The following is a 60968-nucleotide window of genomic DNA, read 5'->3' as shown; positions in this document are numbered from 1 at the left end:
TGTAGGCTAATGAAACAAATGTAAGGCTGACAAAAAAATAAGGTTGGTGCAAATAACTTTACACTTTTGGGTTCAGTGTAACAAAAAAATGGCTGAGTGTAATTAACCTAAACTGGTGGTATTTACATTTTAGTTGCAGTACTTTCTGCACTGGGCAGCAGCTTGGAGCAACAGTGAACCCTGGTGTTAGCTAATAAAACTTCAGTTTATTGACGTTGACGTTTTAAAACAATCACAAGCTCCAACAACAACTACATCACACAACTAGGATTGGACGATGACTGCATTGTACAATTAATGTGGCAATGTAACATAAACCTGTGCTGCATAGTGGTCCACATTAAAATGCACCATGCTGCATTTGGCAGAATAACACGCACAGTTCTCCAGTCACTCCCAATCTATATTATTAAGTACACCTAGTTTGCAAAATCCCTTATTAATGCGGGGCCAAAAGCTTTTCCATTTAAAGAGATGAAGGAGCTTTGTTAATAAGCTACCCTGATGCACACAGAACTGACTTTCTGATTATTATTATAGTACTTTAACTTGTTATTATAGAGTAAAACCTCCTTCTGAGGCATTCTGATTTCGTTTTTGTGTCTTTGCCAACACATAACTGCATGTCACAGCATTTTAGCACATATTTTCAAGTCAATATTATGCAAAGTCATTATTATTTAATTCATAAAATCAGTGCTCGGTTAAAATATATATTTTATTAAGGTAAATACAGTATATACAAGCATATGATACATGTAGATATTTCTGAAAAGCATAATCCTCTATTGTTCTGTGATTATGGGACGAGTGCAAAGTCATATTTCTACAAAACCACACGTTAAAGCTGTCTTATGATCTCTCTCTGGTCCTCATGTAAATGGGGTAAACAGAATAATATCCTTATATGGAGAGGTTTTAAAAATGTTCAACAGCCCAGAAGAAAAGCAAACTGGTTGAGATGATTTAGAAACACATTAAATGTAACCGAAATGAGAAGAGGCTGCATCAGTAACAATGAGGAATCTTGTGCTCTTGGGCCACTGTGATGTAGCCTGATGTAGATTAAGATCTGCCTTCAAGTATGCATGCTCTTCTTCTTCATCATCCTGTCACACATTTTGGAAGGCTGCACACACATTAAATGTTTACTGCAGTATGTGTCCTCTTTCTCCAGGTTCACTGAGAAAAACAGAGCAAAAGGCTGATTGATTTGTGTCAGCACTATAACCTTCATGATTGGTCTATAGCTGCTCTATAAAGGGAAAAAGCTGCATTGCTCAACCTTTGTGTTTAAAAGCAAAGTAGACTAACTTATTAAAGCTACTGAAGCTCAGAACATTTAAAATCACATCACAGCTTCATGTCCAGTTAAATAGATTATCATAGGCTCAGATAGCTCTAACAAAACAAAAAGGAAGATTAAGACAGAAAAACCTCAAAGTTTGTGAAAATTGACTCAAAGGCAAATACGTTAAAGTGCACTCTGATCCTCTACAAAAGCAATTTCTGGTTAATTCTGCCATCTAGTGGCAATTTGTATAAGTGTAATGGGATGTTTTTGACTGCATCACCACCACCCTTTTCAACATAATCATTAGAGTAACCTAACTTTCTTATAGCCAGAGAAATCTTTAGGCTTCTCTGATTTTACAGTAATTTTTCAAATATTAGCAGAGAATAAATGATGGAAAATGACTTTTTTTCAGGAATGTTTGATGCATATCCTTGAGAAGCCAGAAGGTCACAGTGGAAAAAGCCATCAGACATGGGAAACAATTACTTTTCAGTGCACTCAGCAAAAAATACAGACAGACAAGCAAAAAACAAACAAATACTTTGACTGTATAATTGTGAAAAGCATCGCACGCCTTAACCACACTCCTGTGGTTTTCCTGCACATCTACTGTAATTTTCTCCAGAAGACAGAGATGTGAAATCAAGGACTTCTAAAGCAAGCAGACAGAAAAACAAACGGTCAGAAAGTGACAAAAATTCCTCTCATATCCACACCTATAACAGAACAGCTAAAGTCCAGACTTTGCTCCCTTACATTAAGCTTTACTTTCTTTTTTATTTCCTGTTTCACTGAGCATGATTTTTCAAGCTGTTTTCCCCTTAGAAAGCAGAAACAGAAATGCTCAGGTGTAATGTACTTTAAAAGCCATTCACGATACTTAGGGGAAAAAAGGAGGCATATTGCACAGCTTCACAGATCTGGTTGTGCGACAATGATATAACTTGTCATTCTGCCCCAGGGTGATACAACATGTTCTTCTTACCGAGCACAGTGTGCTATCTTTGCTCCAACCCTGACATTTCTGTGGGATGCAATGTATCCCACAGAAATGATTTATTCAAAAGATTTATTTTTGTTCTTTAAACAAAACCTGTTAACAAGTTACATTAAACTTCTATTGCTTGAATTTACACCTAAAATTCAATAACCTGCGCATTCATAATTGTTTATGAGTGAAATATCCTTCGATAACCATTCCATCATTAAACCAAAGGTCAAAATGATCATCCCGGGGCGATTGTGGCTCAAGAGTTGGGAGTTTGCCTTGTAATCGGAAGGTTACCGGTTCGAGCCCCGGCTCGGACAGTCTCGGTCGTTGTGTCCTTGGGCAAGACACTTCACCCGTTGCCTACTGGTGGTGGTCAGAGGGCCCGGTGGCGCCAGTGTCCGGCAGCCTCGCCTCTGTCAGTGCACCCCAGGGTAGCTGTGGCTACAATGTAGCTTGCCATCACCAGTGTGTGAATGGGTGGATGACTGGTTGTGTAAAGCGCTTTGGGGTCCTTAGGGACTAGTAAAGCGCTATACAAATACAGGCCATTTACCATCCTTCTGATTTTTCCAATTGATAATAACAAAATGTAATTTACCATTAATGACACTCTAACAAATGTATGAGGCTGGCTCTTCCTATAATTACAAACAGGGTTACAGTAAAAAAAAAATGTAATTACATAATGTATAACATTTTAAAATCTACCAGATAGACTATCAAAAAGCTTAGAAATGAATACCATTTAACACCTCATTTTAATCTAGTCTTGATATAGTAACCCTGTACCTCACTCAGAGCCAAAGGATACCCAGTTATGACAAATGTACACCCCAGCCCTGCTAGGAGTACAATCTATGTGGGCCCAGTTTTGGTTATTTAATAAAAGTGTCATTTAAATCAATTAAATCACAACTATGGTGTAAGTTTGTACTTTATCATTAAAAAATGATAAAGTATGTCATCACCTCAAAGTTTTGCTATCACTGTGAAATGAACAGCTTGTCAAGTCAAATGTGTGATATCAACAAAATTTCACTGTGCCCTCTAATGTGGCATTAGCAACCCACGTGACCAACAGCTACATTGCTTTTGCCAGACTGTAAATTGCCAGTATTATTTAAAGGGTATCTTCAACTTATTTGCCCAGTTTTCATGTAATGCCAGTGTCGTTTTACAGACTTTAGACACAACTGCCATGAAATTAAGACAAAATTCAAATAAAACTTGCAATTTATTTATTGTAATCAAAGTTGTCACACAAAAACAATCTAATTCATGTCCAAACCAATTAGAGAAGCTCTGTGCAATAGTAATAGTAGTACTTAACTCTGCAGCAAATGTTATGTATTAACAACTGCTGATGCCATGTCACATCTTAAGTATTTATGTAATTTAACGTGGCTCACGGGGTACACATTGGTTAGAGATTACCGCTGATGATGACAATGGGCGGGGTTAGTTATGTCCGACCAAACGCACGGTTGCGGCGCGGTCACGAAAAAGAATCGAGCACACCTGTTCAGAAGCTGGCCTTGCCGCGCGGCATGTGATCATCCGGGTACTTGTGGGTATACCACATAACTGAAACCGAAGTCTCCCATTAGCTGCCGTTAATCTCCCAGTTTAGACGATATTTTCGGGGTTTTCGCTTAAAAACGGAGTTTGCTGGAGATTGTATCGAGAAAACATCGAAATCGATGGTGGAACATTTAAAAATAACTGCAGATGACGCGTAAGCAGAGGTAAGAAAGCACATTATGGAAACGTGACGGGGGACACGTTGCATAACGTTTAATTCTGGCCAATCACGTCGCTCCTTTCAGCCCTGCGTATTCCTGTGGGTGGAGATGTTGATAACGAGGACATCTTGCATGGCCGACTTAGGCTGGTGATGTAGTTTATGTACAGTGTTTAATATGTTAGTAAGGTCGAGAGAGCGTTGAATTTGTGCATACTAACCCCGTTTGTGGCAACAAAACGTAAGTATGTACGCGTTTGTACGTTTTGCTAACTACTAGCATATTTTATATGGCCTTCGCACAAGCGCTGTGTGTTAGCTCATCAAAACAATACATTTGAAACATCGTTTGATGCTGTTAATGTTCTGTTTTCGAACTTAATCATGTTGAATTATTCCATTTCAGCGTTGCTGCTAATTGAGAGAAGAGTTGCAGCCCTTTTCTGCGTCAGCTGCGGTTTCCACCTTTCTACACATGCATTCATTGCTGGTCAGTAGACCCAACGCTGTGGATAAATTCATGGAGCTAGGTTAAGGTCCGTCAAACCTTTATCGCCATCCAGGAACGCAGAGCAGCTTTAAAGCTACTTCGGCCTCGGATGTGTATTTGTGACTTTGTTTTTGCCACAGAACAACGTTAGAGGGCGTCGTTTGTTGTTTGTGGGAACTCCTTAATACCTTTTTCACCCCACTAGTGGTAAAAAAAATAAGGGCGGCGACATGGTGGTCAATACCATCCACTGGTTCAGGAAGGGACTACGGCTGCATGACAACCCGTCTCTGAAAGACTCTATCCAGGGATCGGACACCCTTCGTTGTATTTATATCCTAGACCCCTGGTTCGCTGGATCCTCCAATGTGGGCATCAACAGGTGGAGGTAAGATGGGTCACATGCTGCTTTAGCTTTTAAGTATGGGTATATAGGAGTGTTATGTGGGTTAAAGGTTTGTTCTTGGTATTCGTAGTTTAAACTTGAATCTAGATAACATGGACTTTGAGGCAAACATCTTCATTTACTTTATAAACCTAATCATAACAATTGGTCATTTAATCCTTAAGCGCCTGTCACAAAGTTCATATTATTTAGATTCTTAAGACCTGTGGAGAACTGCATCTCCACACAATATGGTGTGCTTTCAATTGTCAAAGGGTGTTTAGGTCAAACCTAATCCCTGGTTATAGTTGCTTAGTATCAAGACCTGTGGTATTTTTAGCAATCACCCAATCAAAACTTAATATTGTTTTAGATGTAACCTTTATCTTCACTAACTGCATACACTCTCTCTTCACTTCGTTGCTTACACTTGTTCAGCTGCTTTCTAACACAAATATCTACAAATATCAGACAATTGCATGGCTGCAACCTAATGCTTTTAGGCATATAGACAGGGTCAAGATGACTTGATAAAGTTTAAGTGACTCGTCAGAATGGGAAAGAAACATGATTTAAGTGCATTTTAATGTGGCGTGGTTGTCGAGACCAGATGGGCTGGTCTGAGTAGTTCAGAAAATACTGATCTACTGTGATTTTCCAGTACAGCTATCCTTAGTTACAGACAGTTGTTTGAAAAAGAGAAAATACCCAGTTAGAGTGAGTTGCGTAGATCAGCGGAGAATGACCACACTTGTGGGTATTGTAACAACAAGTCAGATAACCAGTCATTACACCCAAGGTATGTAGAAGAGCATTTCTGAACACACAACATGTCAAACCTTGAAGCAGATGGACTGTAACAACAAAAGACTTCAGCAGGTCTGAAGTTTTTAACACTAAGCTTAAAAATGAGAAACTCAAGCTACGCAAAGATTGGTGTAAACAACATAAAAGCATGAATTTATCCTGGAGAGTATTTTCTTCATACAGTTTGGATCCCTTAGTACCTGACCATTGTTTAAATGCCACAGCCTATCTCAGTATTGTTGCTGACCGTGTCAATCCTTTTATGACCACAGAGTGATCATCTTATGATGGCTGCTTCCACCAAGTGACAAAGCTCAGATGATCTCAAACTGGTTTCTTGAACATCACATGAGTTCACAGTACTCAGTTGCCATCCACATGTACTAGATCTCTATCCAGTAGAGCACCTTGGGGATGTGGTGGAATGGGAGATTTGCATGATGGATGTGGAGTTGCCCAGTCTGCAACAGTTGTGCGACGCTGTCATGTTAATATGGAACTCCCTCGGGAATGTTTCTAGCACCTTGTTTAAACTGGCACAAAATTAAGAAAGTTCTGAAGGCAAAGGGGGAGCCAACACAGTACTAGCAAGGTGTTACTCCACCACGTTTTGTAGAAGAGTTAAAGAGGAGAGAAGCAGGGCAAAGTGGCTCTCTAACATTAACTAACTAGCGTACTGTTTTATTAAAAAACGTTTGGTTTGTTTTCTGAAGCACTTATCTAATTCAGAATGGAGAATTATGTAATTGCACATCTTTCCATAGATGATGGGAATTTGATTGAACAAAAAAGTGCTCATTTTGATCAGGCAGACAAGTCGTTAAAATAGTAGTTTTAAAATATTTACATTCATTCTTTAGGGGGTGGTACTTTGCAGCTGTTTTTTAAGCATTGATTTGCTGCAATGTTATAATTTTATGCCTATTATTTGGTCCTCTTCCAACAGCAAAGGTACACGTAATTGGAAAATGAGTACAACATTGAGAGAGGACCATATTGTGTCATGGACAAAATATTGAATGTGTCCCCTTAAAGCATAAATCTGCCCGAATAGTTTCCCTTGTAAGGCTGGACATTAATCAAATTTTAATATTGATCACAATTTTAGCCCCAACCAATATTAAAAATTTGTGTTAATAGAATTCAGAACAAATAAAATGCTACCTAATGGGGATTTATATTTCAGCAGGAAATTTATTGTTGATTTCTGCTGTGCATCTCCAGGTGCTTTTTTTGCCACACTTTTTGAACCTCAGTGAGAGGATGACAGTCACACCACCATCATCATCATCATCTCAGTACAAGGGATAATAATCATAGCTTTAGTATAAGGACACATATCAGCAAATTCCTGGAGTGAAATTGCTGAAACTGTAGGAGTAGATGTGAGGGAATCTAGAATCTTAAAAAAAACATGATGAAAAACAGTAGGGGACCCAGGAGGTGAAAAGTCCCATCATTTTATCTGTCTCTACTGGCTAAAACACCAGTACACGCCCATATGACAATTAATACATAATGTACACGGCAACGTCCTCAGCCACTTACATAGGGCATATTGTAGGCTCTGCAAGGATCCCCTGCAGAAGTCTAAATCGAGCCTCAATCAGCACCTGCATGTGCCAGTCACACCTGTTTTCTGCACCATGCAGCTTGAAGTTTCCTGGGTGTTTTGTGGATGAGTAACACTGCATTAAGACAGACGTATGAATGAACTATAACATTATGATTAATGTTGTTGTTGTTGTTGTTTTTTTAAGCCTGCCGCTATTACTACATACTATTTTGAGTAAAATTTCAAAGTGTGGACATTACTGTTTCAAGACAAACTGCCAAGGCTGACATTTTCTCTACAAAATGCCTTTTGTAGACGAGTTGGAAAAGATGGTGCAGAAAGCTGCATCTGGCCAGAAGGAAAAAAACGCACAAACCTGGAAGAGTTGGCAAGATTTGTAGAAAATACTGGCAATAAGCAGATGCATGGGTACCAATGGCTACACCCTCACACCCGCAATAAAGAAGATGTATGTTGCACGACAAGACGCAAGAAGATGTATGTTGCACGACAAGACGCAAGAAGATGTATGTTGCACGACAAGACGCAAGAAGATGTATGTTGCACGACAAGACGCAAGAAGATGTATGTTGCACGACAAGACGCAAGAAGATGTATGTTGCACGACAAGACGCAAGAAGATGTATGTTGCACGACAAGACGCAAGAAGATGGCTGATCAGTTTGTTTCACTAACTCCTCTACACAGGGCATTTTGTAGAGGATATGTCAGCTGTGGCAGTTTGTCTTGAAACAACAGCTGTTTTCACCTTGAGCTGCTTTAGTGACCAAGATCTTGGCCAATTCCAACTAGTTGGTAATATTTTTTTCTTGTTTTATAGTATTTTTTTTTTCTTCCCAGAATCCTCAAATAATTTTCATCAGATTTAGTAATTTAAAAAATAATGATGATATTGTTGATGGTTAATTGTAAAAATCTACAAAACTTTATTCATTCTCTTTAAACCCACTCTTTGACATTACAGTTTCAGTTTGATAGTCAGTGGATCTTGGGGGAAGCTGCACACAGTGCATATGTTACAAAAAAGCAGTGAGTGAATTATTTTTGCTATATTTATTTATTGCAGATGTTCATATGTTACATTACATTACTAGTCACATGCTGCACCAGTGTCCAGCTCTTTTTGTCTTTAAAATCAGTTCACTGTGGTTAAAAAAATATTTATTACTTATTTATTTATTACTGAGCCTATGAGTGAGAGAGAGGGCTTTCACCATTTATATCCAAAGAAGGACATATAAAGGTTGCAGGCAGTAAGCTTGCTGCCCAGCCACTCTGACAAGCTATTTTTTCCTGCTTACTGACTCTGCTGTTCAACCCTGAATCAGGGGCTGCAAATCTGGGTCAGTATGTTGTTATGGTCATTACATCACCCATCCTCACTGCTTTGACCTATATTAAACACAAACACCCCTTTAGTCAGCTATACCATGTCATTTGTGTTATTACGTGCACACTATTTTTAGCTTATCCCATACGTCCATGTTCACAATGTTGCAAGCAACTATAACTGCTTAGTTTTACTACACACTGGTACACTGATTTAGATTGAATGGAATATGTTTGAGTTCTTATGGAAGTGCTCTCCCTGTCTTGTATTGTTTCAACATGAAAATGGAGACAAACTGGTCAGTAATTTGTGCTTTGTAGCTTGTGAGCCTTAATGGAAAAAATGATGGATTATTTATTTTCACTAAATGCTGAAGAAAACCCGTGTTTTAACCTTGGATACACTCTGTTACACAAAGCACTAAACTGAAAGGGAAAATTAGGCACAGAAAAAACTGGTTGTAAATAAAAGGTGATTATTGTGACCTCAGATTGGTCTGAATGGCTCAGAATGGGAGCTGGAGTGGTGAGACAGAGAAGCATACTAGGGTTAGTGGAGCAGAGGTTTACTGAGGGAAGCTGACCAGACAGAACAGAATTCAGAAAGTAGGGAGTTAAGCTGATCTGGGCAAGCAGTGCTAGAGTGTTAAGCTAAATCTAGTAGCAGAAAACTGCAGTGAGCAGGAAGATTTGCAAGGTAAATGGAAGACAGCACAATTTCTAATACTGCACACATGCACATATAGAGACACTAAACTGGAGCAGAACTTCACCAGCTGCACATTAGTCAGTTTTCAAGTCTCTTCAAGCTCAGCTCTGACACATCGTTGACTCCACTAACCATCAAACACACCCATTTCCACTGCCACAATACAGCAGACGCACACTGCAGCACAGAGAGAGGAGGGGAAGCCTCTCCAGAAGTGATTATAGGTCAGTGTGACCCAGAAAGGAATATCGAGGGAGTGTCAGAAGGGAAGACCAGTGTAACAATGGGAAATTAAGAAATACTGTAATCTGTGGGAGTATTATGATACATTACTTCCATAATGTATCATTACTTCATTACTTCCATACAGTTAAAGGGTTTTTAATTTGTAGAATTAGAAGATAAGAGAGCCTTTGTTAAAACTCTTGTGGATAATAACTCGAGTGTATTAAATGAGGATATGAAGGCATGAGAGTATTTGTCAGAAGCTATAGGTAGTGTGCTGATAACTTTTCTTTTTTTTTTAAATTTACTCTATCTGCTTGCCAAAGCCAAACTCTTTATTAGATCTTGAATTATATCATGAAATCCTAGTAATAAAGCAATTATTATTTTTAGGTTGTGGTTTAAGTGTCAGTTACTATACAAATGCCACTCAGATGTTAATGGAAGACCATGGACATGACTTAAGGATTTTCTTATTTTTTTAAATTATGTTAGATGTTTGTTGAATATGGTTGAATATGGTACTCTTTTGGGGGGGTGGGTGGGGGGGTTTTTGTTTTGCTGCTGGGTTTGTAGAGAAATTGTCGAGAAAATGTTTGTTTAAAGGCATAAGTCATGAATGCTCCTACAGTATACATGTTCTGCTTTTTTGCCAGTAATATTTACAGCAGTTTCACCAGAAGAGGGCTGCATGTTCACATTAATACACTGCAGTATCTATGTTGCTGAAAGAAACTGTCTGCTGTTTATTTATTGTGTTTTGTCCATATCTCATGATGTCATCAGTGATGTTCTAAAATTAGTTTTTTTTTCTGATGATTGTGGTACTGTAATGGAAATATGTTAGTTTTTTGTGTGTGTTTTCTATCCACAAATGCAAAATACTCAAGTTTTGGCAATCCAACATAATGCATTGTTGGACATGCAACAGTGCAACATGGTGCATTTGAACCTTTCCACTTTTAAAAACGTCTGGCACCGTATTGTCAAATATTTAGCTTTTTAGACCTTAGAACCTGCTAAGATAACCCAAAATGATAGCAGAAATTAGTGAAGGTGATCTCTGCCCTTGAAAAAATGGAAACTCTCATAGTCATCAGAAAACATCTATATTCAGGTATTAAAAGTCATGAGTGAGGGTACCAGAGAGCTTGTTGCATGTTGTTTTATGGGAGAAATGTTTAATCTACTAAAAAACTATTTCTATACTGAATTTATTAATTGTAGTCTATTACAACTTTTCCATTCCTTGTGCCTGTTATCAGTGGTCATATGAGACTGATACGGTTTTACTTAATTGATCAGTTGTAGCCAATTATTTGATCCTTCTGGGGTTTTTCTTTTAATTCTTTTGTTTGCTTTTTTTAATAAATAGGTTTTTGCTGCACTGTTTAGAAGACTTGGATGCCAGCCTGCGCAAACTCAACTCCCGCTTGTTTGTCATTAGAGGCCAGCCTACAGATGTCTTCCCTCGTCTGTTTAAGGTACGAGTTTTGGAGTAGAAGATGCAGTCCTGCACTTTACTTTTACTTCAAATAAACCTAATATAATGAAAGGGAGATATATATATATATATATATATATATATATATAGATAGATAGATAGATAGAGAGAGAGAGAGAGAGAGAGAGAGAGAGAGAGAGAGAGAGAGAGAGAGAGAGAGAGAGAGAGAGAGAGAGAGAGAGAGAGAGAGAGAGAGAGAGAGAGAGAGAGAGAGAGAGAGAGAGAGAGAGAGAGAGAGAGAGAGAGAGAGAGAGAGAGATATAGAGAGAGAGATATAGAGAGAGAGAGAGAGATATAGAGAGAGAGAGAGAGATATATATATATATATATATATATAGATAGATAGATAGATAGATAGATAGAGATATATATAGATAGATAGATAGAGATATATATAGATAGATAGATAGAGATATATATATATAGGTGCAAAATTGTGACTGCTGAACTTAAACAAAGGAGATCCAAAGTTATTACATGGATGTTCAGACTGAAAAATCTGATATTCCCAAATATCAATGTATATATATTTGTTAGAAAAACACATGTTTCTAGTTGTGTATGAAATGAACTGTATGCGATTTTAGGTCACCGTTTCATTTTGCTGTCAGTGACTTTCAAATGTTGCGTGCATTCAATAAAATGCAGCAGATGTGTAAACACTACTGTGTTTCTTTGTTACCTAGGAATGGCAGATAAACCGTTTATCTTATGAATATGACTCTGAGCCTTTTGGCAAGGAACGTGACGCTGCCATCCAAAAACTAGCCAATGAGGCTGGGGTGGAGGTCACGGTGCGGATTTCACACACCCTCTACAATCTGGACAAGTGAGTGACTGTATAGAGTAATTAAGCTGAAAGTCTCATAGTAATGAACCAGTTTTAAGGCAGATTGTGACCACCTACTCTCTCTGCAGGGACTGCCTTTTAATACATTTTTCTCTTTCATAGGATTATAGAACTTAATGGCAATCTGCCTCCACTCACCTACAAACGCTTCCAGGCTGTAATAAATCGAATGGATGCCGTCGAGATGCCAGCGGAGACGATCACATCTGAGGTTCTTAAAAACTGTGTCACACCAATCAGTGAAGACCATGATGAAAAGTTTGGGGTGCCCTCCCTTGAAGAGCTTGGTAAGTTTTTGTGTTTATGTACACGTTAATACATTGTTGCCTTTTCTATCATCCATCAGTGTCAGAGTTGGGGGCAAACTGCAGTTTTTAAGTTGAATATGGTACTTTTTCAGGTTTTGAGACAGAGGGTTTAACCACAGCAGTATGGCCTGGAGGAGAAACTGAAGCCCTCATGAGGCTTGAGCGGCATCTTGAGCGGAAGGTAAAAATACATCTTACTGAGAACAAAGTGAAAAACTAATTTAGAAACTTCCTCAGGCTTTATGTCTTAAAAAAAAGAAATGTCTTCCTTACATGTGCAGTGAATTGTTCAGTGTGTATACAGGTGTAAGAGAAATATGCACTTTAACTGGATGATCGCGATTTCTCAGATTTTTGACTACATTTCTTTATTGCTCTTAACATAGTACACCATGTGCATAGGGGTCAGTAATCCAGTTTGCTTTTTCTCTTTTTCCTCATATTACTTCCAGTATCAAACCAGCTGAGTTCCTCTTGCATTATTTTGCGCTTAATTATTATTAATTTTTTTTTTGTACTGAGCTACAACAAGAGTGTAATATCTGTCATTTGTCGTCATTAATGATCTTCAGTAGTGACTTTATTGAAGGTTAAGTATTGCTGTTGGAGACTCAGAAATGTCACATCTCATTTATTGTCAGTTATTCAGATGAAGCTGACTAACCTTTTTTTTTTTTTTTTTTTTTTTTTTTTTTAAACAGGCCTGGGTTGCAAACTTTGAGCGTCCACGTATGAACGCTAACTCTCTGCTGGCCAGTCCAACAGGCCTCAGCCCCTACCTGCGCTTTGGATGTCTCTCATGCCGGCTCTTCTACTTCAAACTTACTGATCTCTACAGAAAAGTACTAATACCATAGTATTAGTATTATATTTGTTGGGCTTAGAGGCTTTAGTGTCTGTTTTCAAATTTGTATTTTTTTTCTTTCATAAGCCTAAATCAGCTGTCCATCATCCCATCAGGTCAAGAAGAACCACACACCACCACTGTCCTTATACGGCCAGCTGCTGTGGAGAGAGTTCTTCTATACAACTGCCACCAACAACCCCTGCTTTGACAAGATGGATGGCAACCCCATTTGTGTCCAGATACCCTGGGACCGAAACCCAGAGGCACTGGCCAAGTGGGCAGAAGGACGAACGGGCTTTCCTTGGATAGATGCTATTATGACCCAGCTGAGACAGGAGGGGTGGATCCATCATTTGGCAAGGCACGGTGTTGCTTGTTTCCTCACCAGGGGAGACCTCTGGATCAGCTGGGAAGAAGGCATGAAGGTAAGAACAGAGAAAAGGGAACAAGTGCTTGCATCAGGCTAGATTTTCTAAAGCCCAAAAAAAAAAAAATTCTGAAGATGTACAGGAGTCAGGTTTATTCCCAGCCTTATTGAAGAACAATATCCTGAAAGGTTATTATAGATTTTTATGTCCAGTGAAGCCAAAATCATGTTTCCTGCACCAGATTTAAGTGCATATGAGTCACTCTGGTTATTATTCATTGTTTAAAAGTGCACTTAAATAAGAGTCAGAGTAAATTGGGTACCTTGCTGTTGTCTTCTTGCTCTCATTTGTTGTTGACCATTTTCTGTATGTTTGTTTGTTTGTTTGTTTGTTTGTTTGTTTGTTTGTTTGTTTGTTTGTTTGTTTGTTTTTTAAAACAGGTTTTTGAAGAGTTGCTTTTGGATGCAGACTGGAGTGTAAATGCTGGCAGCTGGATGTGGCTTTCTTGCAGTTCATTTTTCCAGCAGTTTTTTCACTGCTACTGCCCCGTCGGATTTGGACGACGCACCGACCCAAATGGCGACTATATACGGTCAGTGAGACATTTTATGATGTATCACATGAAAATAGAAACAATAGTGTGGCTATTTGTGTACCCCTACAGTCATTTCAAGTAACTAAGTACAATCTCATGGTTAACTTGTGGGGAGGGTTTTGTTTTTTGGGGTTTTTTTGTAGCCTCACATGGGAGGAATAATTAGTCTCGGTTGCATCGAGATTACAAAAGTGAACATTGAACTTTGTTTAGCACTTTATATAATTGTTAGTGTATTTGGGATAATGTGGCCTGTGTTGCACCACAGAAGTTCTCCTGAATATGAAATGTGATACAGTCATGTGGTGTAATTGGTAAACACTGATGAAAATTAGTCATGAGACAAAAAGAACTGACTTTGAGCCACAGTATTAACTGCATGTGTGCCAGCTAATGTAACATGAAATGCAGTACGTCCAGGAACTTAGACCAGTCTGTTACATTAGTATACATTACATTGTGTTAGGACTGGGCGATATATCGAGTTTTTAAATATCTCAATATATTTTTATGCGAGATATGAGATGTGACAATATCGTTTATATCGATATAGTCTATGTTACGTTATAACTATACTTGCGGAGCCGCAAGTCTCTCTTTCGTCCACTTTTGTCTCTACACAACGTTACTCTGCCTCGCATCTCCCCTTCACTGAACACAACTCCCCCATCGCTTCACCTGCAGGCAACGACAGGACGGACACGGCAGCTATCAAAGAGGAGCTGGTCGGTAAAAAGAAAACATTTGGAGATTACTATTTTAGTGCTGTCAGCGTGACGTTAACGCCATAACTGCATTAACGGGGCAAATCTCTGTTAACGAGTTACCGTGGATCGCCCCGTGCGTGGGGCTGGACGGCGTCAATGCGTTAACGAGCTAACCGTGCTAACGCGTTGACCCCTAAAATCCTTAAATTTTCTCAAAAATCGACAGTGCACCTTATGTATGAATTCTGGTTGTGTTTACTGACCGCGAACCGATTTTATGTGGTACACAGCGCTTTAGTACGACTTTGGTAAGCTACGAAGCTGCACTGCTTGATGGATTGTTGGAGCATTACGGCTACCGAGGAGCCTCGCGAGTAATGCCTACTCTGCTTCAACGTAATATTACCGTATTGTGCGTGTTTAAGGACCACAAATGGCACCTGTTCAGAGACACGGTTACAAAGAGGATTTCAAACTCCAGGCTGTCAGTCACGCAGTAGAACTTGGGAACAGAGCAGCTGCGAGATCTGTCTCTTTGTTATTATGCTCATCGTCTTTTAGTTTACATTTTGACTGCACAATTGTGAGCTTTTTGTTATGCGCACAAACAACATTGTTTTATTTTATTTATGGAGCATTATTATTTAATAAATGCTGATAATTTATTTCTGAGTAATTTTTCTTGTACATCTACGCTGTATGCTAATAAAAGTGCCTATGTGAGATTTGGGACACAGCTTTGACTAAGAGCTCTCTTTTTGTTCTTACTTTATGGCTTTAAAAAATATCGAGATATATATCGTATATCGCTATCTATCGAGATATGAATTTTGGGTCATATCGCCCAGTCCTACTTTGTGTCATCTTCGTCTGATTTTGTGTCTGCTTGCAGGCGTTATTTGCCGATATTGAGGGGTTTTCCAGCCAAATATATCTATGACCCTTGGAATGCCCCAGATGAAGTACAAAAGGCAGCCAAGTGCATCATAGGAGTCCACTACCCCAAACCCATGGTGAACCATGCTGAGGCCAGTTGCATCAACATTGAGAGAATGAAGCAGATTTACCAGCAGCTTTCCTGCTACAGAGGACTGGGTATGGATGCAAGCTAGATACTAATTAAATGTCATGGCATTATTTATTTTGCTAAGTGTACCTGTATTTATTCAGATAAACATTTTATCTGCTGTTTGTGAGGATGACTGATCTTGTCCTATGACTTTTTTTTCTCCTGATAAATGCACAGAACCTTATTATACCTTCATTAGGATGTATTAGGATAAATTCTAACTCATAAGTACAGGTGACTGCTGGAATCTCCATAATACTCCTACCATTGTATTAAATTACCTCTGCAACTCCACACACAGAGAATATGTTTGACACATGGTAACAGTTTGAACCCAGAAGTAGTAATAATAATATCAATAATAATATCCATCTAATTCATTTTCTTCCAATTATCCAATTTTCGCGAGTGGGCTGGAGCCTATCACCCTGGACACTCATCATCAGTCTGTTGCAGGGCTGCTAATAATAATAATAATAATAATAATAGTTGTTTTGGGTTTTGTTTTGTTTTTTTAATAAAATAAACCAATAGTTAATATTTTAACTATTTTAATTTGAAATGCTTTTGTTGTCTCACAGGTCTGCTGGCAACAGTTCCTGCCAATTCCAACTTTGGTGGAAATGGCACTAATCCCAGAGCAGTCAGCACAGTGACCAATGAAGGTCCAGGAGGGTCCTCTAAAGACCCCTCTGTGCAGGTGGGAATGTCTCAAACAGGTACGTATTGAATATTTATTTATAGTCACACCTACAACATTGAAAATCTTGATTTATTGCAAAATACAATTTCTGAGAGTCATCAGACTCACACTAAAATAAATACTCATGAGACTGCAGTGGTAGGAAGTGTAATGTCAAATATATGAATTCCCTACCTGTAGGCTTTTTTGATAACTGTTGAGAACTAGAAACTGAGGATTGGGCTTTATTACAGAGGACAGCTGAATTACTGTTGTTCTCAAGAAGCTACTGGAAACTGATAAAGAGCCCCGAGCTAAAATTGTGGACTGAAAAAATGAACATTTAGCATTTTTGTACATTTTGCGCATAGGCATATATGCGGTTTGTTTGCAAATTAATTGTATGTTATGTTTTTAAAACAGAAAGAGCACAGTCTGTGCAGAAGCGTCGTCATGAAGAGACTCCCCTTGAAAGCAGCTCTAAATCCTGGAAGCAGAGTAAATAGGGTGCTGAAGGCAGAACAAGGATTCCTCAGTCTGTCTGTATCATCTGGGTAGCATCCCCCCTGCATTGCCCCAAATAACGAACAGTAATAACTAAAAGTACCAACCATTGTAGAGCACGAAAGGGAGGGGGGAACTGGATTTATCTTCTATCTTTTGACTTTTAGTCTTAAAAACTCTTTAGTACGTGACATTCAAATTATCAGGACTTGGAACAGTCAGCTGTTAACATGACTCGATCGGACACATTATAGATCTCAGGAACAGATGAACAGTTAACAGAAGGAATCTGCAAAAGGGGTAAAGCAGCAAATACAGCTGAGTGTAAAATCTTCACATCAGGATGTTGTGAAGCTACCTATTGTCTTCCACTACAATATGTAACTGTACAAATGCTGAAACTAGTAGCCAGTGCGCTTTACCCCCTCCACACTCCACATTAATGATGTTAGGACATGATCAGGCTCTAATTGGAAGGTGAAACACAATCAGTGATTTTCAGACAGCCTGATCTGATGCTTCAGCTTCCACACTATATGTAAAAATGTCAGAATAAAAAACTATTCCCATTAGAGTGACAGAACCGTAGGAGTTTTTTTGTGTTCAGCTGACACTATCACTCACTTTTAGTAAACTGACTTAAAGTAAAATGACCTGGGCAAACTTTCTTTTTATTTTTAACAGCCCTCTGTATCTTTAGTATCATTATTACATCCATAAAATATTGATTGTAAATAAGGTTAGCACGTTGTTAAAGCAGGCCATACAAAAGGCGTCATACGTTTTGTAAATATTTCTTTTTAATTTCCAACTTTTGTATATTTGGTAACAGGATCTCAAAATTCCTTTGTAAATACAGCTACCAAAAAAAAACTCTGGGGGAAAAAAAAGTTCTCTGAAAATGTGCCCCCCCCCCTCTCCCATGTGATCATAAATATGTTATTTTTGTATCAATTACCACATTACAATTGTATTGAAATAAAGGATGAAATATTATTGCATTCTCATTTCTTATGTGCTGTAATACCTCAGATGTTTGTTCCTGTAACTCATTTCATGCAAATTTTATTCACTCTTTACTTCAGGTTGGAATATTGAAGAAGGCAGACACTTCCTCAAATTTGTTTCACAGCAGACATATTGACTTGATAAATTAAGCACTTGTGGCATTTTAACCACGATGATTCACTTCCAAGTGTCCCAGGGAACCGTATGGATAACGGCAACACCTCCCCTAAGAGGAATGAAGCTGTCATTAACACACCTGCTTTTCCTGCTGTGAAACTTCAGCTTGTCTATGAAATGTGTGGTTGGTGCCAAGTTGGAGTTCACCCACCAGTTAGATCCAATTTACATGGTGACAGATTAGCCAAAAGGCCCTTCCCTTTATTCACTGACCTACTGAATCTGCACTAAACTTGTCTGAAACCTACGAGTAAGAAATGATGTCAGGCCCTCCTTTACTGATAAAACAGGTACCTGCATTAAAACATTTAAGCAGAAGTTGTTCACTCAGCATCCTTTATGAAGTTTGTCCACCTTTAAACTCAGGCTGTAAACGTTGCAACAGACATTGTGAAAGGGTGAAACTAATTTCCCACGTGTGGGACTAATAAAGGTTATCTTATCTTATCCCAGCAGTTGTGTTTATTTAGAATACAGACCTATGAGGCTCATTTCTTCATTTTACAGGAAAATGGTTGATTTCTTGAAACGTATGCATACATTTATACAAGGCATATAAGCCAACACAGCCTGAAGACTTGAATAAGAAAGCTTAGTAGTCTTCAGGAATGGGTTTCCAGGCTTCTTGGAGGACATTTATTTATTGTTTGTTTAGGGTTTTTTTTTTTTGGTTGTTTTTGTTGTTGTTTTTTTTAAGGATGCACTGCACACCACGCCAAGTTTTCAGCTTGTAGCCATTTGGGAATCAATACACAACCCTAGTTTATCCCTGGAGTTGGATACCTTATTTTAAGCTTGATGATTGAGATGTCAGTGCTAAGTGGACAAAAAAACCGACCAAATTTCTTTGAAAATAGTCAGGTCCAAGGACTGTACGGAAAATGACTGAAAAGGTACCTATTGTCCAAAGAACCAACGAAAAACTGAAAGACATTTAGAACAGCTGGAGAACCATTGCTCCTTGGAAGCAAAATAAAAAGAAAGAAAAGGAGGCTCAAGACTTTTGCACACTACTGCAAAATATTTTATAGTCTTATAGTCTACATCTCTAAATGGAAAAATTGAACAATAACCACCAACATTAAGTCTATTATGGGATCCATGTGTTGAGGACTTTTCGTTATTGTTTATTTCCACTCATCTATCAATTTTTCCCGCTTATCCAATTATTAAGAAAAAATGTTGATGCTCACAAGAATCCCTGTAACTCAAAGCGGGAATAATCCCCCTTTTAGTTAGTTAACCAATCATATCTGTTGGTTTTGTTTTCTGTCTGTGTGCTCCTTATCAGTTTCATAAGTTTTACCTGCGTGACATTCGATCAGTTCTGCTTTCTGTCGTCCTTCGCTCCAAGTCGTCTTCTCCTTCAGCGTTTATCCACCTTTATATTATATATTATATATATTTATCCACCTTTGTATAAATACGCAATTACGTATTTATACAAAAATGCTTTGGGATTTGGGGTCCTTCTGGCCTCACATTGTTCTTTTGTTGGATTATGTTTTGTTGGAGACTCTCTTTTTTTTCTTTTTTTGACTTTCCAGCCTGAACCCTGCAGCACATTTTGTTACTTTGCAATTTAATCAAAGTTCATCTTTGTTTACATACCAGCTTTCGTGTCTGCAGCAGCTGTGTTGAGATTTTGAACTAAACTGTTCACTTTGTTTTCACTAGAGTAACACAAGGGTCTGAATATTTTGGGGGATTATTGTGCATTAGCGAAGAGGGCACCTCGTGAGTCACGTTGCTGAGAAAAACGCGAACAATCCTATTGTGGATGCACTGACCGTGTCCAATAAGGAGCTTGGACTCGGTGGGCGGCGATAGAGTCCAAACCCCAATAAATTGTTCCCACACAGGCGCATTTCTCGATGCAGAGCTTGATCCCTTCCTGGTTTGTTTGGCTTGAGTGCTGCTGGAGATGGAAACAAGCTGGGAAAAATTGCAAAAGAAACCCGTTCGCCTCATTGCAGCAGCCTGCAACGACATGGGGATCGGGAAAGATGGAAAACTGCCCTGGGATTTACCGTAAGAGTTAAACCACTGTGGTGACGTTTTTAATAAATTAATTTAAAAAAATCAAATAGAATAAGGAGTCTATGCATGGGCGACAGCTGATGTTTTACTTCTGTTTATCTAACATGTTTCAAACAGCAAGAATAGTTACAAAGGTAACAATCAGTATGTGCTGTAAATATCAGTGTCATTAAGTTGTAACAGTTAGGGCAGCAGTGCTAGAAGTCAGAGTGTGAGTAACCAGGACTAATAAAAGATGTACCCTGTGAGCAGCAGTCAGCTTTCTCAGAATAATGAGCTTACTGTGAAATGCAACTGTTTTCTGCCTGACTTAACACTGGAAATGTGACTTTCACAGGACTGAATTCCAGTACTTTGTGAACACTGTCAAAACGGTGTCAAGACCAGGTATTCTTCACATCCCATCATACATTTCTCATAGAGGCCCGGGTGTCATTCACAATTTTGAAACACTGCTTCCAAAACCACATCTGCCTTTAGGGATGAGCACATTTAAAAATATATATAATATTCATTTAAAAATGGTAAATGGACTGGTTCCTATGTAGCTCTCTACCTGCTGAGCTACAGCCACCCTCCCAAAAAAGAATAATTATTATTAATAAATTATGGAAGAGTTGATTTAAAAAACAAACAAACAAAAAAAGCAAGTAATTAGGACACATTTCAGTTCAGTTTGGCATTAGGACTGAGGGATTTGGCAAGGTTTTACTGTAGTTTTGTAAATTCTGTGAGGACAGCTTAATTAATTTGAACATTTTGATACCCAGTCCTATATTATGTTCAATAATTTAAAAAGAAACAAAAATTACAAAAGCTGAGATATTAATTATGTTTTATTCTGTAAAACACAGGAAGGATGAATTTTATGGTTTGGGGTAGACTCTGCTGGAACTCCCACCCTGAATCTTTGTTTCCACTTCCCAATATTTTGCATGTGGTGTTGAGTAAAACCCTGGAGTGAGTGTTACACAGACACACAAATCCAGATCATCCAGAAATCAGTTTTGTTTTTTCCCTGTTTTCTCTTCATCATCTTTTCTTTTTGCGGTCTTGTCTTTCAGCACGGTTCCCGATCACGCACACTTCCTGTGTCGAGACTTTGACAATGCCATCCGCCTGGCTGCAGAGCCCCCCCTCGCTGACTTAATAGAGACCATCTGGATTGTTGGTGGAGTGCAGGTTTACAAGGTAAACCAGTATGGCAGTATCCACCTAGACTGCAGTGTATTTAAAGTGGAAGGCCTGTTATTGACATGTTCACGTGTAAAGAATTGAAACCATAACTTATAAACTATAGACAGGAGCTTATTTACAGCTCCATATTTTTATTCTTGGACTCTACTATAATAGACTTGCATGATTTGGAGTCAAAAAGAATATTTACTTTGGTGTAAGCCCTCAATTCATCCACTTTCTGGCTAGTTTTTAACATGGATCCTGTCTGAATTGTCCTAACTTACTGTGATACTTGAATAAATTGTAAATGGACTGGTATGTATACAGCACTTTTCTTGTCTAAGTACGTACTCAAAGTGTTTTTTTCTAGAGGCCTCATTCACCCAGTATCACACACACACACAGGACTTTTTTTCTATATCCAAGCACTTTGCCTAACATTCACACACGCATTTGCATTGGGGGCAATTCGGGCAGACTGGAGGAGCCGGGAAGCTAACTACTGACTTTACATCCTGAGTTACAGGTGAAAAATTCAAATGTATGCTTAGAGTTTCACACAAGAGGCTCTGCTTGGCTCCTTGGTGTGTTTTAGCACCAAGGAACATTATTCACATACTCAGCTCTAAGTGGATGGTGATTTTCTCCCATTGCATAACAAAGTGCCTTATTTCCAAAGTGACATGTTAACACACAACATTCTTGTTTTCTAAGCCTCAGCACCTCATTAAAGTTAAATTATATTGAGTGGGTGATATATTGATCAGCTTTTCACACATTTGTTTCTAGTGGTTTAACAGAGTTGCAGTGGCTGTAGCAATTAGCTATGTTCTCTGGTTGTCAGAGGATATTTGCATATATTTAGAGTATCTTTCTCAGGGCTGTCATATATATGATAGGGAATAAGATCCATCAACAACATCCTAAAATCTACTTTGGGGAAAACTGTATTTTAGTATTCTCAATGTGAATATCATTTCTCTTCCTTTTCCTTTTAACCAGGATGCATTAAACCACCCTTGGTGTGACCTGCTTTACCTGACAGACGTCATGGCTGACTATGACTGTGATGTGTTCTTCCCAGAATTTGACAAAAATCTATTTCAACTACAGGAAGGGTAAGTTTTCACCTCTTCTGAAGTGCAGGGCATACTGATCCCAAAGGCTCAGTGTCTCTTTGTGAATTTGCTGGCACTGAAATGGTTATGAAATAGTTTGCTTTTTTTATGTGCACCCAGCCAGCCTGTGACGCCAGTGAGGAAGTGATTTTTGCTTTTTGTTACAAAGTCAACATCAGCACCATCTGTCAGCCTGAGACATTTGGTTTTAACAGGTTGCTTACTAAGGGTTTGAACAGCTTTGTTACTGTAATAAAACTAAATTGAAATAGTAAATTGGCAAATGTTTACATAGGGGAGATTATCGTGGAGTTTCATAATCAACCTTTTAATATCCAATTTAATGAATGTGAGGATAATTCTACTCTACCTATCTGCCTTTTGCATTTTGATTGTTTTATTAAATTATGATCAGTTGTTTTTGTTCTAATTAACCTTCTTTTTCTCTCTTGTTTTCAAATAAGATTTCCCGGTGTGCCAAGTGAAATTCAAGAGGAGAATGGCATTAAGTTCAAATACCAAGTATTCAAGAGAGACACTGCTGACACTGTGTAGAATACCTTTTTTAATTAAAGAAATGCCAATGTCTTAAAAAAGACTTTTAGTAATGTAGTCGATGAATAATTCAAACCGTATAAATGTGACTTCTTTGTCTTTGCAGTCCATAGCCACTTTAAGTACAGACACTCCAACAGTGCTGCAGTGCTTGCTGCTCAACTATTTTACTTTTTTTAGTTTCTGCTCTTTTTTAAGCTACTATAATCAGATCTGGCATGTCACTTTCTCCTGTTGCCCTGTCGTTTGGCAGTGTTCCTATCTCGTCCTCCCACTCAGTCATTTTAATGCAGCGCAGAAAATGTGCTTGAGTCAGTCAGCAGCCTGCATCAATGCCAGTACTCCAGGTATCACAGTAGATCTATTACCCTTTCAGTCAGCTTGACAGGTGCCTGTTTAGAAAGTGATGATTTAATAACTCCACCTGTGTGCTTTCACATTATAATATGTCTTATTTAAAATGTTACTGCTTAAATCCATAGTCCAAAATAGTGAGACTCGTATTTGTTGATACCGACTTTTCTTGGGATGTTTTTAAAGACGGAACCATAAGTACATGGTGAATTTTTAATAGAGAAGTAATTGACACTGTTTGTATGTTTTTCCCAGTTTTAATAAAATACTTTACTCTTATCTGGCTGTATGTGATCCCTTTAGCCAGTAGATGGAGATATATCAATGAGGCAAGAGACCAAAAGCTTATGAGCACGCTGCTGTTAACCGATTATCAATATTTTACCTCTTGTATCTAGCCAGTGCATTTTTGAAATTTGCTCAGTAAATTTAATCAGAACAAGAAAACACCTCAATTATGAGTAAACTATGTATATATTTTATCACTAAAAAGCTCCATGGACTGTCTTTGGGTGTATGACTGTTTATTAAAAAGGAGTTACAGGAGTTTTTATCTTCCTCTCTAGCATCCATCACTACTTTGCTTAGACCTCTGTTATGATGACTTCATGTAGTCTTTATCTCTAACCAACCACCACCTGAGTAGATATCTAATCAGAGCCAATGAAATGAGCATACGGGGACAGGATACACAGTGGCACAGTTATTCACTAATCCAATTACAAGAGGAACATTTGTTGCTAAAAAGCCCAAAACAATGAGGAATACAAAGGGGTCTTTATCCAAGGAAATATTTTTAACTAGAACAGCAGGCTTTTGGCACATGTCTAGTTTACTGTTGCAAGAGAAATGCTATTAACACTGGTATTAATGTCACAGTCTGCAGCCCAAAATGCCCATTCCTGAATAAGGGCATGACCAACCCACGCTTTGGATTGTCTCATCCCCTGCATGGAAGTCACAAAGGGTCAAGAAAAAGGTCACCAAGCGTTCATTCAGTCTTCATCCTTCCAGGTCTTTTCTCTTTTAAAATGAAAAGACAGATCATTCATTGTTGAATCCCTCTAGAAGAAAGTTTTTTCACTTTTTCCTTTTGCACAAAACACTGGTCCTGGAGTCCATCTTACGCACAGTAACAAACTTTGACATGATCCGTGTGCAGTTTTCACTACACATGTCAGAAACAATAAATGATAAGAGAACTACTTAACAGTCAGGGCAGATCTTTTCTGTTTTTATAACATTAAAAACATTTTTCAGTTGCTGCAGATATGTTGGCTGCACATCCATGAAACAAAACTCCTGCTCAACCACATTCCAAAGGTGCTCTATTGGAAAAAGATCCGGTGACTCTGAAGGCCGTTTGGGTACACTGACCTTGTCATGTTCAAGAAATCAGCTTGAGATGATTTGAGCTTTGTAACACTGCACACTATCCGGAAAGCAGCCATGAGAATATGGGTATACACTGGAGTTGGGCATGGCCAGCAACAATACTCAGGCTGTGGCATTTAAATGAAAGGGGCTCAAAAAGAGAACCAGGAAAATATCCTCCATACCGTTATACCATCAGCAGCCTGAACTGTTGATCCAGGCAGGATGGGGTCATGTTTTCGTGTTATTTACACCAAATTCTGACTGTACCATCTGAATGTTGCAGCAGAAATCGAGACTCAGACCAGGCAATATTTTTCCAATCTTCTGTTGTCTGATTTTGGTGAGCTCAGTTTGCTGTTCTTAGCTGACAGGAGTGGGAGCTGGTGTGGTCTTCTGCTGCTGTAGCCCATCTTCAAGGTCTGTTGTGTGGTCAGAGATGCTGTTCTGTATACCTTGATTGTAATGAGTAGTTATTTAAGCTACTGTTGCCTTCCTACTAGCTCAAAGCAGCCTGGAATTCTCCTCTGAACTCATTTTCAAAGCACATGTACACACGTTTTTGTATATACAACATATGTTACTAAAAAGACAGGGCTTGATGACATGATTGGTTGAAATCTTCTTTCATAAGCTGTCCTAGTAAGAACAGTAGAAGCATAGGACTCGAACCTACTCCTGCTTTCAAAAATCTGATTTTTGATACTGCCCAAGAGTTATTTGAAGAAACAGTAAAAACTCAGTAAAAAAAAAAAAGACTGCTATTTAAAGGCATGCATATTTTAACTTGTCTCAGGTTTAGGCACCGGCAACTGTTGCTTCAAATGGTTGATCAAGTGATAGATTCAGTCATGAGTGAATAAATGATGGTGCTGTCTAACAGACCACAGCCCTCAACAGGTGAGATTTCACCAAGTGACAGATGATTCTCTGCTTCAAAGTTGTGAATCTCGGATGGAACGTTCAATATAGAAAGTTATTTACTTCTTGCTATTGAACATCCATCAATGTGACATTTATTTCCCTCCTGCAGAATGTAAAGTATATTTGTGTGGTGTCATCAGGGTGACAGAAAACAAACTTTCTAGTGTAGGTGGGGAAAGAGAAACTGAGATTAGAGCACGCAGCATCTCCAGTTCATGATATAAATGTAAATACACCAGAACAACTCACAGCATGGAGTCAAACACGTTTTTAAAGCTGAAAATCCATGAGTGACATTAGTATGAATAAAACCCAAACATGACTTTTTAAATATTCTAATGTTTGGTTCTCTTTTCTGGTTAACATAAGATATTTTGATTTTTTTTGCCACTTAAATATTCCTAGTGGAATATTTAAGTGGCAAAAGCTCATTTTCCACCTCCTTTCGCTGCTTTTGAAGAATAGACTTCTAAATGAAAATGCCAGGGCTTAACTCACACTGACTTCAAATGAGGACTATTTACTGCAGCAGTGGTCGTCTGAGCTCCTGCATCAGCTGGAAATCATATCTTCTAATTGCAGATGTCATCTGTTTCCTGTGAGATATGAGCCATAAAAGCAGAATGTTAGGCACGGGGAGTTTCAACCACTGGTGTGTTTGAAATGAAAAAGGACAATTTATACTCCTACTTATTAACCTCTCTGGCCTGCCCATGTAATTCAAGCGCTCAGCACAGGAGGATGAGGGTGTCCACTGAGGACAATAGGACACTGGGTAAGAAATCGAGATGACTTCCACTTATACACCTGAGACCTCGTCTCATCTGCCTCGCCTTGATACGTCCCGATTAACTCCCTCGTATTCATTACTAAGCATCGGCTAAAGACGAACACTGTAACCTTGCAACATGATGAATTAAAGCAAATGTCAGCGCTGTCTGTGCAGAGTTAGAAACCTTTAGTTCGTCAGCTGCAGTTTACTCGAGGTAACGCTGCAGCCCCTCAGGGCTTCTGTGTTGTGAATGACTGGAAAATAAACTCTAGTCAAACATCCATCTGCTGAGCTCAAATTCTTTACCAGATGCACTCACTTTTTGAATCATCTGCCCAATGGCTACGGCCATGTCTACGGGACCATGGTGAGTGATTCAGACAGCAGCAGATGGGAGGTTGTTAACGTACACCCCCGCCCCTCTAGACACACAAGTCCTCAGTCTCTTTGTTGTGACCCCCATCGTCTACATTATAAGAGTGAGGGGACCTTGAGGCATAAAGTCATGACTTCATTAGCTGTGATGCTCGCTTCCATTAAAAGGCACTCTTAAGCATGTTTCAAGGGCTTTTGGTGGCTTTGAAACATTAAGACACATTCAAAATGAGACATTTTATGGTCCCCTCTCTTGGTTTAGACAATGCCTAGTATGATTGTATATTGATTTTGTGGCTTACGCTAAAATGGGCACTTATCCAAAAGCCTTTTTAGAACCACGTGACACACAGAGACATGAAAACCTTTAATTAATAAAGTCAAACCTTATGGAAAATCGATTTAGTCTAAATGAAATGAAAGTCTACTGATTTTTTTTGAATGCCAGAAAGGTTGCAAAGGTCCAGTCTGAAATCAAAGGCACATCACTTTTGTTCCTTTTTTTTAATCTTGCGTGGGTGCATTTGAATTCATTTGAAATGATAATGAAGTGACATTTTAGAAGTGAAATAGCTTCTAATAAAGTGTCTCCATCTGTAGAGTAACAATAAAAATCTGAGGCGCAGTTAGATTTCATCCCTGAGGGGAACAGTTGTGCAGCCAAGAACATTGTGTGAAAATGAGACACTTGCACAGACAGTAAATAAAATGGTTTGAAAGGCCTTGTTTGTTCTCCGTGATACATCTGATAGACCAATCAGCACGTCTGTCACCGAGCTGTCATGTCATGCAGAGTTTTATGTGACGTTATTGTAAGGAGTTTTTTTGACAAGGGACTGCATCTTCACTAAAAACCGACACATTAAGATGCCATTGCATTTGTCTCACTTTCTGATATCAGTCTGATAAATCAGCACACAGCCGCTCTCATCTCTTCCAGTGTGAATTTACACCTACATGAAAGTGCACTGCTTTTTCTTTGTAACACCTCAGACTTGTAAAAACTGAATGTTGGGGTGCAATCACACCTCTTTGGTCTGAACTACAAGTGAAAATTTTACATTTTTTTTTTTTTTACAATTGGGAAAAATTCACACAGCCTAAATAGATTGAAAAAAAAAACATTCACAACACTTCACACCATAGCTTGTTAACTGGATTTTAATTACATTACATCCCACGAGGTTGGAGATTTTGGCAGGAGAAAGGCTATGAAACATTCTCTGCATTGTACCTTCAGCTGTTTTTAAAACCCAGTTTTAAACATACAAGTAAAAAATAAATAAATTATGAAGCAAGTCTTTAATAGATTGTTTTACAGAGTATTCAGATTCCAATTTAAGGCATCTTCACAGGCAAAATTCACTGTACAGATTAAATGGCATCATTGTAGTTAATCCAATTAAACTACAGCAATAAATTCAAACATATGATTATAATGTCAGTGGAAGTGAAAGCACATTTGTAATTAAGACACCTTAATCTTTTACAAAGTACAAATACCCATAGGAACGACATGGATCCAGTTAGTGTTCGTCCATACAACCCGTGTCAATCATCCACTTTTAAAGGGGCAACAGGATTAAAAAGTGGTCTCTCCCTACGGAGCTGTAGTTTTCCAAAGCTCATCTCAAAGTCCTTCTTAGTGCCATTTAGCACCTCCAGACTACCTGTCCTTATGTCATAACCTCGAGCCTTCAGTCGCTGGATGCGATAATTTACTATTTGCGTGGTTAGTTCTAGGACAGTTGGAGTCTCTTTGATTTGACACATGCTGATCCCAGCACTGAGAAGACCCTCAAAACGTTCAGCCAGAGTAGATTCAGGGTAGTACAGAAGAGCTGGGCACCTGAGGATGATGTCCCGCAGCTCGGTCTCAGAGCACCCAATGGTGTCTTGAGAGTACAGCAGAGTGCGACACATACTGTCTGGGTTCAGCTCAGTCACAAAGCCCTTCAGCCTGGAAAGCAGGTGGAGCAGCTGGGGCGTGCTGAAGCCCTTGTCTCTCAGAAAAAGGAAGTTCTCCCTCAGCACCTCTGGAGGCTTGAGAAGAACAAACGGGTTCTGACTCAGCAACTTCTGAAGCCAGATTTTCATGTTGGCCTCCTCCCCCCCGAGCTCCTGGTAGGCCTGTTGGAGAGTGTGGACCATCAGCTCGTTCTGCTCTACTGGCCGGCTGAAGCTTTGAGGAGCGCTGGCCATGAGTTTGGTGATGACTCGTTTGTTCAGGTTTAAACTCTGGAAGTAGGAGATGTTGTTTCGCTGGTTGTCATGGTGACTGGAGGAGGTGAAAAATGAGGCTGGGAATTTCTCAATGATACCAACCAGCTCCCTCTGGTTTGGACACACAGACATCCACAGCTCTTTTTGAGTGTAAATCTGCTCAGGATTACAGAGGACAGCCTCAGGATGACTTGTTAAAATATGAGCAATGATGGGGCCCGAGGCCCCCATGTTCTTTAGGAGTTCAGCTACTTCTTTTGTGTAGGCTGGACTCTGAAACAGCACCCATCCTTTAAGTTTCCGGACCTTCTGGATGTCCACAGATAGATCATAAAGAGCTTCTACAGTCTGCTGGTTCTCTGCTACACTGTGTGTCGCACGTGATCTGAGGTTTAAAGGTAGAGCTGTGACAGGTTGGCACCGGAGGCACAGGAATGTTGCGATCGAACGCAGCATTGATGCAAATTCCTAACACCAATCCCCTAAACACAAGGAGGAAAAGAAAATACATAAGTAACCAGAGCACACAGACCAATCCTTACATTTGTTTAACGCTTGTGGTCACCCTTGCTCTGTGAGGTTAGCGCCCATCACGACAGCAGAACAACATTAATGTTTTACTAACTCCAGAAATTTTAAGCAAATAAAATCAAGGTCCAGGCACGCAGAGCCGGGGGATATTTCTAAAGCACAACCTGTATTGATTCATCTACCTTTATTATATCTAAACTGACACACTTTAAATCTTTCATCTCATTTTGTACCATCATCTTCCAGCTCTGACTCCACCGCTTCATGCTCCTTTAGTTAATGTCACTCATCCTATCTTTGCATGCATAACAGAGGCTTTTTATCAGAACTTAATGGTCTCTCTGTACAGCTGCTGCCATATGTTTCATAGGGGAAAAGCAAGAGCCAACTCGATTACCTGACACTATTGACGACTATTTGTAGATAGCATCTTTGAAAGCAGCCTGTTGTTACTCAAAGCTTTTTATTTCAGCACTGTAAATAAACATGTTCGTTACATCTTCACAGAAGCTGCTTGTATGACTGACGGCATTTATTTGACCATGTCAAAATACAACCCTTCCTGCACTGACCCGAGCATTTTCATTTGAAGAGTCATGCCGGGTACAGAGCGTGCCAGCTGAGCTAACAACTATGCGAGATAGTCTCAATATACAGCTGACAGCTCATTTATTATAATATTTATTCATTCTTGCTGACAAAGGATGTATACATTTTAGAAACACTGGGGAAACCTTTGCAAAATAACCAAAACAAAAATGAATTACCTTTGTTAGCGGTCAGAGGATGTGACGTTTTGTTATGAAACCGATTCCTTCGTCTACACTTTGTGTTGTGTGGTGTTCCACAGCGACACACAGAGGCCCTGACTGGTACTGCAAGCAAGGCAGCTACCTGTAAACTCAACTGACCCTACATAGAAAAATTATTTTACAGACAGAATGCAGAGAAGTCGATGTAGAAGTGTGTTTATTTATTTGATGTACCAATTTGCCCAACTTCTCTGTTTTTCAAAGCGGCACTCTTTTTATTGCAGCCCATATGTCCGATAATTAAATAATTTTGGCAAAAATCTGTACCTCAAACAGCAGTTGGTGCTCTTTCAAAACCCTGCAGCATACGGGGCCCTGATGAGTGTAATCAGTGCCGGGCTGAATTGGACTGAACGCACGGAGAGTTTCCTCGCAGTTGGTGCTTAATCACGATGCTTGATCACCGGCTCTGCAAGCTGTTCCCTAAGTAGCACAGGAACTGCTACTGCTGCTGAGTGAGTATCTGGGTTCATTATAGTTTATATAATAGTAAACAGATGATATGTCTCAAAGGAAAAGAGGTCAGTGCTTTTGTTAAAAAAAAAAAAAAGAAAAAAAAAGAAAAAAAAGATCCTGTTCAAATCCGGTCATCTTTGAGATGATTGTTTCTGTACATGATCACTGATTTTAAAAATGAGCCTCATAAACAAGTCAAGTAAAACTAACATTAAAACACTTATTGGTTCCAGTCCGTGCATCGCTTTTATTGGCAGAGGAACAGTAGTCACTGCAGGAATCAACACATGCACATTCATTATCTTTACACACACAAAGGCAGACTCTCGAAATCACAAGAACTGTCATCATACTTATTTCAAACATTGTTATAATTAATGCTGTTACTGCTGCATTTAAAGCAAGGTTGAAGTTAATATTCACTGAAGCAAAATATGAATAAACATATATAAAAAAATACATAATGTCTTAAAGTGTCACTAGATTCCATATAAAATTAAGGGGCTTTTAAATTAAAAATTCACATTTAAATAGACAAAAACTACTCGATCAGTTGTTTGTTTGCTTTTGATATTTGTCTTTTGCTAATAAATTACACTCTAAATAAGTGTGTGAACTCCCCCATAGCTCATGCTGGTTTCTTATTGCTTTTATATATGACTTTATTGGTCTCTCACATCATTTTAAAGCAATTTTGGTCCACTTTTTGTTCTAACATTGCTCTCGTTCATTGAGGTTTGGAGGTCTTTGTTTATGCACAAGGTCTCATCGCAGCATCTGTGCTTGAGATCATTTTCCTGTTGTATAACGTAATTTCCCTGTCAGGTGGCCTCACATTTGAATCTTCAATGCAGGTAAACAAAAGAGGTCATGGTCAGCTTCATGACTGCAAGGTGCTCAGGTCCTGTGGCTGCAAAACAAACCTACTCCTTGACATTTGGTATGAGGTGTTTTTGCTTATATCCTGTGACTGGTTTTCATCAGCTGTAGTATGATGCATTTTGTCCATAGTACATAATTCATAATTCTTCTAATTCTAAAGTTTTATGGTTTGTTGAGATCCAACTTTGTAAATCCAAGCTGTGCTCCCATCTTCTTTTGGGAGAGGCTTTTTCTTAGTAAGCATTCCAAACAGACACATTTCTTGTATTTGTCTAACTTTACCTTCATAAAATGTAACATTCAATATTGCTAACTGAGGCCTGTTCTGTCTGAGATGTAGCTCTTGGGTTTTTTGCAATTTCACTGCATATTATTTCTGACCTTGGGGGGAATTTGCTGGGATGTCCACTTCTGGGAAGATTGGCAGCTGTCTTGAATGTTTTGCACTTGTGAATAATTTTTCTCACTGTAGAATGATGAATTGGAAATGGCCTTCTAACCCTTCCCAGATTGATGGGCAGCACAATTGCTTCTGTAATATCATTGCTGATGTTTTTCCTCTTTGGCATTGCATTAAAACACACCTGAATGCTTCACACCAGCAAACTGCCAGAACCTCTGCTTTTATGGAGGTGGCCACAATTGCTGATATTTCGGTTAATCAAATGCATTTGATTAGCAGCACCTGGCTGGTACTTAATTCCTATGTAAGCACTAAGGGTGTACTTGTATCGTCTGCTTTGATGATTTATTTTTTCTGCTTCCTGTGGAGGGGTGATCTGGGGCATGTGGCCCTCTTTTACCCACATCTGCAAGACCATTTATTGATTATTATGTGGACTTTCTGAGTTTCATCAGTAAATATGTAAAAATGGTTTCTCGAGCATGTTTTACAGCATCGACTGCAGGGTCTAATTTGTGATGAATGCATTGAACAGCAGTCATGTTAAGGCTTTTTACACAAGAGTGTAGCTGTACCTTTAGTTGCAAAGCCAACAAACTGTGTACCTCTCTTTAGAGGTTGCTGTGTCTCTAAAGAGACACAGCAACCTTGTTGTGTAACTGCAAATCAGCAAGTTGAAATAAGAAGCTCCATAACTCAACTGATGTAACTGGTGCGTGACTTGGCAAGACCTGAAACATAAATATATTGCAACATATTTGATGTGATTCTATCGCTTACAAATAGACTAGCTCTTAATCATAGACTTGCATCTCTGCCAGATCCCCTAATGGGACTCAAGTCAGTATGTTTTACTGACCTATCCAACTTATCCAGTGAATCCATCTTGACCAAGTCCTCTTATTAGACCAACAACTAACCTGTTTCCTGTGCAGATATGGGGTTTCCCCCTTATCTGTTTGCCCTCTCTCCTCAACATACTGCAAGCTCTGGCAGTAACAACCTGTGAAAATGAAAGAAAGATATCCAAGAGAATGACTTCTTTGTTACAAGAACATGCAGATTTTACATAGCATACACGAAGATAAGATCTGTCCTTGTTTATGTTACCTTTACAGTGTTGCAAAACAGAAAATCCGCTTCATATTACCGTATGCTAAGGACCCAACACCAGAGAGTAATATTGATTTTCATAGTTGTACTATTAATCAGCTATAAAGAGCTCAGCATTCATAGAGTGAGAAAGTGGAGTAATATGATGAGCTGTGACCTGTTGTTTTATGGCAGCTCCAAGTCAGTATTATTATTAATTAGTCTGGTGCCATATTAAACAACTGGACAGAAGGCTGGCGAAGTAAATAAGCCGAGCAGTTTATTATTGGCAGATTTAAAATCTTTTGCAGCTACCAAAAAAATAGGTCACACAAGACACAGTTACTTTATAATCAAACTGCAATATTTCAAGGCTTCTAGTAACACTGATAAGGACGCCGTCTTCATTCATATTGTAAATGTACTGTCAATGTCGCTTAGCTTGATATAACAGGACACAGCTTTTGTGTCTTGTACAAATTCCTCAGTTGTTGCATTATTAAACTGATAAAGCAACGGATGAATAATTTGTGTCCTCTCACAGTGACAAAATAAATAAATAAACAAAAGTGACAGTGCAATATACCAGAAACATAACCTAATACATGTTTTCTAATGCAGATTTAGTTCAGATTAGTCCACTCACTCAATATCACTATGATGGTAAACAAAACTTGAACTGCATGCATTTACAAATGTGCAATCAAGCTTGCATGGAGGAAGAAGGGTTTATCTCACAGATACACAAAGATGCATGATGAGTGATGTAACCTGGAGTAATGCAGTCTTTCAGCATCAGACTTTTTCCAGGCCGTCTTCTGGAGCTAATCAGACCCCAACTTATGTCCCAGCAGCAGGTATATATGGATTCAATTCAGTTTTATTTATTTCACATCATTTCACAACAACAGCTGCCTAAAGGCGCTTAATCTGTCTTCTTAATCCAAACCTACCTGGTGGCTTTCTCTATGGCTTCAGTAGTGGATCTAACAGGTCTCTTTTTATCTTGTCCAGTGATGCCTTGTACTTTGCGCCCTGTAAAACCTCACCAGCTCACCCTCACAGGCTTGCAAGCTTCCAAGCTTACAGGCCTAGTGGTACTTACACCTAGTACCCTAGGTACTTGGCTTGATTTTGTTTGCTTCATCCATTTGCTCTTTCCAGTTGTTGGCAGTGGTAAGGCTAGCTTTTGGACAGATGTTAGAAAATGAGAATTTCTGCTGTAGTACATTTTCCCTTCTCATTGGAGCTCCTTGCGATCACATCCCCACCATCCTACTGGTTCAAAGTTCCCCCACACCTGCTTGCACACACATCTGAATAAGGTGTTGCTGGTCTTTGTCCTTGGTGTCGTTGACCCTGGTTGAGGGAAGTAGGTCTTATAAAAGAGAAAGGAGAAGCAGATCATTTTGACTAGGTGGATCACCCCTAAAAAAAATTATCTCATTATCTCTGAAACCTCAAGGAGTTCAAAAAATAATTCATTTACAATAAAATAACATTGCAAAACCAGGCTGGGCCAGGAACAACTAAAGAGTTTAAAAGACTAAGTAACATAAAATGAGTTCTAAAACAGTATATATACAGAAAACCCCCACAAAACTAAAAGATTTAGCAGTAAAGTGCCTCCAAAGCCCTAAAAGAGAGCTACAAGTCCAATAAAAAAAAGTCCCTTGTCATCCCTCATGTACCCGTTTGTCTTTTGTCCACACTGTGTGCACTGCATGCTGACCTGTGAGTGAAGGTCAGCATGCAGTGCTGAGTCACTCAGTCAGTGCTGAGTAAACACCAATCCTTCTTTAGTACTATGAAGGGTCAAAGAGAGATCCTCTGCCCACGGGTGATCCTCACTTACTTTACTGTCACAATACCACAAGGGCTAAGATGCTGTCTGTCTGCCTCCTGCTCTTACTACAGTCTCTCTCTCTTGAAAAACCAAGAGGAATATGGCACCTCTCTGCCAGACTTCGAAATTGCTATACATATCTGTCCTCTGTCTGCTGTAGCTTGCGCCAACAGGTCACTCTTTAATCCCCCTGGCCTAGTCTGCTGTGGCTCTCTCCTGCTGTTGGCCTGTCTCTATTATTAAGAAAGTTTAACAGAGCAGTTGTGTCGTATTGCCTTTAACTTGGGAGACTTCAATGTGAACTGAAATCCCAAATAATTCCCCAAATAAAAGCATGCAAATAAAAAGTGAAACAAAAAACATGCAAAGCATAAAACAATCAAAAACCATTAGTAAAAAAATCACATCACAGCTCTCGTAACAATTTCCTAATAATAGCATGATGAAAAGTTTCAGTGTGACTCATGAAAGGATACTGTAGCAACTTTGTGCATAATTTATAATGCATAAAGTCGTACAGTTGTTCATGTTTAAGGTAATGTGTCAAGTGCAGTGATAGAACAGGTACTGCAGGCTCGTGTTGTTGGTGCTTTGTTTAATTCAATGCAGTTCAATTCACTTTTATTTATATAGCACCAAATCACAACAACATCTGCCTCAGCTCATGTTATATTATAAGGTAAATACCATACAATATTAAAAACCAAACTCCAACAATCAGACAGAATTCTATGAGTAGCTGGTAACATGTGGAAGGAAAAAACAGTCCCTCTTAACAAGAAGGACCCTCCAGCAGAAGCAGGCAGAACTTTGCTGTTGTTCATTTATAATCTGATCTCCAACGTTATGACTGAGGATGATTTTGGCTTGTGGCAGCCCACCATGGCTGAAGCTGCTTAGGCAATTAGTGTCCCTGACCTAGGGCTGTGCAATATCATATAATCTGCAATAATCCCGTTACAAATTTGAAACAATATAAAAATGTAATATTGTGGCGTCAATGTGATAGCAACACCACCAACACCATTTACATCCCCTAATGCATGCAACAACACAATCACAAAAGCTGTGTGTCAGCATCCATTGATGACTGAGTACTTAAAATGGAACCTACTTCAACAGCCTTCAAGAAAGCACAGGGCTTTGCAATATATGCAAAAAAAATTTCCAGATAATGTTGGAAACTACTAACTTGTTTCACCATTTGAAGTAAAACCACATTTTCAAGTACAGCTAGGGTATGGGAGAGGGGATACTAGCAGTTGGTGATAAGAGACCCAAATGTAAACAGATAACTACAGTCATTGTCACTGGAGTTCTTGTTAGTTGCACTCTAAATGAAAACAAGCGATGGATGGAAATTATCAATGCGGTTACATGGTGGGAAAGCAGGGCTTTAGGTAACTGGTTAAAAAGCTCAACTCAAAATATAACATCGCAAGTAAATTAAAAAAAAATTTAATTTCCTTATGGAGGTCTTGAACAGTTACAAGCTTAAGTTTCTGTAGTTATTATTGGACTAAAGCAGTCATAGTCTTTTGCTATGCAATTTTTTCTGTGCTCAAAACTATACAGTCAGCATTAATGCCTTTCACTAACCTTTTATTAAGTGTTATTTGATAATCGGATGCCGTTGCTTTACCTGTGAATATAACAACACTCCGAGATATTTTGTAAAAGTGACTCTCATAACAGCCAGCAGCACTGCTGAAAATGGAGCATCAGTGTTGGGTTGTGTTCCAGGAAGTGTACAGCGGTTGTTCTAAGAAATAGTTAAATGCAGAGACTGCGTTGCATTTTCTGTCACCTTTAAAATGGTGTCAGCTTCTCCAGTTTGATTTTGTAAATCTTTGAGTGCCACACACACACACACACACACACACACACACACACACACACACACACACCACCCCCCTACTACCTGTTCTGCAGCTGCTGTAAGCAGAACAAAAGTGGCAAACCACAATGAAGAAGCCTTTCAGTGATCACACTTTCCAGTCACTCAGACACAACATGACCTGCTACAGGTTTATAGAGCTCCTGCTTTTCCTCCTCTTCAGCAAGGCCTACAATGAGGAGTCAGAACCCATTTTCAAGGCAGAGAGCGAAGTTATCCAGCTGGGTAATTGTTTCGCAATGGATTATATTGTTGTTTATAGATCTGCTCCAGAGGGAGACCAACTGCTTGGCAACTCTTCAAACAAGAACATGCCCAACACACCACCTGCAGACCTACAGGGTCGTACCCACATCAGTGACGATCCCAACCTGCTCGGATTTCAAATCAGTAACCTCACTCACTTGGACTCTGGGATTTATAGGAGGGAATGTTGGAAGAACCAGATGATAATCAGCCAGAAGACACAGCAGCTCACTGTGTGTAAGGAGCAGATTGAATCTGAAGACATAATTGTAAGTAAAGACGGTAAAGGGACTGAGATCTTGTGCAATAGCAGTGCCATTGGCTCTGAGGGAACATCTGTACGCTGGTACCATGAAATGTATCCGTCTTATGAGCCCACACTCTTCCTGGATAGCAGTGTTTCGCTGAAGCCTCTGGTGAAGGAGCTTGCAGGTGTTGTAGATGTAAGAGACAACGGTGCATTGCTCGTGTTCAACAACATGTTACAGAAAACCACACACTTTAAGTGTCTTGTGATGAAAGGTATCAACTGTCTTAGTTTCCAAACCATGCACCCACCAGATGAGAATGAAAGCAAGGACATTTTTGTCTCACTGGGGGACAGAGTGGTTCTAAATTGTTCTATTGATGAGGGTGACCAGGCGTGGGAGACTCCACTGGGAAGAATTGATGGTAACACGAGGGGCAGTCCAATGTACGTATCAGCTGATGACTTCTCACTGGTTATACCTGCCATCTCCAGAGACTACATTGGAGACTATTCATGCATCTCCCCCTCACGTGAGATGCATTATGCATTGTTTCTTTGCCCCAACAAATCTGTTGTTTATCAAGTTGTTGGTCAAGGTGAAAATGTCTCGCTCATGTGCAATATTAACCAAGATGATCCAGAAAGAGTGCAGTGGCACCGCTATGGACTTTCAGGGCACTACGAGATCATCCACAACTCGCAGGACAAAACTGTTCCCATCCCTAAAGATCTACGAGGCAGAGTGACTCTATCTGAGGATGGAACTTTGTTGACCATCTATGACCTGAAGGTGAAGGATGGAGGGAAGTACATATGTGCTGTTTTAAAACACAGTGAGATGACTTCTACGGATTATGATATAGATAATGATGGAAAAGGTACCGGAGAAAATGAAACCAGCAATAAACACTTATGGATCGATCCACCAATATGCATTTTTAAGCAGGAGATCAGTCTGATCATATTAGTCAACAGTGCCAGTAATGCTACTGCATATGCTGTGAGGGCAGGACTGGTGGTGCTGCTGGTGGTAGTTGGAGTCATTGTTACAGTGATAGTAATAAAGAAAAAAGCAAGGCCTTTGCCATTGCAGAGAAAAGTGACATCAAATGTAATAATGGATATGGATCCCGGCTGTACTGAGAAGTTAACTCTATCTGAATGATATTGCTTAATAGCCTTTGTAAAATAGCTCCAATGTGACTTAATATCCACCTGACACATGCTGTGCTGTAGAATCTGTACATAAATCAAATGTGTTGCTATTTTCACCATGAGAAGACTGTTTTTAGACATTTTTTTAACTTAATGTAATGTAAGAACATCGATCAGATCATTGCGATGAAAGAATTAAAGGCAGCTAATTTGTTGATTAAATGGTTACATTAGCACTATAGTCTGAAATAATTCATAATAAATATAATAATAATGATATACTACTAATAAATAATGAAACAACACACCAAGAACTTTGTAGTACGACCCCCCAGTGTTCTTAAACAGTTCACATTTATGCACTTCTAAATTCTGTCTCGTTTCTCATCTCATTTGTTGCAGTGATGAACTTCACTTATTTGACTTGCAGCCATCACCTCACTGTCACTTTTAGCAATGTTGGCTACTACATTGTAGGTTCTACCAAGACTGAGTCAGACCTTAAGGCCTGATTTAAACTATTTCAGGAAGCCTTTGTAGAAACCTACTTAAGAGGCCAACATTTTTGCCCTCATTTATGCTTGTGTGTGGTTACGTGTGTGGTTGTGTCTCTGTGTTTTATGTGCGGTGCTAGCCAATAGAAAAAAAGATGAGGAAAAGGCAAGGCGGGCATATTTGTCAATTAGGGTTTTTTTTTCTTCTTTGTACATTACCTCAAGTCCATTTCAGTAGTTTCAGCACTCTCCTTCCAGGAATCTACTGACATTTGTGAATTCATATACTGATGATATAATAATTTTTTTTACACTGAGGTGATGATTGTTGTTCTCTCACTGATAAGTTAAAAAACTGCAGCATAACAGTACTTGGAAATGCATAAGAGAAATCAGCTGTACTGAAGTGGGCTGCATCGACCTGACGCTTAGTTGCATTTGTTGGGAGGTGTACATCAGGTTATGGAGTAGTCCCTCCCAATCACAGGATGCTGCTGTTGCTAGCAGCAGTCGCAGAGAAGTACCGGAAAAGAGAAAGAAGTACGTACAACAGCATGAGCAACAGACAGAGGAAGGTGTAATGTGGTACTAAGATAGATGGAGGGACATAATTGGGAAGGGGAGAAATTCAAATAAAATGAACGGCTACTTTGACTATAAGCCACTTCTAATAGCTTAAGTGTAGCTTGTAATTGTCACATTCTGCAGGGCATCAGTTGTTTGGTTTTTCTTTTTCTTTTTTGTTTTTTAAGCTAAGAGTGGTGTATTTAAAACAAACATAATATATATATCACAAGTCTACTCGTGACGTTTCTGGCTACCTGATAACCATGAGTCAAACATCCATTGTCCTCTCTGCTCCTTTCTGTTCTTCACAAAATCTGTAGGAAATATCAGTCTCTTTAGCAGCTAAATGCTGTTTGGTTTGTTGTTTGGTGCTGAACACATAGTGTGCAGTGGGCCTGGTGGGGATATTTTTCTTCTTTTACTGGAATCAACTTCTTCTGGTTAAGATATTAAAGAAAGAAATGAGAATGGACCAAAACATTTAAGCTGCAGGCAGTGAAACCAATGACTGACGTACATCATGCTAACGACACTTCATTGGTAATCCAGTGATTCCCAGTGCATCAATCACCTTTTACCATCTATATCTAAGCTGTAATTGTCACAGCCGTCTGGTCGGTGTGTGGAGTGTACCCAAATGCAGACAAACAACCAGGCGTGAAAACGAACTTAATTTAAACCAAAAGCGAGACATTTTATTAAGGCTGAACAGAACAGAGAAATGAAAAGTCAGGAAAGAGCTAAACTATAACTGAACTGGGAAAAGCTAAACTAAACTCTAAACACAGAATGCAGAACAAAAAAACCTGGATACGGGAAACTCGACATGACAAAGACGAGAGGGAAACTGACCGGGTAGGTTGGGTGGGTCCTTCAAAGCATGCTTCCCCTGAATTTTGACACAGCCAATAAATACACAGAGGGGTGACGAGGGAATTGGAAACACATGGGAACACCCCTGGGACGAATAGACATAATGACACAGAGGAAGCAAAGCAAAACACACTGCACATAGGATGTGAGACTGTCAAAGTAAAACAGGAAACACTAAGATGTAGACTAAAACACACAAGATGACACAGGAGCTGGGAAGAAGGAACGCTCAAGGAAACGTATGGACTGGAGAGAGGGGGGGTTACAGAGAGGGGAAAGGGGAGATGTGACAAAGAGCGAAGGAGGGGGGGGTGCAGAGAGGGGAGATCAAGAGAGAAAGAGAGACATGACGGGCTGACGGGGCGGGGGGGGACCATGATATTTATTAAATGTATTCATGACATCTTCTCAGAAAACACATGAATCACTAAAGATTTGAGAGTTTAGAGTATTTTGATTGAAGACACGTTAGATATAAAGAGGAATTAAAGTAAACCACTTTTGATATCTAAAACAGCACTCCAACACCTTACTTTAATGAATACTAATATGTGATAGTCAGTTTACTTTTGACGAGACAAAGAGAGAGAAAGAGAGAGGGATGCGGGAGGGGGGCATTACTGGCTGGGGAGAACATACATGAAAGTACACTACAGGCAGGGGATACAAGAAATAACACACAAGGAGGGGAACATGTAAACAGGGAAACACAACGAAGCAACACGGAAGACATGAGAGACTCGAACTGGAAGCAGCGAAGGAGACCACAACAAGAAAAAAGGAAATACAAATAACCTATAAAAAAAGGGAACTAAAACACAATATTGAATTATAGAAAACTAAAACATTACAACATAATAAACTCAAAATGCTGGGTCAAATGACACGCAACCATGACAGTAATTAAATGTATTAGTTACATCTTCTCAGAAAGAGAAGTGAAGAAATAGTGAAGTGCAGATATTGTGTTGTATTTTCTGTCAGCTGTAAATGGTGTCGGCTTCTCCAGTTTGATTTTGTAAATCTTTCTTTCCTTTGAGTGCCCCGTCACTGGATATGTATCAAGTCTATGTTTTGTGTATATTTTCTTAGACAATTATGCTTTCAGAGATGATTTTTTTTTATTATTAAGGACTATCATCATAAAAATGTGCACAACTCACTCCCACTCATACACACACACCCACACATAAACCCCGCTACTTCCTGTTCTGCTTTAAGCAGAACCAAAGTCGCAAATGACATTCAGTAATCACACTTTCCAGAGTCACTCAGACACAACATGACCTGCTTCAGGTTTGCAGAGTTCCTGCTTTTCCTTCTCCTCCTCCTTCATGAGGTCTACAGTGACAACCCAGAACCTGCTGTCAGGGCAGAGCGTGAAGTTATTGAGATGGGATACTGTTTCAAAATGGATTATATTGTTGTTTATAGATCTGCTTCAGAGGGAGACCAACTGCTTGGCAACTCTTCAAACAAGAACATGCCCAACACACCACCTGCAGACCTACAGGGTCGTACCCACATCAGTGACGATCCCAACCTGCTCGGATTTTAAATCAGTAACCTCACTCACTTGGACTCTGGGATTTATAGGAGGGAATGTTGGAAGAACCAGACGATAATCAGCCAGAAGACACAGCAGCTCACTGTGTGTAAGGAGCAGATTGAATCTGAAGACATAATTGTAAGTAAAGACGGTAAAGGGACTGAGATCTTGTGCAATAGCAGTGCCATTGGCTCTGAGGGAACATCTGTACGCTGGTACCATGAAATGTATCCGTCTTATGAGCTCACACTCTTCCTGGATAGCAGTGTTTCGCTGAAGCCTCTGGTGAAGGAGCTTGCAGGTGTGGTAGATGTAAGAGACAACGGTGCATTGCTCGTGTTCAACAACATGTTACAGAAAACCACACACTTTAAGTGTCTTGTGATGAAAGGTATCAACTGTCTTAGTTTCCAAACCATGCACCCACCAAATGAGCATGGAAGTAAGGACATTTTTGTCTCACTGGGGGACAGAGTGGTTCTAAATTGTTCTATTGATGAGGGTGAGCAGGCGTGGGAGACTCCACTGGGAAGAATTGATGGTAACACGAGGGACAGTCCAATGTACGTATCAGCTGATGACTTCTCACTGGTTATACCTGCCATCTCCGGAGACTACATTGGAGACTATTCATGCATCTCCCCCTCACGTGAGATGCATTATGCATTGTTTCTTTGCCCCAAAAACAAACTCCAAGAAAAAGTTGCTGATGAAGGTGAAAATGTCTCCCTGATGTGCGATTGTGGCCAAGATGTTTCAGCTATAGTGCAGTGGCACCGCTATGGACTTACAGGGCACTATGAGATCATCCACGACTCACAGGACAAAACTGTTCTCATCCCTAAAGATCTACGAGGCAGAGTGACTCTATCTGAGGATGGGACTTTGCTGACTATCAGCGACCTGAAGGTGTCAGATGGAGGGAAGTACTTGTGTGCTGTTCTTAAAACCCTGGATTTCCCAGGGAATTATACAGATTATGATACAGAATATGATGACAAAGGTACTGAAGAAGATGAAACGGATAAAGAGTGGACAGAGTCTCTGGAATGCATTTTTAAACAGGAGATCACTTTGAATTTACCCAGCAGTCCTCCACCACCGCATATGCCGTATGTTGTGGTGGCAGTAGTGGTGGTGCTGCTGGTGGTAGCTGGAGTGATTGTCACAATAGTGGTGGTGAAAAAGAGGTCAAAGAGAAAACCAGCAAAAGCAGACATAAAGATGGATACGGATCCTGGCTGTTCTGAAAGGTTAACTGCATCTGATTAATGTTGCTCAGCTTTTGTAAAATAGCTGCAAGACATTTTAATATCCACCTGATGCACGCTGTGCTGTAAAATCTGTACAAATGTGTAACTATTTTCACCAGTTGATTATTATGAAAAAGTTGTATTTATGCTTTCAGTTTGCCTTCATGTCATTTTCTCCTTCCTTGTCAAACGCTGATGACTATAGATTTGTTAAAATAAAATATAATTTCAACTTCCTGTTTTTACTTAAGACTGAAAACATGGAAAAAGAGTGTGAATTTCAACTCTATGACACCTATTTACACCACCAGTGCTCCATCAGCAGCCTTTCATGCTACTGCATATGCTGTGAGGGCAGGACTGGTGGTGCTGCTGTTGGCAGTCGGAGTCATTGTTACAGTGATAGTAATAAAGAAAAAAGCAAGACCTTTGCCATTGCAGAGAGAAGCGACATTGTATGTAAAAATGGATATGTATCCTGGCTGTACTGAGAAGATGATTGATTGATTGATAATACTTTATTCATCCCGAGGGAAATTGGGTTAAGGCTGTTAGCTGGCTAAGTTAAGTCTATCTGAATGATATTGCTTAATAGCCTTTGTAAAATAGCTCCAAGGTGACTTAATATCCACCTGACACATGCTGTGCTGTAGAATCTGTACATAAATTAAATGTGTTGCTATTTTCACCTGTTATCTACCATGAGAAAACTGTTTTTAGACATTTTTTCACTTTATGCCTTTATCTTTCCAATTTCTTCCTAAATAGAAATGACTATGGATATCACACACCGCAATCCGATAAAATATCTTTTCTTTCAAACATAATTTTCACTTATGACTGAAATCATCAAAGACCCTTTTGATAGAAGGTCCTCTTCTAGCTTTAATGCTAAATCCAATGTAAAAAATCAAGGCGCTAGTATAACACAATTATTGTGTTATATTATGTGTTATATTGTGTTATATATTGTAGCTATCTCATTTTTCAATTGTCAGATGACCTGAAAAATTTGTCATGGCAGTGATGTGATATTAAACAATGAATAAAGCCAGTGAGGACACTCTCCTTTCAGTAGATCATTTGTTTTGAATCATACAGAGAGCAACAGCCCAGCAAACCGAGTTGAAACCCTGACATCATTTCCCTGGTCGAAACTGAATGCATGCTACAGCAAAAACGGATCCACAGACAGACATTTGGAGTTCAATTTAAAAAAAAAAAACATATACAAAACAAAAAACAAACAAACAAGTTTTTGGGAAGAACAAAAAAGTGAAGGGACAGCTTCAATTCAGTTCAGTTCAATTCAAATACTTTATTGCCCCTCAAAGGGAAATTAAGTTAGCAGCAAGGCAACAAGAAGAGTAAACAAAACAATAATAAAAAGCCTCAATTGCGCAGTTATTTGCAATTGAAGAGACAGGTTGCAGTAGGGATAAAGGAAACTAATAGGAAAAATAAGCAAATAGGAAAATGTATATCTAGCGTATTATATGCATCATATGATTAAAACATACATTACCCTTCCCTCTCACAACATGAATCCCTGCTTCTCTTAACCCTCTCAGGCTCAAATTAAGTTTTTGTTGCTAATGCACAACCAAGTCCTGCAGTGGTACTTCTGAGTAAACAAAAACTCATAAAATATGTATGTGGGGTAATCAGGTTGTTAGTTTTTAACTGTTGCAAATCGGCAACGCCTGCCTCGAGAGGGTTAAGCGTGCAATCCTTCACGTTTTGGTTTCTGTCACCCCCGCAGCTGTTCAGTCACGTTGTTATCACCTCAAAAAACTTCTGTTGTGGGTTTTTGTTTTTCTTATTCAACTTTCATTTCATTTTTAAGATCTATTTCTGTTGTGTTTCATTCAACGTTCACTGTGTTTTGTTTGCTTTTGCTGTATTTTTCTTAAGTTGCGGGTGATTTGACCTCTCTGGGCCACCTTATTAATGGCTTGTAAAGCATTATTATTATTATTATTATTATTATTATTATTATTATTATTATTATTATTTTAAATAGGCTAAAAAATAGCAGTCTTTGTACATGGAGGAAACATTGTGTGGCTGCCTTTTCACAGCCATGTTTTAACCAGATCAGTTGTTTTTTTGTTGTTGTTTTTTTAAAAGACAAATGCATGCAATTCCTTCCTCTCAATAATCTAATTGACATTTCTTACTTTGTAAGAGACGGTCTGAATACATAACTATACTATGTGGATTAAGGTTAGCATGCATTTCTGTTGTGCAGATTTTGCAGTTTTACCAAAACTAGTTTTGACTTAGGAGATGACATCCGGGTTTTAACCATGTTTGCTAGAAGAGGTCTAAAGAGACCTTTTATTTTTACAATGTAAGAATATCGATCAGATCATTCCGATGAAAGAATTAAAGGCAACTGATTTGTTGATTACATGGTTACATTACAAGACTAGTAGCACTATAGTCTGAAACAATTCATAATAAATATAATAATCATGATATACTACTAATAAATAATGACACAACACAGCAAGCACCTGTTTCTGGAAGTGAAAAGTGTTTACTTTAGTGTAACTTTTTCATTAGTGGTCAAGCGCTATGTTGGCTGCATTTTGTCTGGAGCACACCCCCCACCACCGCACAAACACATCCTCCAACCACACACACCCATATTTTGTTTTCAAACTCTATTGTGGTTTATTTCACACCTCGAACATTTAGTAAACAATTAAGCAAATACAAGTCAACTGCAATAAAATACACTACTAACTCGTTTACGCTACGTCCACACCTACACTGGTATTTTTGAAAACGCAGCTGTTTCTATGCATTTGGACCTTTTGTCCACACGTAAACCGCGTTTCGAATCACAGAAAACGGAGATTTTCTAAAACTCCGTTTTTGCGTTTAGGTGTGGATGAGGAATGGAGCTTTGGAGCGTGATGCCACGGGAGGGGGCGTGACCACCGAGGCGCCATTTTAGCAGGCCAAACAAAGGGCTAAAGGAGCGAAAGCATCAGCAATGGATCGCACTTGCTGTGTTATCGGTTGTAATATTAGATCGCACGATCGGGAAGGGAATAAGCTGGAAAATGGGCTCTCTTTTTAAGCAACATGGGGGAGCTTATGTATCGGATGTTACCAAAAGAAGGCCTCTAGCCTGAATAGCAGCTGTGAGAGGAGCTGATATCCAGTTCTCTACCATCCCCAGATATCTGTTGGTGTGCTTCAGACATTTTCATTCAGGTACGTTCTAAGTAGGTTCATATTACTCTTTATAGCCTATTAGTTTTATTTTCAATGCGCTCTGAGGTCATAGCAAATTAGAACAAACATCCTAATGAGTGATTTTGTAGATATACGTTCTATTTATAGAGTTGCTAATTGTTTTTCATTATTGCAGGCAAACCAGCCTATGAAATGGATGAAACAAATCCTGACTGGGTTCCTACACATGTGGCACTACGAAATCCCTGCTTCAAACTACATGCTACATACCACCGTGCCAATCAGATTACTTCTTCCATGTGAGGGTGAACATGTGCCCCAGTGTTGTAGTAAAACCAGGGAAAATGCTCTTGTTAAATAAGTCTTGTGCTGTATATGTAGTGATAAGTGATCAAAAGAGACAGTAAATAAGAGAATGCTAGTAGTGGGTGATATTATTTAAATGCTGTCATAATTTTATGTGAACATTTTGTCATTTGTAAACTATAAACAACATGGATTCTACATTGTTACTGATGTGAGGTTCTACAAAGTGGTTTTAATAATTAAAAAAAAGCAGGCATTTGCTTGTTTCTTTATTCAACTTTTGAACAGTGTTACTTAGTAAGTACATATTCAGTAAATGCTAATTATTTACATGGCAATGCACTTGAGGCATAAATGTAGACCACCTAAATCAAACATTATGGGTTATTCAGAACAGAACTATGCTTACAGAAATATTTTCCCATCAATTGAGACAACTCCTCCTCCACAGTAGCAGGTGGAATGTTTCTTTTCTGAGGACGGCTTCTTTTACCTGTCACTACGGATGGTCTATTTATGTTTTGATTGAGAGCCTTTTTTGGGTCAGCTAAAGAGGAGAAGTCTATCTTATGGCCAACCACTGACTGTATCTTGGTCATATTACCCAGTAAAACCCAGTATGCAGGTTCATCTGTAACAGTCCTTGTGCCAAAGATCAACACCGTTGCTTCTACTTTAAACAGAAGAGCAGCGACATGGCTGCAGGTCTCCGCGACTCCGGCCATACAGGTGCAGTTCAACCTTCCCTGTGATGCTCACAATGACCCATGGCTGCAATCCTGCTTCATTCAGTCTTTGAGAGTGCAGTACCTGAAACATACAAATACAAAGTTAATTTAAAGACAAGAACTTTAATGAGCCAAGGCTGACACAAATGTGTTTAATCTACTTTCAAATCCATTTATCATAAATGTAACAAATAAAGTGTTTTTATGTATCCATCTATAGAACGCTGCATGTTATATTCTAAATCTGCCTGTTTTTTGGTTTTTGTTTTTTTTAATCTGCCAGCAAAAAATGAACCTAAAGTATGTAATGCAAGGATGTAATCACTTCAAGATAGAGAAAGCATAAAGTTCGACTTTAAGTGACAATTATGAATCACTTAATATGATAAGGAGATTCTGCAGGTCATTGATCAATGTATAAAACCAAAATAGAATGTATTTTTAGTTAACACGGGACATAAACACTGAAGCAATATGTATAATTAGGATTATTTATAATAAATGTGAATTAATTAGTGCAGTTTCTTTAACCATAGAGAATGACTAAATGCTTCAGGACAATGTCACATCAATGCACTGAACTCACTATGTTATCCAGCTAACAGAGCCTCTACATGTTCTCACTGTAATTTCCCCCTCATGAATGAATTTATGCTTGCACTAATCTGAATTTTCGGGAGGAAATCAAACGCATTTGACTTGCAGTACTCAAGCTGACTTACCTTTGTTTGAATGACGGCGAATTCACGACGTGGAGGCTTAAAAATAGCCAAATCTTGTACCCAGTCCTTGGTGAATTGGATGTGCGCCTCCAGACATTTATATTTGAGAAATTGGTTCGCTGTGTATGCGCTGACTCCACAAACAAGGTAGGAAAATATAACAGGTTAAGTCAATCGCGGTTGGTCTTCAGGGTTTCTACTCCACTACCGTATTTCATACGGGTCCACATTTCCAATGCACGCTATTTTTTGCAAGTACCGTCTCTTTGCATCCGGACGCAATCTGTCTCTATAACGTCCTTTTTCTTTTGAGCTGCTTTTAAGTATGGTTCGTAGCAATCTTCCTTCCAACACAGTGTGTTTGTTTTGATTCGTTTTACATGCTTACATATACACACGCAGTTACTGTCCCTCCATTTAGAAAGGAAGAGGCGTCACAGTGTAATTATTTTACGTGTAGTTGTTTTTTTCCAGTGTAATAATATTCAAAATTGCTATCTATAGAGATTGACAGACCACGTGACTTTCGCGCATTGCATTGTGGGTACGAGTGGCACCAAAATCAAAACACTGCATCAAGCGCTAGCATTTCCAGCACCGGTAATCATTAATTCTGCGGTTTTAATCCCTACTTGCATTTTATTTTATTATTTGTAGACTGGTTTTCCTATAAAACACAACAAACATTAACCCGCAAAGCCACAGTGAACAAAGCAGCATAGCGCAACGAATTCAATTCAAATCAATATAAGACTTATTTGTAACCTACATCAACAATTATGTTATGATAAATTATGTAACAACTACAACAAAAGACTTACCTTTGTGGAAATGCTTGGCGCAGACTAACATGTGAGCTGGAGTATTCTGGAACGTTATATTTGGTCTTCAAATGGCTGCAATCCAGGCCATCCGTCGTCTCTTTGTTACTTCGGAAACATGAACACACATGGAAATCTGAAAACAGTCACACATGGAAACATGTGTGACTGTTTTCTTGTGAAAGCCTGCGTGCGCTAGTACTGCTTGCCACTCGTACCTACAATCCTTTGCGGTTTTACCCCAGAAATGATGTCACATTTTCAATCTCTATACGTTTTTCAAAAAATGCCTCTCTGTGCAAAATGGGTTCAAAAACATAAACAACTGTGGGATACTGTTTGTCCGTGATTTGGACAGGGGGAACAAATTGTGGCAGGATCAGCCTGATATTATTTGTATCCCACTGTAACTTTACTGTATAAAGAGCTAACATCTCCAAAATGTCAGGAGTAGTTAGTCATTACAAGAAGTGTTTGTGAACTAAAAATCAAGAATGTGGGATACCGTTTGTCCGTGATTTGGAGAGCCCAGCGTGTGCTCCCGACACAGGGAAAACCAATTCTGCAGGGAAGACCTACCTTGGCACTTGTGCAGGTGAAGCCAGAGGGAAGACATGCTTCACCATATTTTCTAGTCTTTGGCTTGGAAGAAAGTTGGTTTGGAAACATATTTGGCGATGCTTCATCTCCTGCTTTGCGTTTGTGTGGGAGCACCGTCAAAAACATGTCCATTCTGCTAGCAGTATCCAAGCATCCCCCCCCCCTTTCCCCTGCAATGGCTCTGTGCCCCCCATAGGGGCCCGGCCCCACACTTTGGGAACCTCTGATACAGCCAAAGCTGTAAGGCTGTGTAAGCTTGAGCTGGAGTCCCAGCCACAAGCCTCACCTGCCTCTGCTGACTCTCCAGGTTCCACCTCCATGTCTGGTACTGCATTTGATGTCAGTAAGTGTATTTCTCTAGTGCCCACTTTTATGAAAACTGAAGTTGATTCATATTTTGCAGCATTTGAATGCATTGCTGGTGCTTTGCAGTGTCCTAGTGATATTTGGCCCCTTAAGGGGCTGTAATTTTGTTACAGTACAAACTGTCTTTCAAAGCTCAAGAGGTGTTTGCTGCACTTCCTTTAAAATAAAGTCTAAATTATCTGAGTGTTAAAGCAGCTGTCTTGCAAGCTTATGAATTGGTCCCTGAAGCTTATAGACAGAAGTTTTGCCAACAGAGGAAACTTCCCAATCAAACTTATGTAGAATTTGGTAAGGTATGTAACTAAATTGGACCTCCTTAAAGGTTACTGGCAAGTCCCCTTTCCTGAACGTGCCTCTAACATTTCAGCCTTTGTGACACCTGATGAGTTTTTACAGTATACTGTCATGGCATTTGGTATGTGTAATGCACCTGCTACCTTTCACAGGCTGATAAATAAGGTTTTGAGTGGCCTCTCCAACTGCAGTGCCTATTTGGATGATCTGGTGGTTTACACTGAAACGTGGCAAGATCATTTGCAAATCCTATGCCAAGTAGGGCTGTTCAATATAACGATATATATCGGATGACGATATAAAAACGTCTATCGTTTCATTTTACACTATCGTTTGTTTTGTGGTCTCGCAAAATAAACTGTTTACGGCAATATTTTTTTTGATCGTTTTAATGGTCACTGTAGTGGCTTTATTAATTTCTTAAAGTTCTCTCTTTCTCTTATATTTAATATAACCACACTACAGACGGACAAGCGACTGTTTTTATGCGTTGTTGTTAGCAACAAAACCATCGCGTGTCCGCTTGTTTATTTTCCACATACACCTTTCACAATAAAGCTCAAGATCCTGTTGAGACTTTTCAAAATAAACTGAATCACGTGAAAGAGTATGCAGAGTGTTTACGGATGAGAAGCCAAAAAAAGCCGCCAGGTGCTAAAAAATAAACCTTAGATTCAAACGTTAGAACAGGCTTTTCCCCGCAGCACGCTGTGTAATAAATACTCACAAAGAAAACGGCGGCCGTTACAACTTATGTCTAGAAATGTATAGTTTCATGCATCGGTTAAAACACTCGACTCCAGGTACACGACGCCCAGCTGGAAACACTTCACGCAAGTTGAGCTGCCCGAGATTCACAGAATTTTCAGAAAATGTAAAATTTTTGTGGTTTATACCATTATCAGGACGATAGATGTCTTATATCGGGATATGAGATTTTGGTCATATCGCACAGCCCTAATGCCAAATATTTCATCGTTTGGCCCAAGCTGCTCTGACTCTCAACCTTGCAACGTTTTTTTTTTTTTTTTAACATGGATGAACATAATGCTACCTTTGAACAATTTTAAATGGAGGTTTATTTGTTGAGAATAAAGTAAATAACAACAAAACAAGAATATTTATAATACATCAACAAAAATCAGGCCTGGGGTCCTCCTGGTTAAAAAACGGTCCAGGACTGGGACACTCAGGTTAATCCTGCAGTGCAAGGGTCTGGTCTGGTTAAGGAAAAGGTGGAGAACAACATAAACAGTTTTGGTAGAAAGGTATGGTTTCATTTATTTTAAGAGATCAAAGCATTATTCTGATTATTAAGCTTAAGTAACATATACTAATACGCTGTGAAAAGACTTAAATTTTATACAGTTCATCTGTGTAACTAAGCTTTTTTTGTGACCTCAAAGATAACCCTGTTTTCAGCTTTATTACATTTTTACAGTCCATCTATTCACACAAATAAGTTACAGGATCAAATAAATAATAGAAAAAAAATAGCAATAGAAAAGGTTCTTCTATAAGTTTCAAAGAGATTTAGTTTACATATTTTATATATTACAGTAAATGTGTACGAATGACCGGCAATCATTCAGTCACTGAAATTATCCATGAAACTAGCTAAGTAATTCCTAAATGCGTGTACATTAAAGAAAATTATTTTCCCTGGATATGATTGTCTCTGATAAGCCTAAGGTACAAAAAATGCCGGCGATGACGATAAAGTTTTTCTAGCTCCGCAAGAATTAAAAATACACAAAAAATGGAGCGACATTTAGGGTTCATTTCAAAGTTTTTGCCCTGTGATGCTGAACACGGGTAAGGATTAGGACTTAGTAAGGGCGGACTTAAACAAAGGCTAGAAGACTGTCCAATTTCACAGCCTACATTGCCTTCGAAGGACCCGCCCTACATGGACCGGGTTGGTTGGGTGGGTCCTTCAAAGCATGCTACCCCTGAATTTTGACACAGCCAATAAATACACAGAGGGGTGACGAGGGAAGTGGAAACACATGGGAACACCCCTGGGACGAATAGACATAATGACACAGAGGAAGCAAAGCAAAACACACTGCACATAGGACGTGAGACTGTCAAAGTAAAACAGGAAACACTAAGATGTAGACTAAAACACACAAGTTGACACAGGAGCAGGGAACAAGGAATGAATGAAAGGAGTGGAACGTGTAAACAGGGAAGCAAGACGAGACACACCAACATGACACAGAGGACATGAGGGACTCGGAGAGGAAACGAAATGAGACCGCGACAAGAAAGCATGAAATACAAATAACCTCAGAAAATAAAAGGGAACTAAAACTCAATACTGAATTATAGAAAACTAAAACCTTACAACATAATAAACTCAAAATGCTGGGTCAAATGACCCAGAACCATGACATTAATTAAATGTATCAGTTACATCTTCTCAGAAAGTTTAGAGTATTTTGATTGAAGACTCATGCTAGAAATAAAGAGGGATTAAATAAACCCCTCTTTATATCTGAAACAGCATTCCAGCACCTTCTGTTAATGAATAATCACATCTGATAACAATATAGAGATAATTGTTCAGTTCTAAGAAAGTAATGTCATCCTACACCAGGTTTACACCCTCAGTGAATTCATTTGTTCTTCTCCTTACTATGATGTGTTCAACCTGCAAATGTCAGTAAAGCTGTTGTTGTGGAACTTAAGCATCTATGTGAGGGCTATGGTTAGTGCTAAAGAAGATGAGTGAACATAAACAGAGTCCATGTTTGAAAGGTTATTTCTAATGTTTCAAACAGCTCAAAAGAGAAGAGAGTGAGAAAAAGAGGTCAGGAAATGAAGATTTTAGGTTATTTTCAAAGGTATTCATAATGTGAAAGGTTTGAGAAACATATTGAAGTATAATTTTGCGTTATTCAAAGGTTGCATGAAAGTACTAGGCAATTTAGTGGAGGCTAAACTGGTTAGCTTGTTATATTATGGAAAAGTTTACAGTAATCCACTGTGCTGGACTGGTGAGCAGGCTGTAGTGTTCATGGACAACATTAGGTTCAATCCTAGTAGATATAAATTTAAACTTATCTGTCTACTTATATTTTTCTGAATTCAGTTAAATCCAGGGTTTCCCACTTGTCCAGCGCTAACCCTAACTGCTGGGTACAAAGCATGCTCACTAGCATCTAGAATAGACAAGCAGTCCCACTGGACTGTTAGCATGTATCATGTGGTGTACCCACTCATTTATCATAATAATAATAAATTATTGGACAGAGATGTGTAAGTAGGTTTTGGAAAGAATAAGAAAATATTTGCAAAATGAATTACCTTTAGTAGCCACCAGAGGATGTGATCTTTGCTGTTTTTTAGTGTGCAGCCTGTGTTGTGTGGTGTGTCACAGCGAGACACAGAGGCCATGACTGGTACTGCAAAGGAAAGCAACTAGCTATAAGTTCAACTGAAACCTAAGAATTTTTTTTACATACAAGTCAGGGTAGAAGTGTGTTGTTTTATTTCATGTGCTAACGCTAATTATTTTGCCAAAAATCTGTATCTCAAACAGTTGTTCGTGTGCTTCTAAAACCCTGCAGCGTGTGGGACTCTGATGAATGTAATCAGTGCCAGGCTGAACACACAGGAGTTTCCTTGCAGTAGGTGCTTAATCGTGATGCTTGATCACCAGCTCTGCAAGCTGTTCTCTAAGTAGCACCAGATCTGCTGCTGCTGCTGCTGCTGCTGCTAAGTGAGTATCTACGTTCATTATAGTTCATAAAGTAGTAAACAGATGATCGTGATATCTGAAAGGAAAAGAGATAGGTGCTTTTGTATAACCCAGTATGCTCACAGGAGTAAGCTGGTCATCACAGTGCACCTGCAGGTTTGTTAAGTTGTGTCCAAGCACAAATGCAGTCACAGTGATTTCGATTTTTTTTTAAATCCCTACTGGTTTACTTGAGCGTCATGGGAAGGAACTCTCTTCAGCAGTGAATCAAATCAACAAGTGAGCCTCATCCTGCAGAATAAACAGTCCCTTTCAGTCTTCTTCTATTTCCAGTCAACCTGTTAACTGTTTCACTGAGTTTGAGCTATGCATTCATTTATCTAACCTTCTTTGCAACAATGCTTCTCTTGTAGCAGCAGGAATGAGGAATTTAAAACATAAACAGGGATTTAGAAAAATGATTAAATCAAAATAAAGAGACACATCGAACCGATCCTTAAATGGAACAGAGACTGTTGATTCCTGTCAAGCTCTAGTGATAAATGTCTAGTTTGTGTGTGTAGCGTGCCAAAACTTAAAACAGAACTATATTGCCACATACTTACTGTTATTTTCTATTGTTTAAAAGTGGCGCTATAGGGAGTAACAAATGTTAAAAAGACACAGCTGTAACCAAGTTACAATCACCACAACATGAAGAAAAACAGCACCATCAGAGACAAAGTGGAGATTCTTGTTTTTCATCTGTACCTGCTGGGGCAATTTGCATCTTTTAGACACTGGCTTCCCTGAGAGAAACTATCATTCATCAGTTTTCCTAATGATGGGAATCCTGGGAAAGTCAGTCTCTTTTGCTTATCTTTGCCCAAATTGACCAGACCCCTTCTTGTCTTACAAACAAGAAGGGGTCTGGTCAAAAATATTTGTAAAATATGCGGTGGTGGTAGTGGTGGCAGTAGTCGTGGTGCTGCTGGTGGTAGCTGGAGTGATTGTCACAATAGTGGTGGTGAAGAAGAGGTCAAAGAGAAAACCAGCAAAAGCAGACATAAAGATGGATACGGATCCTGGCTGTTCTGAAAGGTTAACTGCATCTGATTAATGTTGCTCAGCTTTTGTAAAATAGCTGCAAGACATTTTAATATCCACCTGCTGGTTTTAATATTTCTATTAAAACCAGCACCTAACCTGTTTTCCACACAGGTAAGGGATTTTCCCATTCGATATGATCATACTCTGTCCTCCACCTCCTGTAACAAACAATGACATTTACAACCTGAGACACTGTGAAAGAAAGATATCGAAAGATAGAGCGTGCTTTACCGTGAGATTTATACAGCACACGCAAAGATAAGCCGTCATTGTTTTATGAACTTAACAGTGTTGTAAAATAGAAAGTCAGCTTCACATTGTGAGATGCAGATGCAGTTTTTAAGAACATATTGCTAGTGAGAAGTGTTGTATTTCAGAAATGCGCTGTTCATCAGGGTAATAAACCTCATCACTGATGACATGTATGAATGCAGTAATACAATAAGTGAAATCATAGCTGTGCCTGGCTGGATGAAAGTAGCTCAAGGACTGATCTTTTTTAAAATTACTGGGCAAAGGGCTGGCCAAGCAAACAAACCATTCTGTATTAACACATTTAACATTTTTAACTTCACTTGAGGGTAAAATTTTCCCCACACAGTAATAAACTGACAAAGCAATGGATTCATATTTCATGGTGTCTCACAGTGACAAAAGATAAAGAGAGCTGCGATGTACTAGAAACCTTACCTGCTACTACAGGTTAACTGAGAGATTTAGATTTAGTTCAGATTAGTCTGCTCACTCATATAAGAATATGATGGTACACAAATCTTGCAGTGCGTACATTTCAAAGTTTGCAATCAAGCTTGCGTGAAAGGGACACTCCCTCCATAGTGACAGACCGCACCCACAGCTAAATGAAAACCTGTCCAACTGCACATCAACACTGTTAATGAGCAACCAGGATTGCAGCTTTTTATTTTCTGTCCCCTGGCTTTCCTTTAACCTTGTTGACTCAGGCTTGTCAAAATCAAATAAATGACTTTACAACTGTAATGCTTTTCCACCTGCTCTTATTGCTCATAAAGCAAACATACATGTATGTGCGTGTATATATCTGTCTTTGTATGTGCATAACAGTGTGAAAGTTTGCGTGTGTTGTAATGTCTGTCGCTCTGAGGCTGAGTATGCATTTAAGGAAGAATGTGGAAGAGGTGGAAACTGATGTTGGCTGGAGGCGGGACAAAAGTGTCACACCAAAGTGAAACAGGCTTTGCACTTTTCAGTCACCTGGGAGAAACAGACAACATGACCTGCATCAGGTTTGCAGAGTTCCTGCTTTTCCTTATACTCCTCCTTCATGAGGTCTACAGTGACAACCCAGAACCTGCTGTCAGGGCAGAGCGTGAAGTTATTGAGATGGGATACTGTTTCGGAATGGATTATATTGTTGTTTATAGATCTGCTCCAGAGGGAGACCAACTGCTTGGCAACTCTTCAAACAAGAACATGCCCAACACACCACCTGCAGACCTGCAGGGTCGTACCCACATCAGTGACGATCCCAACCTGCTTGGGTTTCAAATCAGTAACCTCACTCACTTGGACTCTGGGATTTATAGGAGGGAATGTTGGAAGAACCAGACAATAATCAGCCAGAAGACACAGCAGCTCACTGTGTGTAAGGAGCAGATTGAATCTGAAGACATAATTGTAAGTAAAGACGGTAAAGGGACTGAGATCTTGTGCAATAGCAGTGCCATTGGCTCTGAGGGAACATCTGTACGCTGGTACCATGAAATGTATCCGTCTTATGAGCCCACACTCTTCCTGGATAGCAGTGTTTCGCTGAAGCCTCTGGTGAAGGAGCTTGCAGGTGTGGTAGATGTAAGAGACAACGGTGCATTGCTCGTGTTCAACAACATGTTACAGAAAACCACACACTTTAAGTGTCTTGTGATGAAAGGTATCAACTGTCTTAGTTTCCAAACCATGCACCCACCAGATGAGAATGAAAGCAAGGACATTTTTGTCTCACTGGGGGACAGAGTGGTTCTAAATTGTTCTATTGATGAGGGTGACCAGGCGTGGGAGACTCCACTGGGAAGAATTGATGGTAACACGAGGGGCAGTCCAATGTACGTATCAGCTGATGACTTCTCACTGGTTATACCTGCCATCTCCAGAGACTACATTGGAGACTATTCATGCATCTCCCCCTCACGTGAGATGCATTATGCATTGTTTCTTTGCCCCAAAAACAAACTCCAAGAAAAAGTTGCTGATGAAGGTGAAAATGTCTCCCTGATGTGCGATTGTGGCCAAGATGTTTCAGCTATAGTGCAGTGGCACCGCTATGGACTTACAGGGCACTATGAGATCATCCACGACTCGCAGGACAAAACTGTTCTCATCCCTAAAGATCTACGAGGCAGAGTGACTCTATCTGAGGATGGGACTTTGCTGACTATCAGCGACCTGAAGGTGTCAGATGGAGGGAAGTACTTGTGTGCAGTTCTTAAAACCCTGGATTTCCCAGGGAATTATACAGATTATGATACAGAATATGATGACAAAGGTACTGAAGAAGATGAAACGGATAAAGAGTGGACAGAGTCTCTGGAATGCATTTTTAAACAGGAGATCACTTTGAATTTACCCAGCAGTCCTCCACCACCGCATATGCCGTATGTTGTGGTGGCAGTAGTGGTGGTGCTGCTGGTGGTAGCTGGAGTGATTGTCACAATAGTGGTGGTGAAAAAGAGGTCAAAGAGAAAACCAGCAAAAGCAGACATAAAGATGGATACGGATCCTGGCTGTTCTGAAAGGTTAACTGCATCTGATTAATGTTGCTCAGCTTTTGTAAAATAGCTGCAAGACATTTTAATATCCACCTGATGCACGCTGTGCTGTAAAATCTGTACAAATGTGTAACTATTTTCACCAGTTGATTATTATGAAAAAGTAGTATTTATGCTTTCAGTTTGCCTTCATGTCATTTTCTCCTTCCTTGTCAAACGCTGATGACTATAGATTTGTTAAAATAAAATATAATTTCAACTTCCTGTTTTTACTTAAGACTGAAAACATGGAAAAATAAGAGATTTTTCTTTTTACTTTATGTTTAATGTACAGAACAAGCAGCCAGTGAAGTCCAAAAGGATCATAGCTATCATGTTTTCAACTTATCTGATGGTGCAAAAAATGTTGCATGGCTGTAATGCAACATTAAATGATGACTAAAAACCAGTTGGGCTACTCTGCTGTCAACAGATTGTTTGTTGCCAGTCACAGGGAGAGCAACAGTCAGAAAGTCCCTGTAAGCTTTAATGTCAAAGGCTTCAGAGAAGTAAATATTTTTCTCTTTGGGGTGCTTCCATTTTCACTGTGCTGCACATAATGAATGTCATTACAGTTAATGCTAACATGTTCACACCACAAATCAGTGGTTAATAGTTTAACTAATTGCATTTTCATACGTGCGCAGTGGCAAGAAATACCTCAACAATCATTTGAAGTCTGATAATCGTGAGTTCAATATCCATTCTCCTTTCTGCTCAGTTCTGTTCTTCATGAAATCCTGAGGGAAATATCTGGCTCTTTAGCAGCTAAATGCTGTTTGGTTTGTTGTATGGTGTTGAACAGATAGTGTACAGTTGGCTTGTAGGGCTATTTTTTTTTTCTCTTACTGGAAACAGCTGCTGCTGGAAAACAGATTAATGAAAGAAATGAGAATGGACCAAAACATTAAAGCTGCAGGCTGTGAAATCAGTTAATGACTTACAACATGCTAGCAGAGTCCAGTAATGATTCCCAGTGAGACAATCACCTTCCATCATCTGTAACTAAACATATGATGTATTGTTATTATGAAACCACAGCAATATGTTGTTGTTGTTTTTTAACCATGAAAATTTGTTACAAAATTATTCCTCAAAATATCCGGATGGATTAGATGATAAATCTGTGTTTGCATATCTCACATTTGTGTATGCAAATTCTGCTGCTGTTGTAAACCTCATTGAATACAATTACATATACTGCAATATTCAGTCAATGTCATCTGTAGCTCCTGAACAAGTTTAGCAGTATACTGCTGCAGTGTGTACATCAGTATTGATCTGATATTGCAGTTTATTGTTTGGGAAACACAAAATGAGACACAGTGTATAAAGTGATTATAAACTGCACGTTATTGACTAGCTGACTGTGTTTATATTGATTAAACTGTGCATTTTATTAAATGTGATATTATACTGAGGAAGTTTATGTTTTAAGAAAATATGAGGTGCTGCTGCAGTGGCACAGTTCCTTGCTCACAAAACTGAGTCTCTTTTTTTTCAAGCTCACATGAATTTGAATAAATATTTTCAAAACAGGACGTAGAAACTCATTCATTATGGTTATCATGTTACCTGCTGATGATTTGTTCATCCAGAAGAACTTCCAAAAAGAGAGTACAAATGCTGGTCTCTTTCTTGCAGTCATACTGGACTTTGATCATCTACTCAATCAATATCATGTTGAGAATTAATATGCAGCAGTTGGCACACGATAAGCCCTGAGCTTTTCCACAGCAAGGCCGCTGAAACACTCCTGATCTCCCTCAGGTTCTCGGTAACACTGGGTCCTGGTTAGACATTAATAATGCATAAGTCCCTGTGCCCTAGGCTCGCTATTGTTAAACTCGGGGAAACCAACCTACGTGTGTATGATTAGAAATCATCATAAAAGTGAAAAATATATAATAATATTTTTATTATATCAGTAAAACACTTACAGACGCGCTCACGACCTGCCGCATATAAAGTAAACTTGCACATCTGCTCTGTGTTTCATGGCTGCATCAATGAATTTGGCCATAAGGTTTTCATTGATTGATCTCAGAACAATGAATCTTATCTGTGTTGTAAAGTGAGGCAAGGTTATAACATTATTTTTAAAGGGTGCTTCTCCACTAATATGCTGTCGATAAGTCTCAGTGGCTAAAATAATGGTCAACAGTATTAACTGTTTCACCAGTAAAAGAAAACATTACTGGTCTTACACGTGTAAAAAAAAAAAAAAAAAAAAAACTTCACTTCTATCAATCACTTATCCTGTCTTGTGCTTCATTTAGTGAAGGAGAAAATCAAGCTTTTACTATAAATTATAAATATGAAGGTAGAGCTAGCGGCTCATTTGTACACTCCCTGAAAACCACAAAGTGTAGAGTGCACACATACGCTTTATACAGCTCAAACAAATGAGATAAAACATGCACCTATGTTGGTTGCTCCTCTGCTTTGATTCTTTACACCACAGTTGATTAACTCATGGGTGTGGCACCCACCTCCTCGTTCAGGTTTAGGCACAAAAAAAAGCAGTGTCAGCTACAAAGGGAAATTTTGCTCAAGTGCCTTATCTGTTGTGATATTTGCATCATTTCCTCCTGTCAGTGCAGTGCAGCATTACTTTAAGCTTGCAAGGGTCAAAGTACAAAGCACCCTCGGATGACTAAAATCAAATCTGGGACAGCACAGCAACCTCCAGTATCGCAGACTGCATATGAAACCCACCATGATGTCACACATGACTTTTGAAACTCCATTTTGAAACCTGGGGATTTCAATTTTGGCTGCCAATATGTCGGGATATTTGGAACCAGAAGGACCTGCTGCATACAGGTCCTTCTGGTTCAGTTAATGCTTGTGTGTGTGTAATTTTAATGTTTTATTCTGTGTGTTGTATTAGTTTGGTTTTATATTTGCATGTTGTTGTTTTGTTGCATGTTTTTATTTTGAAAAGTTGTTAC

The 60968-nt window shown here is 39.2% G+C and overlaps 3 protein-coding genes across 5 annotated transcripts; 2 read left to right on the top strand and 1 right to left on the bottom strand.

The window, feature by feature from the left end:
• Positions 1-3792: 3792 nt before the first annotated feature.
• On the top strand, positions 3793-17980 carry cry1b (cryptochrome circadian regulator 1b). Of its 3 annotated transcripts, none has more exons than XM_063480056.1 (12): positions 3793-4033; positions 4436-4907; positions 10926-11034; positions 11741-11883; positions 12007-12191; positions 12305-12393; positions 12914-13054; positions 13173-13484; positions 13868-14019; positions 15622-15824; positions 16380-16517; positions 16904-17980. In XM_063480056.1, exons 2-12 carry the CDS (start codon positions 4750-4752, stop codon positions 16984-16986), a joined length of 1713 nt encoding a protein of 570 aa, XP_063336126.1. In that variant the 5' UTR covers positions 3793-4033; positions 4436-4749; the 3' UTR covers positions 16987-17980. The 3 variants fall into 3 exon arrangements, with proteins under 3 accessions (XP_063336126.1, XP_063336124.1, XP_063336125.1); XM_063480054.1 differs by lacking the exon at positions 3793-4033 and adding an exon at positions 4098-4270; XM_063480055.1 differs by lacking the exon at positions 3793-4033 and adding an exon at positions 4098-4274.
• Positions 17981-20019: 2039 nt separating this feature from the next.
• zgc:153031 lies at positions 20020-23694 on the top strand. The gene is made up of 6 exons (XM_063480053.1): positions 20020-20200; positions 20547-20596; positions 21064-21169; positions 21274-21400; positions 22391-22506; positions 22971-23694. Exons 1-6 carry the CDS (start codon positions 20094-20096, stop codon positions 23059-23061), a joined length of 597 nt encoding a protein of 198 aa, XP_063336123.1. The 5' UTR covers positions 20020-20093; the 3' UTR covers positions 23062-23694.
• Positions 23695-28011: 4317 nt separating this feature from the next.
• Positions 28012-30433, bottom strand: mterf2 (mitochondrial transcription termination factor 2). Its single transcript, XM_063481221.1, has 2 exons — positions 30382-30433; positions 28012-29565 (listed from the first exon to the last, which is right to left on the bottom strand). The coding sequence occupies exon 2, from the start codon at positions 29537-29539 to the stop codon at positions 28412-28414; it is 1128 nt and encodes a 375-aa protein (XP_063337291.1). The 5' UTR covers positions 29540-29565; positions 30382-30433; the 3' UTR covers positions 28012-28411.
• Between the last annotated feature and the right edge of the window lie 30535 nt (positions 30434-60968).

The sequence above is a fragment of the Pelmatolapia mariae genome, linkage group LG7 (genome assembly GCF_036321145.2).
Source record: "Pelmatolapia mariae isolate MD_Pm_ZW linkage group LG7, Pm_UMD_F_2, whole genome shotgun sequence".
Taxonomy (NCBI): Eukaryota; Metazoa; Chordata; class Actinopteri; order Cichliformes; family Cichlidae; genus Pelmatolapia; species Pelmatolapia mariae.
Note: the sequence above shows the minus strand (reverse complement) of the source record. Positions and strands in the feature narration are given on the sequence as shown.

Bases quoted from the DNA above. Each gene is read 5' to 3' on its own strand.
- cry1b (XM_063480056.1), top strand. From the start codon at position 4,750: ATGGTGGTCAATACCATCCACTGGTTCAGGAAGGGACTACGGCTGCAT. The intron at 11,884-12,006 runs GTGAGTGACTGT...TCTCTTTCATAG, and splicing joins ACCCTCTACAATCTGGACAA to GATTATAGAACTTAATGGCA. The intron at 12,394-12,913 runs GTAAAAATACAT...TTTTTTAAACAG, and splicing joins AGCGGCATCTTGAGCGGAAG to GCCTGGGTTGCAAACTTTGA.
- mterf2 (XM_063481221.1), bottom strand. From the start codon at position 29,539: ATGCTGCGTTCGATCGCAACATTCCTGTGCCTCCGGTGCCAACCTGTC.
- zgc:153031 (XM_063480053.1), top strand. From the start codon at position 20,094: ATGGAAACAAGCTGGGAAAAATTGCAAAAGAAACCCGTTCGCCTCATT. The intron at 21,170-21,273 runs GTGAGTGTTACA...CTTGTCTTTCAG, and splicing joins GTGTTGAGTAAAACCCTGGA to CACGGTTCCCGATCACGCAC. The intron at 22,507-22,970 runs GTAAGTTTTCAC...TTTTCAAATAAG, and splicing joins CTATTTCAACTACAGGAAGG to ATTTCCCGGTGTGCCAAGTG.